The following is a 72,089-nucleotide window of genomic DNA, read 5'->3' as shown; positions in this document are numbered from 1 at the left end:
CCCGCCCCTACGGTGGTGAAATCTTTACAGAGAACCCATCTTTTAAAGCAAAACAAGCACATGTACATAGGGTAGTACCTGGTGTACACAGTCTTCTATGTTATGTAGAAATTGTCATGCTGAGACAATTCTGTCTAATAACTCAAGGCAACTTAACCCTTTCTGTGCTCATGAAGGCACCATTCCTTCATGAGAATACTTGCACAAATACCTCTGCTGTAAACAGCAGAAAAATTCACTTTTTTCTTTTTTGCCTTGAGAGGTGGGGAAGAGCTTCACCAACCTCCCAAGCCTTTTTTTCTTTCAATGTAAAAATGATCGCGTGCATGGCGCACTGTCGTCATCACATTGAAAACAAAACTGAAACTTCCACCAACCAAGCATTCCCCCAAGACTCCCGATACAAAATGGTACTGCACTTGTGTGGGTAGGGCTAGTGCCACCAACAGGAAAAAGCCCCAAAACGCAATGTGGACACATCACATCTTTCCAGCAAAAACGGACCCTTTTTTGGCAATTTGCCTAGCTGTGGATTTTGGATACTAGCTCAGCCAGCACCCAAAGAAACCTACCAAGCCTATACAATTTTGAAAACTAGAAACTCAGGGGAATCCAGGACACAGTGACTTGTGTGGCTAGCACTAGGTTCTGTTATCCAGAATCCTTTGCAAACCTCAAACTTTGTCAAAGAAAACACATTTCTGTGATGGAAAGTTCTGGAATCTGCATGGATCCACAAACTTCCACCCACCCAGCATTACACAAAGTCTCCCAATAAAAATGGTATCTCATTTGTGTGGTCAGGCCTATTACCCGCTAAAGGAAACGGCCCAAAATGCAACGATGACACATCACATTTTCCAGTGAAAACTGACCATTTTTTGGCAATTTTCCTAGCTGTGGATTTTGGACCCTAGCTCAGCCAGCATGTTAGACGGGACCTGGAGGGTCGGCCGAGGACAAGGGGAGAGGTCTCCGGGGAGAGCCGTCTCCAGCGATCGTACAGACAAGTAACTTCCCCCCACAGAATAGGCACCACACAAGGATAAGATTTAATGTTCTTTATAAGTAATCTTGAAGTACGGTAGGATGGTACAAGGAGGTCTGGACTCAGGGGTCCCCTCGATTCTAGTCTCTTGGATAGGAAAGGGGTAGCGGGACAGTCTTATTACCAATCTGGTAGTTACGATGAGATGGTGGATAGCACTCAATCCTCGAGCTCGGCGTTCTTGAAGGACGGGTTGCGGCAGCGCCAGCAGATCCCGGAGTGGTCGAAGGTGGCAACGGTCCACGGCAGCGCCAGCAGGTCCCGACGAAGATGGTAGTTACAACGGATCGCGGCAGCGCCAGCAGGTCCCAACGAAGATGGTAGTTACAACGGATCGCGGCAGCGCCAGCAGGTCCCAACGAAAATGGTAGTTACAACGGATCGCGGCAGCGCCAGCAGGTCCCAACGAAGATGGTAGTTACAACGGATCGCGGCAGCGCCAGCAGGTCCCAACGAAGACGGTAGATTGCAGAGGGCCGCGGCAGCGCCAGCGGCAGGACGACAGTTCACAAGGTAGGGCTGCGGCAGCGCCAGCAGTCCGTCAAGGATGAGTTCTTCAAGGCGTCCCTCGACTCCAGGATACAACTGCCTTCCTGCTCTGGAGCTGCCCCAGTTATAGGTCTGGCGCCCTTTGATGTCCGGACCCTCGCACTTGGAGGTCGGGAGGTCCGGGATGAGGAAGTCCAGACACCCAGCAGGGGGGTGGAGCCAGCGCCCGGGGAGGCTGGGGGCGATCGGCACCTGGCGGGGGAGAGCCATCGACACTCCTTTCTCCCATTGACCTGCCAAGTGGTCCGTTCACCTCCTGGGTGGATGGTGGTGCCGGGCTGTCGGGGCCTGGCCAGGCCCAGGGTTGGGGTCGAGCTGAGGCCACGCGGCCTCGTGGTGCAGTGTCTAAGATGGCGGCCGGGCCGGGCAGGGGTGCTGACGGGGGCCTGGGCCAGTAATATAGAGATGTCCGGGAGCTGGGGTCCCGTGGGGGACGGTTTGTGAGTTGCTTCTGTGGGTAGCACCTGGAGAGCCGGTGCCGGGGCCCTGTCGTGCGGGGAGGGAGCGAGCCCTTCATGTGGCCTATCCAACATGCGTCCCCCCCAGCTGAAGGCGGGGAGAGTCACCCATCTTCTTGGGGACTTTCCTCGTCGAGGCGGAAAAAGCGTGACAGGCCATCCGCGTTGGCGTGATCCTGGCCAGGGCGGTGCTCCACAGTGAAGTCCATCCCCTGCAGGGAGATGGACCATCGCAACAGCTTGGGATTCTCCCCCGCATCTGCATTAACCATTGCAGGGAGCGATGATCTGTTTGCACCCGGAAGTGGGTACCGAAGAGGTAGGGCCGGAGCTTCTTGAGGGCCCACACTACTGCGAAGGCCTCCCTCTCGATGGTGCTCCAGCGCTGTTCCCGGTCCAGTAGGCGTCTGCTGATGAAGGCCACTGGTTGGTCGACTCCCTCAGGGTTCAGTTGGGAGAGGACGGCCCCAATGTCATGGTCGGAGGCATCAGTCTGGACGATGAACTCTCGGCTGTAGTCGGGAGCCTGGAGCACAGGGGCGGTGCACATGGCGGCCTTCAGCTTCTTGAAGGCCGCTTGACAGTCAGGAGTCCAGTTGACTCTTTTCGGCTGGTTCTTGGATGTAAGTGCCGTGAGGGGCCCCACAATGCTGCCATAGTCCTTCACAAACCGCCGGTAGTATCCGGTGAGCCCCAAGAAAGCTCGGACCTCGGTTTGGGTGATGGGTGGTTGCCAGGACTGGATGGCAGCGATCTTGAGCTGGAGGGGGGCCACCAGACCGCTCCCCACTTGGTGTCCGAGGTAGGTCACGGACCCCTGGCCAATCTGGCATTTGCTGGCCTTGATTGTGAGGCCGGCCTGTTGGAGGGCCTGCAGGACCTCTTGGAGGTGGTTGAGGTGGTCTGACCAGTGGCGGCTGTACACTGCGATATCGTCCAGGTAGGCGGCGCTGAAGTCTTCGAGGCCCGCCAATACCTGGTTGACCAGTCGCTGGAAAGTGGCTGGAGCATTTTTCATGCCGAATGGCATCACTTTGAATTGGTAGTGGCCATCCGGGGTGGAGAAAGCGGATCGTTCTTGGGCCCTGAGGGTGAGGCCGATCTGCCAGTAGCCCGCTGTCAGGTCGAAGATGCTGAGGTAGCGGGCAGCCCCCATGCGGTCGACCAGTTCATCTGCTCGGGGAATGGGGTGAGCGTCGGTTCGGGTGACAGCGTTCAGGCCCCGATAGTCGACGCAGAATCGGAGCTCAGGGGTGTTGCCGGGGGCAGCAGCTTTGGGGACCAGTACGACTGGGCTGGCCCAGGGGCTGTCTGAGGGTTTGATGACTCCAAGGGTGAGCATCTTGGAGACTTCTTCTTGGATGCAGGCACGTACCCGATCTGGCACGCGGTACGCCCGATGTCTGATGGGGGGACTGTCCCCCGTGTCCACGTCGTGTAGGCACCAGGGGGTGACCCCTGGGGTGAGGGAAAAGAGAGCTGCGAACTGCAGCAGGAGCGCCCGACAGTCTTGGCGCTGCTCTGCGGTCAGGGCATCTGACAGCCGGACCCCGTCTACCGAACCATCCTTTTCACGGGTCCTCAGTAGGTCAGGGAGGGGCTCGGAGTCTTCTTCTGTCCCACTGTCTGTAGCCATCAATAGGCTGAGCTCCGAGCGCACAAAGTGAGGCTTCAGTCTGTTGGCGTGGAGGACCCGGAGGGGGTTCCGGGAAGATTCCATGTCGATGAGATAGGTGACGGGGCTCTTGCGCTCGACCACCTTGAAGGGCCCCGTCCACTTATCTTGCAGGGCACAAGGTTCGGTGGGGGACATCACCCATACTTGCTGGCCAGGTACGAACTCTATGGAGGAGGCGTTCTGATCGTACCATTTCTTCATGTCCTCCTGACTGGCTTCAAGATTGGCTTTGGCGATTTCTCGGAACCGCCTGGTCTGATTGCGGAGGGTCAGGAGGTACTTGTAGACGTCTGGAGGGTTTTTCAGGGGGGCCATCTCCCAACCTTCTTTGACTAGGCTGAGGGGCCCTCGAACAGGGTGCCCGTACAAGAGCTCGAAGGGGCTGAAGCCGAGGGACTTCTGAGGGACTTCTCGGTAGGCGAAGAGGAGGCACGGGAGAAGCACATCCCACTGGCGGCGGAGGGGCTCTTCTAACCCCATAATCATTCCCTTGAGGGTACGGTTGAACCGCTCAACCAGTCCGTTCCCCTGTGGGTGATAGGGGGTTGTGAATCGGTAGGTGACCCCGCACTGCTGCCAGAGGGATTTCATGTATTTCGAAATGAAGTTTGTGCCTCTGTCACTGACGACTTCCCGGGGGAAGCCCACTCGGGAGAAGATCCCCATTAAGGCTCGGCCGACTACCGGAGCGGTTACAGTTCGAAGGGGGATGGCCTCGGGATAGCGGGTGGCATGGTCCACCAGTACCAGGATAAAGCGATGTCCTTGGGCTGTTCGGGGGTCTAGGGGCCCCACAATGTCTATTCCCACTTTTTCAAACGGGGTGGTAACCACTGGAAAGGGCTGCAGGGGTGCCTTGAGTTTGCGGCCGCTCTTCCCGCTGGCCTGACAAGTGGGACAGGACCGGCAGTGGTTGAGCACGTCATTTCTCATTTTGGGCCAGTAAAAATGGGTCACCAGGCGGTTGTAGGTTTTGTCCTGACCCAGGTGGCCGGCTAGGGGGACATCGTGGGCCAAGTTCAGCAGGAAGTCTCTAAAACGGAGGGGCACCACTAACACTCGACTGGCCCCCAACTCGGCGATTCTTTGTTCACTGTACAACAAATCATTGTCCCAATAGATCCAGTGGGCCCCGGCGGTATCTCCCGCGCTCTGGGTGAGGGCTTGTTGTCGTAGTCCCTTGAGGGAGGGACATGTCTTCTGTTCTTGACGGAATTGCTCCTGTGTGGGTCCCCCTTCTTGACGCCACTGAGCCAGGTCTGGGAGATCCTGGGGCTGAACGAGTTCATCTTGGGTTTGTTCTGGGGGGTCGATGGTGTCGGCGTCCCCCACTGGGGCGATCGGGGGAGGAGGTGCTGGCCATTCGGGTTCTTCTGGTCGGGGGATGGTGCGGGCCGCCATGGACCGGGTGGTTACACATGCCCAGTCCGGCAGGCCCAACATCCCCAGGTGTTCTCTTCTTTCTACGGCGGCCCATGGGGAACTCTCGAGATCGTTCCCCAGGAGACAGTCCACGGGGGCATCATCGCGGACCGTCACCTTCAGCATGCCGGATACTCCTCCCCACTCGAAGGGGACGCAGGCCATCCGACACATGCTCTCTGAATTGTCGGCTGTCCGGACGGGGCAGAGAATGTTCGGTATTATTTGCTCGGGGGTCACCAGGTGACAGCGGACGGCCGTCACACTGGCCCCTGTGTCACGTAGGGCTTCGGCCTTGCGCCCATTGTTGCTCACCCACTGACTATACTTTCTGGTGTTGGCGGGTAGGGGAGCCCGCGGAACCATGTCTCTTCCCCCCAGGCACGCCAGGACCATGGCGGCCGGCTCCCACTCTTGCTGCTCGTGTTCGTACTCTTCCTGGTCCTCGGAGACTTGCTCTTCTCCGAGGGCGGCGGCCGCTACCTGGCGGGGCCTCGGAGTCTGGTTCTGTGGACAGTTCGGGTCACTGGCGTAGTGACCGACTCGCTGGCATCGGTGACACGTGACATTGGCTCTGAACCCCGGGCGCATCGGGGGGTTGCCCCTGTTGGCCGGGGGCGGGGTGCTGGTGGCAGGAGCGGCCGGGACGGTGTCTTTCCCCCGGCCCTGGCCTCCTCCTCCTCCTCGGGGGCGGTGATGGCCTTGGTTGTTCCTGTTCTGCTCGTTCGGGCCACCCTGGCCCACTCGGGTGCTCTCCCATCGGTCAGCCTCGGCGGCGAGCTGCCGTGGATCAGTCATTTTACTGTCGAGGAGGTGCTGCCTGAGCTCGACAAAGCAGTTATTGGAGAGGTGCTCCCACACAACGAGGTTAAAAAGCTGCTCGTAGGTCGTTACGTTGCTCCCCTTGATCCACCCCTCGAGGGCTCGGCTGAAATAGTTCACATATTCCACCCAAGTTGTACCCGGGATTCGGGTGCAGTCGCGGAACCTCTGGCGGTACATTTCGGGTGTCAGCCCATATCGAGTGAGGAGGGCGGCCTTCATGTGATCATAGGACGTCATTTGGTGATCCGGGAGCTGTAACAGGGCATCACGGCCTTCGTTGACGAACCTCCCCCATAGACCGGCTCCCCAGTCGCCTCGATCGATCCGGTGAGAGGACATGGCGATCTCATAGGCCTTGAACCACTGCTGTATGTCGTCGTCTCGGTAGAACTCTCGGACGACATCTTTGGGAATGTGGACCTTTGATTCTGAAGTTCCTGGGGTGCGTGGTCGCTCGGGCACCCCCAGGTCCTTGCCCTGCTTACGTAGTTCTATTTCGGCTAGTTTGCGCTCGTGTTCATATGCCAGTCTTTTTTCTTCAAGCTCTCTTTGTCTTTGTTTTTCCTCCCGCTCTTCTCGGAGCCGTAAGTGTTCTAGGTTCAGTTTTTGTTCCGCTAGTTTTAGTTCTCCATTCATTTTGAGCAGTGCCAACTCTAATTCATGCAGTCTGGTTTTCTCTCGCTCTTGGATCTCTTCCTGGGAGAGACCTGCTCTCCTTTCCTCGGGAGGAGTGGGGTCAGTTTCCGGGGTTTCGCTGTGTTGGTCCCGGGGACCAGCGGGGTTTACCTCTGCCCATGCTTCTAGGGCGTGTTTAAAGTCATCTTTTGTGCTCAGACCGGTGGTAGCAATGCCCAGTTCTATACAAAATTGTTTTAATTCTCGATGGTTGTACTCCTCCAGCTTGTCCATTTGGAATTTCTCTGTAGACCCGCTCTCTTGGGCCGGCATTGTGGTTTAGTCGTGGGGTGAGTTGCTTTCTGTACAATTACGCGTTGGTTCGGATCGCGCCGCTGGCCACCAATGTTAGACGGGACCTGGAGGGTCGGCCGAGGACAAGGGGAGAGGTCTCCGGGGAGAGCCGTCTCCAGCGATCGTACAGACAAGTAACTTCCCCCCCACAGAATAGGCACCACACAAGGATAAGATTTAATGTTCTTTATAAGTAATCTTGAAGTACGGTAGGATGGTACAAGGAGGTCTGGACTCAGGGGTCCCCTCGATTCTAGTCTCTTGGATAGGAAAGGGGTAGCGGGACAGTCTTATTACCAATCTGGTAGTTACGATGAGATGGTGGATAGCTCTCAATCCTCGAGCTCGGCGTTCTTGAAGGACGGGTTGCGGCAGCGCCAGCAGATCCCGGAGTGGTCGAAGGTGGCAACGGTCCGCGGCAGCGCCAGCAGGTCCCGACGAAGATGGTAGTTACAACGGATCGCGGCAGCGCCAGCAGGTCCCAACGAAGATGGTAGTTACAACGGATCGCGGCAGCGCCAGCAGGTCCCAACGAAGATGGTAGTTACAACGGATCGCGGCAGCGCCAGCAGGTCCCAACGAAGATGGTAGTTACAACGGATCGCGGCAGCGCCAGCCGGTCCCAACGAAGACGGTAGATTGCAGAGGGCCGCGGCAGCGCCAGCGGCAGGATGACAGTTCACAAGGTAGGGCTGCGGCAGCGCCAGCAGTCCGTCAAGGATGAGTTCTTCAAGGCGTCTCTCGACTCCAGGATACAACTGCCTTCCTGCTCTGGAGCTGCCCCAGTTATAGGTCTGGCGCCCTTTGATGTCCGGACCCTCACACTTGGAGGTCGGGAGGTCCGGGATGAGGGAGTCCAGACACCCAGCAGGGGGGTGGAGCCAGCGCCCGGGGAGGCTGGGGGCGATCGGCACCTGGCGGGGGAGAGCCATCGACACTCCTTTCTCCCATTGACCTGCCAAGTGGTCCGTTCACCTCCTGGGTGGATGGTGGTGCCGGGCTGTCGGGGCCTGGCCAGGCCCAGGGTTGGGGTCGAGCTGAGGCCACGCGGCCTCGTGGTGCAGTGTCTAAGATGGCAGCCGGGCAGGGGTGCTGACGGGGGCCTGGGCCGGTAATATAGAGATGTCCGGGAGCAGGGGTCCCGTGGGGGATGGTTTGTGAGTTGCTTCTGTGGGTAGCACCTGGAGAGCCGGTGCCCGGAGGGAGCGAGCCCTTCATGTGGCCTGTCCAACACAGCACCTAAGGAAACCTACCAAGCCTATACAGTTTTGAAAACTAGAAACCCAGGGGAATCCAGGATGTGGTGACATGTGTGGCTCTCACCAGGTTCTGTTACCCAGAATACCTTACAAACCTCAACCCTTGTAAATAGAAAAACACATTTTCCTCACATTTCTGTGATGGAAAGTTATGGAATCTGTGTGGAGGCACAAACGTCCACCCACCCAGCATTTACCAAAGTCTCCCGATAACAATGGTACCTCACTTGGGTGGGTAGGCCTAGTGCCTGCTGCAGGGAACAGCCCAAAATGCAACATGGACACATCACATTTTTCCAGTGAAAACTGACCCTTATTTTTGCAATGTGCCTAGATGTGGATTTTGGGCTCTAGTTCAGCTGGCACTGAGGGAAACCTAGCAAACCTGTACATTTTTGAAAACTAGACACCCTGAGGAATCCAGTATGGGGTGATTTGTGTGACTCTCATCAGGTTCTGTTACCCAGAATCCCATACAAACCTCAAACTTTGGGGGAAAACACATTTGACTCTCATTTCTGTGTTAGAATGTTCTGGAATCTAAGTGGAGCAACACACTTCTACTAACCCAGCATTCCCCCCAGTTTCCTGATAACAATGATACCTCACTTGTGTGGGTAGGCCTAGTGCTTGTGACATGATACGGCCCAAAATGTACTGTGGAGAATTCAAAATTATTGATTAAAAAAAGAAATTTCTTTTCGAGGGAGTCACCTGCATTTTTGATCTTGGATTCGGCAGCCATCTGGGGAAACCTAATAATTCCAGACATTTCTGAAAATAGATACCCGGGGAGTCCAGAGAGGTGTGGCATGCGTGGATTCCCCAACGTTGTCCTGCCCAGAATCCATTGCAAATCTCAAATTTAGCTGAAAAACCCCACATTTGTTTTACATTTCTGGGTGGGAAAGTGGTAGGCTCCCTGGGCTCACACAAATTTCCTACCACTCTGCATTCCCCCAAGTCTCCTGATAAAAATGGTACCTCACTTCTGTGGGTGAGCCAAGTACCTGTGACCTGGATATGAAAACATTGGGGGATCCATGCAAGCCATTCCTCCCTGGACTTCCCTGGGTCTCTAGTTTCAAGAAATGTGTGGGGTTGGTAGTTTTCCCTAGATGGCTGCCGAGCCCAGGGCCAAAAATCCAGGTGACCCACCCCTTGCAAAAACATGTCGTTTTTGTGATAGGTAATTTTGATGTCTCCACAATACGTTTTGTGGCCTTGCCTTTGGGGGTACGTAACCCACCCACACGAGTGAGGTACCATTTATATTGGGAGACTTTGGAGAATGTGAGGTGGGTTGAAGTTTGTGGACCCACACAGATTCCAAAACTTTCCATTCCAGAAATGTGGCGAACATGTGTTTTTTTAAACAAAAGTTTGATGTTTGCAAGTGATTCTGGGTAACAGAACCTGGTGAGAGCCAGACAAGCCAACCCCTCCTAGATTCCCCAAGGTATCTAGTTTTCTAAAATGTATAGGTTTGCTAGGTTTTCCTAGATGCCGGTAGAGCTAGGGTTAAAAATCCACAGCTAGGCACTTTGAAAAAAAGGGTCAGTTTTCACTGTAAAAATATGGTTTGTCCATGTTGCGTTTTGTCCCATTTCAAGTCTCGGGCACTAGGCCTACACACACTACCAAGGTACTGTTTTTATTGGGAGACTTTGGGGAATGTGGGGTGGTTTGATTTTTTGGATCCACACAGATATCAGAAGTTTCCATCACAGAAATGTGAGCAAAATGTGTTTTTCTAACGAAGTTTTAGGTTTGCAAAGGATTCTGGGTAACAGAACCTGGTGAGAGCCACACAAGTGATGCCATCATTGATTCCCCTTGGTGTTTAGTTGTCAAAAATGTTTAGGTTTGCAAAGTTTTTTTCCTAGGTGCCGGCAGAGCTAGGGTTCAAAATTCACAGCTAGGCACTTTGAAAAACAGGTCAGTTTTCACTGTAAAAATGTGGTGTGTCCATGTCGTGTTTTGTCCCATTTCCTGTTGCGGGCACGAGGCCAACCACACAAGTGAGGTACCATTTTTATTGGAAGGCTTTGGGGAATACGGAGTGAGTGGAATTTTGTGGATTCACGCAGACTCCAGAACATTCTATCACAGAAAATATTGTTTTTTTGCAAAGTTTGAGGTTTGCATGGGATTCTGGGTAACAGAACCTGGTGAGAGCCACTCAGGTCACCCCATCCTGGCTTCTTGTGGGTGTCTAGTTTTTACAAATGTATATGTTTGCTAGGTTTCCCTAGGTGTCGGCCGAGGAAGGGTTCAAAATACACAGCTAGGCACTTTGCAAAAAAAGGGTCTGTTTTCACTGTTAAAATGTGGTGTGTCCAAGATGCATTTTGGGCTGTTTCCTGTCACAGGCGCTAGGCCTACCCAAACAAGTGAGGTACTATTTTTATCAGACGACTTAGGGGAACACAGAATTGTAGAGCAACTGTTATTACCTATTGACAATCTATGCATTTACGCCTTCCAAATTTTAGGCAATGTGTAAAACAAAATCACTTTGAAAAATGTCCTATAATTTACATGCTAGTATGGGTACCCACAATTCTAGAGATGTGCAAATAGCTACGGTTTCTAAACTCTATATTTTTTCCCATTACAGAAATACATCAGTGTCTTTGATACCAATTTTTCACTCTATATTTTACCAAATGAATTGCTATATACCCAGTACACAGTGAAAAACCATTGCAAGACACTGCTCAGTTATTGACTCTGGGTTCCACAGTCTTCAATATCTCCACAACCAGAAGGGTCCAGTGGATGTAACAGTATAATGTTTTTAAAAAACTGTCATACTTAGAAGAAGTTACAGGTGAAAATGTTGTCACAAATGGCTATTTTTTAACTCATTTTCAGTTTTTCTTATTATTAACTGTTAGTTTCTAAAAAAAAACAAAAAACTGGAAGGATCTACACAATGACCCCTTGCTGAATTCAGAATTGTGTCTACTTTTCAGAAATGTATAGCTATCCATTATTGCTTTCACACCTGTCTGCCGCTACCTGGAAGGAGGTTAAAAGTACAAAAATAGGCTATGTTCCTGTAAAATGCCAAAACTGTCTAAAACATTTTGGTTTTCTGACAAAAGTCTGCTTGTCACTGAAAGCTGGGAAGATAGTGATTTCAGCACCACAGACCCTTTGTTGATACCATTTGCAGGGAAAAAAACTGATGCTTTCTTCTGCAGCACTTTTTTCCCATTTAAAAAACAAAACATTTCATAGGGTGTTGGAAAAAAGGGCTAAAATTTGGCGTAGATACCTAATGTGGACAAGAAAATGCCAGAGGCCTAAACGTAAACTACCCCAAATAGTTCAAAAAAGGCTTAGCACGGGGGAGGGGGAAGGCCTAGCAGCGAAGGGGTTAAACTACTTAATATGTTTTATGTATAGTCTATGCCCTGTTGGAAACTTTTTCTGCAAAGCCCAAAAACTTGTGTGGAACATGCTGAACACAAATTGTCAATGACCACCTGCACACAGAGTTAGTATTCAATACAAAGATTTATAGCATGTTCAATGCCTCTACACACTTAAGATGCATTAGGAGCACATGCATTTTGTAAACACTTACACCCATTATCTGGAAACAGGCTGTACAAAATTAGGTAGAAAAGTAATATGGTTGTTACCAACCACTTTGTAACTATAAAATAACCTAGCACACTCATTGGATGATGGCCACGGTGGTGTCTTCTGTGATGTCATCAATGATGTCATTTGGGATGTCACCAGTGATATTATGTCACTGAACATGTCATGAGTGATGTTAAATGTTAGGTCATAAGCAGTTCATGGTGGGGGTGCAAGTTATAATTAGCTCTGCTAAGTATGGCTGGTGAATATCTGTGTTTTTGTAGTTCAAAACGGTAATGTTATCACTGACATATTCACCTAACAATAACATTCCTTGAATTTTTTTTTCACTGCATATTGTTATTGTATTGTAATTGTTATTATATTTATATAGCACTAACAACCCCTTACGATGCGTTGCAGCTTTTTTAGTCGAGTAGTACGCTACTCCAAAACCTAAAAGGATTAGTGGTGGGTTAGTATGGGGAGCAAACAGTTAATTTGAGCAGTGGACAAGTGAGTCTGTTAGTTGGATTGAATAGAGTAATGGAGGGATAAAGGAGGGAAGAGGCTAGAAATGTTATTTGGGAGACCATAGTAGTAAGATGAAGTGTGGGATGAGTGAAAAGGAGAGATGGAATAGGGAAGAGTCTCTTTAAAGATATTTGGTCAATCCTAGTATTAAAAATAGGTTTGGGATGAGTAAAAGGAGGGATACATGAGGGAAGAATTTAGAAAGGGTTGTTTGGGAGATCATAATAGTAAACTGAGGTTTGAGGTGAGCCAGGAGGGATATAGGAGGAAACAGTCTAGAAAGGGTGATTTTAGAGATGGTTGTAGTAAAATGAAGTTTGGGATGAGTCAGAGTGGAATTAGAGGATATATTGAGAGAGGGATAGGGTGAGACAAAGTAGTGCATTGGAGCAAGTGAAAGTCTATTTTTTTTCTTTTACATATGGGCACGCCTCGTGTATATGCAAAGGTGTTGCAGGGCACAAGTGCAGGTAACACCAGCATTAATTAGAGGTAGATATAGATAAGATATACACACACAACCACACTGCAGGACTGCAACATGCAGAAAATAAAACACAACTGCAGTGTCAGCAAAACACACATCTATTAGCACAGACTGCAAGGAAGATGCCACAGGCTGCAACAACCGCACCCCAGTCACCAAAAAAACAGCACAACATACAATGACTGGTAAACATAACAACGTGGAGTACGAGACACCCAATAAAAATATACAGCAGCAGATGTCGCGTTATGCCTCCTTTGATTAACACATCGATATGCTTTTAAATGAAATGTTGTAGTAAGTGGTATATTCATAAATACAGTAAAACTAGAACGCTGTGCATAATTATTGCTAATCCAGCCTGTATTTAGGAAAGTGTATTGTAAAGGAATTGTGTTTACACTATGTCAATATTGGTCGAAGAATTGATACAATTTAAAACTAATTGCTCCTCACCTCGCTTTTCTTTTTTTCCCCCCTTTTAGGTCTCGGCCTAGCGTACACTGCGCAGCAGTGTCGCGCAGCCGAGAAATTTTGATCTCCAGTACAGGGGCTTTAATCCGCCTCTCTCTTCCATTGGCTAGCTCCCCAAATGGAGGCTAGCCATTGGAAGAGAGATGTGGCAATCATTCTGGGAGCAGATTCGTGGGCGTTTCTGTGGTTTTTTTAAGCCCCGCCCCCTTTGTTTCATCATTCAGAGGTGGGCCATTGTGGGTGTTTCCTTTTTTTTTTTTTACACGGATGTTTTTTTCGTCAGTCTGTGCCAGCTCGGTCCCGGTCCCTGTCCACTCTGAAGCCTCTCCTTTACATGTCATGTTTTTGTGACTCGGCTCTTTGACTGTTGAACCCTGCCAGGTCCCTGACCCTTGTTCGTGCTTGCTGTTATGCCCCACCCCCCATTGTTCGTTGTGCTTGTTTAGCTTAGTTATTGTTCCATATAGCGCCACCTTGATCCTTACGCGCTCCTTCAGCCTGGCCTACCATCAGTCAGCTGCGCTGCGTGCCTGCGTTGAGTTTGTGTGAGAGGTCGCGCAGGGAGGGTCTGAAGCTGCAGTGAGACACGGCGTCCGAGCAGCAGCGGCAGCTGGCAGAGGAGCCCGAGCAGCGCCCCCTGCCACGCACCCAGGACTCTGGAACACAGCTCCAGGCCATGCAGGACTCGCAGCCAGGGCTCTCTGGGGAGGCTGCTCCCTTCCCCGTGTTTTTTCCGTCTATTTTTACCCCGCCCCTTCTCTCCCCACCCACCGCAGCACCATGTCCGCCGGAGGAGACTTCGGGAATCCTCTGCGCAAGTTCAGGCTGGTCTTCCTGGGGGAGCAGAGCGGTGAGTCCGAAGAGGAGGGGGCTAGAAGGATGTGGGTTGTTGCCTCCTCTGTCAACTGGTGTTCAGCTTAGACACAACTACTCGCTGTTGACTAGTGCCCTCAACACCCCCATCCGAAACCGGTTTCCTAGGAGAGGACACCTGGAGCCTGTTCTGATTCTCGCCCACGTCGCATAGAGCTCCAGGTCCATAAAAATACTACGTGCCACGTACACTTTCCCCAGCTTGACACCAGAAACCAGCCCATAGGTTCCTAGCATGCACCTAAATCAATGACTTCCCTTGTTCTTGTTGTGCCCAACTTAGACTTCTCTCCATCCTTCCTGAGATTAGATAATGTATTCACAGCTTTATATCATGGTGGTTCTCAAGTGCAGCACAAACGCCTTGTAGTAAACCCCAGGCTCCGCATTTGTGGATTTAGAGTGTTGCCCTGTTTAGAAACAAGTGCGTAGGCACGCAGTTGGAGGGTGTGTGTAAAGTAGCGCCTAGCACAGCCCCTTTAGACTCGAACGCTGTTTCCCAGACTACCTTTCCAAGATGGAAGCTGCAGGACTGGGAGGGGGAGGGGCTCCGTGCCGTCATTTCTTGTGGGGGCTGTTCTCGCTCTGAGCGAAGAGGGTTTATTTATTGTAGTTAATGGCCGTAGGCACTGCACCTTGAAAGCTACCTCAAGCACTGAAAGAGACGGGCGGCGCAGAGAAGAAGGGGTGAGTAGGGAGTGGGGGCTTGTGAAAATAAGTCTGAAGGGGTGGGCAAAGCAGGGGGGCATGGACAAATATGGAATGAGGAACGGGAACGAGAGGTGAGTTGTATGGCTGGGGCTACAGTTTATGGACAAGTGGGAAGCAACTACAGGATATAAACGATATGGAGATGTGCAAAAGAAATGGGCTGACCAGGAAGGGCGCAAGGTGATGTGTTGAAAGACCAGTGTGTGTTATTAAAGAAGGCGGGGCCAGTTTGTGTTTTTTCTTTCCCTTGTAGTTTTACATAGCGCTAACTTGACCCAAGGGTATCGGAGCGCTTTACATAATCACCCGTTGTATTAGGCAAGGGTAGATTACATGATTTTCCCAGAATCACAGGATGTTGAGCGGACGCCGAGACTCGAACGTGTTTTCTCAGTTCCAAATTCCGCAAGTTTGGCCATAAAGCCACATCCTCTTCATAGTTCATGGATTGTAGCTGTCCAAAGCTTGCGATAAAGGTTCCTTTTGACGTAAAAACATGCCTGGTTTCTTTTTCCATTGCAGTGTAGTCCATAAAAGTACCATAGTCCCAGAAGGAAGCTTTGATAGGGAAAAATGCGAGCTGAATTATGGTTACGCCTTCCATTGGTCACCTATGTGTATTTGAGAGGAATGGGTTATAATAATGTAGAAGTGGAACTGTAAACGGGAGAGTAGATACAGTCATAATCAGGTCTGTCATAACCAGACCTATTGGCTTTGACAATGCCTGTTATTTGTCTTATCGTGTATAGCGCCCTGTTATTTAGTTCTTATCGTGTATAGCGCCAACTCCAGCCATGTTTCAGTGCACTGTATCTAAGATCTTTTAGCGCAGAATGCTGTTGTCGCATATATTGAGTGTTAACAGCACAGCGTAGAGTACTTCCACAATAGAGAATTAATCGCTATATTTTCAGAGGTAGAGCAGATTACAGTGTATTGAATGCATGGAAACGTGATACCGCATACATTGGACAGAGATTTAAGATGCCTATCATGCAGATTAGAAGTGACCGAGACGACAATTTAACAGGAAGTGCCAAGAGTCATTTTGAGGCAAAGCAGTTGTCATGTGTGCCCCATATGTGGCTTAGATTTTTGTAATAGATGGAGCAACATTATAGGTCAGTAAATCAATCATGAGATGTTTGTGTACAGTGCACTTTATGAACTCGCATTTTTCAAGGTACTCTTGTATTAATAAATAACAAGCATTGGCATAGCCAATAGGTCTTGCCTTTGGAACCTTATAAGTATTTAGTTATGCAGCACAATATCCTTGCACGGCTAAACACTTATAAGGTCTCAAAGGCAAGACCTATTGGCTATGCCAATGCTTTTTTTTGTTTCATTGCCAATATCGTATTCATAGTTTTATCACAATCTCATTTGCAGAACTGAAACAATTTCAATTATTCATAACATCTCTACACTCATTTGTCTGAAATGTAAAAAAAAAATGTGCTAAAAAACATTGTCAAAGTCAATGGGCCTGGTTTGTGTGGTTTTTCTAATGGTGCTCTGTTGTTGTGTGATAGGTTTGGATGTACATACATCTACAGTGGCACCCTTCTGTCTGTCAGGTGGCATACTGTGTCAGTGGTAATTGTAGTTCTATGTCTGTGTAGTGTAGCATTGTGTCTATGGTTGTAGTTCACGTTTAAAGCTGTTTACTTAATTTCATAGTTATCAAGAAACTCGGTTAAAGTCTCAAAATCAGTATTTTTAAATTAATGACAAAAAATCGGCCCTTGCGGTAGAGAGAGTTAGTTTATAGTCAAGAGAGTTTTGTGGAACATTATAACTATGAGACCACTACATAGTATGTTGAGGGATTCGTGTTCGTTTGGTAGTGGCATAATAGTGTCTAGGGTCTGCAAAAGCTTCCAGGACTCTTTGAGCACGGATACATTCACACTGGTGAACAACACCTGAATATAAGTTATGCTGCTTATGCTCTGGCCCCCTGCCCAATCTGCATACAATAAAGGCCCGGTCCAGCAAGAGACTGGTAATGACACCTCCGCCCCCTATGTTAAAGGGAGGTAATAGGGGCCATCTGCCTCCGGAAAGGTAACAGACAGAGCAGACACAGTCCAAATCGGCTTTCATGCTGCTGCAACTCAGATACCACATTGCACATTATTGATTGTAATGATTTTTCGACAATGCTCCATTTAGTGACACGTTTCATATGCAGCCCTTTTGGGTTCTCGATTCCTCTCAAAGCATTGCTGACGCACTGGCACCACCAAATCTAATAACCTTTTATTTGCAAAACTAGAGAATGGAGAGGTTTGGCACGAAACCACCATATAAAACAATGTCTGTTACAATTATTTGAGCAGGACAGAGCACAACAGCAAGTTGACAATCAGTCGTACTGGAATAGAAAATAGGGTTGAGCACCAATGTGGCCCCCATAAGCAAGTCACATAGCTGAAAAGTGGCCAACGAATGCAAATCTGGCCAGTTTTAAATTTGTAAAGGTTTGTGGGTGTTTTGCAAGTGATGGGAGACTGCATCCATTTGTGCCTGTTGCCGGAAGTTTGTAGTAATATCCTAGAAATCAACAGTAAAAGCCGGAAACACAAGCCATAAAATAGGTCCACAAACAGCCAAAAACTAGTCCATACACTAAAATGTGATGCCAGCCCTTCGGGCATGACCAGGTTGCTCTATAACCCAGGCGTATCCTATTTACAATGAAAATATGTGGCAGCCAAAAAGGTGGTGTCAACATCCCCACGGCTTTGAATGGCCGGACTCTTCAATGAGACAGAAAGCTGTTATTATATAGCATGCGTCTTATGACCAGAGTGGTGGGTGTACTTGTAAGTCACCCCACACCACGTAGAGAAGGGCATGATAAACATATAGATAAGGATTTATACCCTCAACCCCACAGATCAGACTCACCCCTTTTGTTACTCCCCCAGGCAATAGCCTAGCTCACAGATAGACGACGTAGGCGTCGAAGATGAGACAGTCCAGGCAGAAGTCAGCAGGACTGCTTCATGGCACGCACTCAGCAGCTGCGATTCTGCGAAGGCACAAGCAAAAAGAAAAAAAACAGACACACACAGCGTTTCCCTTGCGGGAGCCGACAGCGGCACCATCTGTTTTGATGATAATTACTAACAGATGGTGCTGCTGCTCGCTCCCGCAAGGGAAATGCCAAACGTGCACGTGTTGCAATAGAAAGCAAAGCAAAACGTGCACCCTTTTAGGCAAAGTGCTGATCGATTGCAAAAGGTCCTCTCCTATGTAGCGCATGCATGCTGCGTAGGCGAGACCTAAAAAGGAGCCTCAGTATGGTAAAATAAAGTATTTGCTTAGAATCACACAATTTACTTAAGCAAGGCAGCCGAAATTGATTCCAGTTTCCAGGGTTGAATTGGGATTGAAAACCGACCTGGGCACGCAAAAAAAAAATTACAGCCATGTACTAACTAATTGAGCCTCCTTGTTTCCTTCATATGTAATGCTTTTTGCATGCACAACTTAATTGCCTGTCAATTTGTTACCGATTGGGACATTGTGTTTTATATATGCCTTACCAATCCGACGCTGCCAGTTCCCCAGTGTGCAATTCAGCTGCTAGAGGGGCATCTCTGAAAACAAAGGGCAATGGTTTCTCTATAATTCTTGGATGATGAAATTAAAGTGTGGGTGAGAGGCAGAATTCACATTTCATTTTTGGCAGTGCCACATAGCACAAATCTTGTCCAAGGGCATAAGAGCGGTTCACAATAGACCCAGACCATGTTCCAGTATTTTTAGATCGAGGACTACGTCGCACTGCGTAAGCAGTGGGCGGAGCTCTGAGATTTTATGTTTCTTAGTGTAGGGGGCTTGAACCTGCCCCTCTTCTCCATTGGCTGGCCTCGTAAATGCTGGCCAGCCATTGGAGGAGAGGGGCTTCACTCCCTTTAAGCCCCATCTTTTCGGATTCGGGCATGTTTTTTAGGTTCTTTCTATCTGTGACGTCATCCGTCACTCACCAAAACATGCCCCCGATTCTGAAAATGTTGGAGCTATGCGGCAGCCATTTCTGCCCGACCGCGTCTTGCCCTAGCATCCATCCGCTTGTTTAAAGTGCCTCTAATTACTGTATTGACTCTCCTATTCCTTTTTTTACACAAAGAAACGGCCTGCAAAGAGCTTAGGCAGTGAGTCACGAAAAAGCGGTGCAGGTTTCCTTCTCTTGGTGAAACCTACATAAAGGAACATGGAATGGAATCGATCCACGTCTCCATTCAGTCAAGCACAGTTCTTCAAGCTATTCAAGCTAGTAACTCACCTGCTCTCTTATTAGCTCTGCGGGACTTTTTTTCTTCTACAAGACAACACTGCAAGGTCACAGGTTTGGATGTGCGGCTAAGAGGCGGGAGCCTGACGAAGCACAAACCCGAGACAGCTGCTGACACCGCGGGCTTCTAGCTCCTCCGGAGGGGACGGTCTGCAGAGTTCAGGCAGACGAGTGAGTCCTCAGCTCGGAGACGAAGCAAACAATAGCCCGACAAAAGCAGGATGGGAACCTTTGCTGCTGATTTACCTATGCGTCAATTAAGATCAGAAATACAAGACCTTGGCAATGCTCGGCATTTAGCGAATCTGGCCCGGTGGACAACGTGCACCTAAGAGGTCGGAGCACGGCCGCCGGGAAAGCTGCTGTTATTAGGCACAATGAGACAATTTGAGTATTGGTGCATGGCTCCTTTTTGAGAGCACCGTTGGTACTTTGTTGCTTCTTGCTTGGATGCAAATGAACAGACAGTTTACGTTCAAAGAGAATCAAACCACAACTTATGCAGCATGAAGTGTGAGTAGGCAATCAAGCAGCACGGCTGGGGTGCTGAGCTGGACACTGAACGGTCAAGCGCCCAAACTATTTACAGATAGCTTCTTGGCAGCTATGCTTCAAGTAATCCCCAGAGAACGAACAGTCCCAAAAGACGAGGCGCCTACACTGTGATCTTGGCCCTTTTTCAAATTGGCGGGTCACGCCACTAAGAGTCAAGGCCGGAGGTACTCGCACCTGCTCAACCTACGAAATTGTTACTTATCTGTAACCCCAGTAACTAGGTTGGACTGTCTTTATCTGTTATAACCGCTTGAAATACAGTGGCTGCCATGTCACAAAACGTTCAAAATAAACTTTATGATTTAATCATTTTTAATTGACTGCATCAGCCGTGAAGATGTAAACCAGGGATCTTGAATTCCTATAGCCCGACGCCCAGGACTTATGGTTTGAGGTCAAGGGCAACAATTTTTAATGTGTATTTTGACAAGTAGACCCAAAACCCTACAGCACAAACCAGTTGGCTGCCAGTTTACAGTAACACATTATGGATCAGGGAAGGGTATGGTCTCCAATTAAGGTAATATTTGATGTGTTCATGTGCTAATGCCGTTCGAACATGTAGTTAGGGTTCATTAATGCAATGTGTGGATACCTTTTTTTGTAGGTGGCTCTATGTGTGGGTGGCTCTGTCTGTGTGAGGGTGACTCTGTGTAGGGGGCTCTATGTGAATGACTCTGTGTGGGTGGCTCGGTGTGGGTGGCTCTGTATGTGTGTGTGGGTGGCTTTGTGTGTGTGGCTCTGTGTGGGTGTAAATGCAATAGGTCATGCATTTGCGAGCGATTAAGCTATTGACATTGTAAATGACAGTGCCATTTATTTAACGATTAAGCTATTGGCAATGTAAATGACAATGCCATTTATTTATGATATAAAAAAAAATGTCATGAGCAATGCCAATAGCTCTACCTTTAATAATGTCCGAGACCATTACATTATAAATGCTTGTTTAATTTACTAACAGAAAGGAACTTTCCAAGCACATTTAACCGAAGATACCTTTCAAATAGCATTAGTTTCTAATGCAGAATGGGGCAGGGGCGTAACACAGGCCCCCGCAGACCCCGCAGTGCGGGGGGGCCTCGGGCCACCATGCTCCAGACAGGGGCCCCTCACTCAGCCCAACAAGCCTCGAGTCTGACTCTGACTCTGTGTGCGCACGCCACACGCATCATTTAATTCATGATTGAAGTTCAATCATAAATTAAATGGTGCTCACAGCGCACGCCACGGCCAGCCGCATAGCATCTTTATTATGCATTGGTCCAGACTTGCCTCCAATTGGTTAATAATGGTGGAGTGGTGGTGCACACGCGCATGCCCGGGCCCCGGGCGGGCGGGGCCACCAGGGACTTTCACTTCTTGCTGCGCGCGCCGAGGGCCAAGATGATGAATTCAACAGTTGAAATGAAATAAAAGCGGACCTGGGAGGCCCCTGGAATTGCTTCCGCTTCACAGGTAAGGAAGGCTTTGGCTGTGGATGATGTGTGGCTAAGTAAGTTTCGACCTCTCTAACGCTCAGCAGTCAGGGCGCAGCAGCATGGATTGAAAGACGCACAGATCTGTAACTTTCGCCAGCAGGACGCTTGTTGAATCATGAAGACTGGGCGCGTGGGGCTCGTGCTTCGCCACTGACTCCAGCTTGGCTGAGAGGCTCACATTTTGGGGGCCTCCGGAGTGCTATGGAGTTGGGGAGGGTCGTTCCCTGGTTCCACAGCACATTTTCTCTTTTTTTTAATGCATTTTGGGTACTCGGTTTCCGCCCATGCTGTGCACTTTTTGTTTTGTTTGTTTTCCTATGAATTCTATTTCTTGGTGTTCAAATTGGTAATGTTTTTTTATTGAGGAATCCAATAGAGAGCCTGTTATGGATTGGTGGTTAAAGTCTAGTGGGGCGTGGAGTGAGCCCACAGAGCAGCAACAGTGTGCCAAGAATGATAGAGATATATTCGGGGAAGTGGATGGGCCTGGAGTGTAGCAAATTGTCGCCGGAGTCATATGGGAGAGAGTGGGACACACATGGGAAGGGAAGGACATTGTGGGTCGGAAGGGGAGAATCCATGTGGGATGTCATATCTAATAAGCATTGGCAAAGCCAATGGGTCTGACGTTGGTTGCAGAGCTATTGACTGTGCCAAAGTATGTTTCTTTTGCTGTAGTTTATTGTGACTTTGTTGTTCGAAGATGGCTAGTGGAGGCTGAGAAAAGAGAGACCTGAAGAAATCATTGAAATACGAAGGGATGTAAATGCAGTGGGTGGACAGTGGTGAATGAGAGACATTGAGGCACTGCAGGGTGTGGAGGCAGCGAGTGGACAGTTGTGTATGAGAGACAATGAAATGCAGGGTGTGGGTGCAGTGGGTGGACAGTGGTGTATGAGAGACAATTGAGTGCTGCAGGGTGTGGGTGAAGTGGGTGGACAGCAGTGTATGGGAGACAATGGGATACAGGGTATAGATGCAGTGGCTGGACAGCGGTGTGTGAGAGACAATGAAGTGCAGGGTGTAAATACAGTGGGTGGACGGCGGTGTATGAGACAGTGAGGTGTAGGTACAGTGGGTGGACAGTGGTGGATGAGAGTCAGTGAGGTGCTGCGGGGTGTGGATCTAGTGGATGGGCAGCGGTGTACGAGAAAATGAAATACAGGGTGTAAATACAGTGGGTGGACAGTGGTGAATGGAAGACAATGAAATACTACAGGGCGTAGATGGGCTTGGACTACATAGACCATGAATTGGCATGGGGCAGGGAGTAAACGCGGTGGGCTCTGAAGTCGTGACCTCGGCTGTCCTGCAGGGAGCTGTGCGCCAGTGCCCCATAGCCTATTGCAGACCCTGCATCTCGCATATGGGTCAAGCTGTTTTTGTTCTCTGTGATGTCTTCCTTACTTTTCTAGGTGGGTAGCCATTCCAGGATGATTGATATGCATTTGACCTGTGGAGGGGTACAGGCGACATGTGGGTGACCTTGTGTACTGTGGGGGGGCTGTGATGGGAGTGGGTAGACTGTTAGAGACAGGCTAGGAAGCCATTCATGTCTTGTTCTCTCTTTTCCATAGTACCTGCGACATGCCTTTGTGTGGAAAGGGCTATCACTGGCTAGAGAGGGGAGCTTGTCGCGGCCGCTAGTGAGATTCTGCAGAGCTGCCCCATTTCAACACCAGCAATGTTCCATGATTGTGTACTTGATAGATGGAATGACATGACATAGTGTTGGCCCTGCCATGGTGGTGGTACATGTCGGCCCAATGTGCTCACCCATGGTATGGTGGTGCCCCGGCCGGGTGGAACGCGGGCCCAGGCATAATAGTGGTGGTTCCTGTCTGATTGCGTGGTGGTGCACAGCCCTCGTGCTAGCTTCGGCTTGATGGTGGTGGTTCTTGGCTTGGGATTGGCGCATATGACATGCGACTTTGACACATAGATGTTCAGGGCAGAGTCTATCCATGTGTTGCAGTGGTTCATGCCAGTGGTTGAACTTTTTCACAGAGCAGATGACTTCTTGATTTAGGGAATCTGGGTTGTTTTTCAAAATGCAAAGCTAGTGTTTGGTGGCAGGGCGTGTCTGCGTTCATGGGCTGACGGGCTGATGTTTTGGAGACAAATGACTGAATTTGTTTGGAGCTGAGATTTGAGTGGTTGGGGGGCCGACTTGGGAAGGACAGCCCTGGGAACTCCTCTTTCACTTTGGTATACTTGCTGTACTCACTTGCTCCTTCGGCTTGGATCTCTGCTTTTCGTTCTACCACTTTTGGGATCCACCGGCCGCCACTGGTGCACGCGCAGCAGGCCCTTGACCTGAGGGCTCCTGACTGAATCCGGAGTATGGGGGGCCCCCTCCATATTCTTTGCAGGGGGGCCCCCTCAAGTTTCGTTACGCCACTGGAATGGGGGTTTGGGCCTGATATTCAAAGCAGATTTAAATTTTACACACACACGCACCTATGCCTGAATCACACATTGGCTGCAATGCACATTTGTTCTCCATGTCTACGATAAACCTCATACTCCGACTTATGACAGTCCTGCACATTTGCTCAAACGCTGGCATGCAGCAATCCGCAGATTTGTCCAGCACCCATGATGAAATCATGCACGTTAGTTTAGTTTTCACAATGCACTATAAGGCACACATTTTCTCAGTTCCTACAGCGTTGCAATATTGCATTTTTTCTTCCTTTTTTTATCACTTCTGTTTAACTCTAGGACTCTGCAGATACGTAACTCATACTGCAAGAACCCTATCCGGGAGTTCTGTCACTAGGGCAGAAACCAGCAGCATACACATTTCTGTAGCAAGGGCATTAAATACCATGATCCATCTATGATTGCAGCCTGTGAATGGGTTTAGGACAGGTGACCTGCAGCCTACACATTTATGGCTGCAGTCGTACATAAGCCACTGAACTATTTCACCAGGGTTAGAGTCAGAGGGCGGTAAGTTGCACCCACTACTCTGAATTAGGTGCATCACCCCCTGCTTGTATCTAACTCATATTTTACCTGTAGCACACAAGACTTTGTATTTTCCCCCTCTTTTCTTTTTCACTTGTATCTCCCTTTCTGCCCTTCATTTAAAGAGGCTTCCTTTTGTCTGCAGCCTCTCCTTTCAGCTTTTCCCTTGGTTGCTATTTTTTTGCTGATTTCTCTAATTCCTTTCCTTATATTGTGATGTATCCCTTTCCAGCCGTTTATCATTGTCCACTGTGTTCCAGATTAATTCTTTATCACATCCCACTCTGTATTTTTAATTCTTTATTATTTCTCTCCATTCTTCGCTTTTCTCCCCCTCTTTTTTAATCGTTTTCCCCTTGTTTTTTGTTTGCCCTCCCATTGTCTCTTTTTTAAATTGTTTTGCTCTATCACTTTTTCCTCATTCTTGTTCTGTTTCAGCACTCCTTACATTTATATTTCCTTTTCTCTTTACCTTCCTTTCTGCCTTCTGTGCATTGGGCACATGTGCTTGTGTAGTGACAAGAGCAGCTGAATGACCTTCACCAATGGAGCAAAAGATAGTGAGCTTACGGTCAAAGGACTCCCTTTACAAAGTCAATGAACACTTTTGTTAAAAGGGCTTCTGACTAAACTTACTGAAGCTCTGCCATTTTTGTAGATAATAAGGGTGAGTAGGGATAGAGCTGCAGGTTGAAAGTCGCCCTTTAGGTGAGGCCAAACATTCGTCTACCTTAATAACACTTCAGTCCAGAACCCTCATCCCCTTTTGTGCCTCTTTTGTGGGTGCTCCAGGCTGGAGACAGCCCTGCTGTGAGGTTGTAGTATGTACTTTATAGTGTTATATCGTTTTGTTATACTTGCTCTTTAAGGAATGTTATGCTTAGGTTCCTATTCCATGTTCTTAGAATGCTATGTGTTGGTCATGACCATTGCATACCTGTTGTTCTACTTCACTGGTCGTGGGTTGATTCACTCCTACCATTAAATCCTAATGGTGAAACCACAACTTGGACTTTGTCTCTAATTTACTTAACGGATCCATACTACATTTATTGGCGACGATTGGAAAATATTTTGGACCTCGTTTTGATCAAACCCACCGACGTAAGCCGATCAGCTGTTAAACTGTTGAGCCTTCAAGTCATCGCGTCTCAACCGAACCTGGCAATTTGGATATTTTTGCCTACATTAATGCGTTCTCTTTTAACGGGACTTCAGAAACTGTAAGTTATTTATTTCAATTTATCAAATTACCTGAAGATAATCATCTTTAAAGCAAACCTGATATCACCGTTTGATTCAAACCGGAGAAAGATTCCAATCTCGCGCATATTCCCGACTTGTTGTTTTTCACGCGGCGCTCACGCATGCGCTGCACGTCTTTCAATCAGACGTCATCACGGGATCGCTGTCATAGCAACCTGCCTTGCCGCTCACACACGCGCTACACGTCTTTCAACAAGACGTTATCAGGAAGTCGCTACCATAGTAACCTGCCTCATTTGCATTTCCTGCGCGTAGCGTCTTCAACACGAGTGTGTAAAAAGGCATTTTGCTTATTTTATCGGTGAATTTGTCAGCGCAACGCGACTATCAAGGCTATAGTCGATTGTTTCTTGTACAGGTAATTTTAAAAAAGATAAAAGAAGAGATCGCCTAAGCTTTATAAAGACTTACAAGTAAGAACATTATATTTTTATTATTTAAAATTGTCATTTGTTTTACTTCATTATGGCAACTTCTGGAAATAACAACAATGGTATTGTAGCACCTCCTTCATTTTTAATTGTTCCTGGCAAGCCTCCTACACCATGGCACAAATGGCTACGTGTGTTCACTAACTATTTGGAAGCTATTGATGCTTTAGATTATCCTGCATCCAGAAAAAGAGCTATCCTTTTCAATCATTTAGGAGATGCTGGCCAACAATTATTTGACAATTTAGCAGTGGTACAAGCGCCTGCTGATGATGACTCATGGAATGTATACACAGAGGCATTAACACGTTTGGGCAAACAATTTAAAGATGATCCATCAGTCATGGTTGAGAGACATATGTTCTTTAAAAGAAAACAGTTACAGGAGGAGTCTATAGAAGACTATGTTGCTACCTTACGAGTTCTTGCATCAAAATGCGAATTTGGTACTTATCTGGAGACTGCTCTACGTGATCAGTTAGTTTTTAATTGCTTTAATAAGAAGATCCAAGAGCGAATTTTGACATGTAAAAATCCAACTTTAGATGAAGTTATTGTAATTGCGAAAAGTATTGAGTGTTCTGTTGTCTCCTCAAAAATTTTAGCTGAACATGCCTCTTCTTCAAGTGTTTGCAATATTTCGCAGGCATCAGGGGACAATTGTAATGTTAATGTTGTTTCTAACCGCAATATTGGGAAAAAAGTTTTTGAATCTAAAGCTAATGCATTTTGTTACAGGTGCGGTTCAAAGTTTCATGTTGCAAATAATCCAAAGTGTCCTGCACAAGGTAAAAGGTGTTCTAATTGCAAACGTGTAGGTCACTTTGCTGCTTCGTGTCGTTTACCCAAAGATAAGTCTAAGGTTAACATGGTTTATTCCGAGGAAGAAATTTGTGATGCGCTAAATCTTTCTTCTATTTCATTCATTCAGGTAAATGCTTTATGTGATTTCAGTATCAAGGGTCCTATTTGCACCATTTCTATTGGGATTCAGACCATACAGGTTATGGCTGACTCCGGATCCCCTATTACCATTTTGGATGAAACCACTTTTCAGTGCTCTTGGAATAACAAAGAATTATTTACTACTGATGTTAATCCTAAAGCTTTTGGGGGTTTTGACATAACTATGCGAGGATATTTTCCAGACAACATTGATTTTAAAGGTCGCATCATCTATACTAAAATATACGTTGCACACAATGGCCGTGATATTATAGGTTGGCAAGACCAGGCCAGACTGGGCATTATTTTAAAACCCGGTCATCCTGAACCTGTTGCTTTGGGTGATCTTCCCATACTGTCTGTTTTTGATTATTGTAATGATCCCATTCTTTGCAATGTTTTAGAGAAATACAAAGTTGTTTTTGAAGATAAGATTGGGTTGGTGAAGAATTTCGAACATGATATTAAGTTAAAAGACAACGCTTGTCCTGTTATTCAAAAGGTACGGCCTGTTCCCCTGTCTGTGAGAGAGGATTTGAGAAAGCACATTGAATCTCTTATTGCCCAAGACATTATTTGTCCAGTTGAGTCTTCAGAATGGGTTTCTGCTGCCGTCGTAGCACGAAAACCTTCTGGGGAAATTCGTTTATGTGCAGACCTGCGAGTACTCAATCGCAACATTCTCATTGATGTACACCCCTTGCCTAAAATCCATGATATGCTGGCCAACATCGGTAGTAGCAAATACTTCTCCACTATCGATTTGCGCTCAGCGTACCACCAAATTCCTTTGTCTTTAGAATCTCAACCTCTCACAACATTTGTTACACCTTTTGGTGTGTATATGTATAAAAGGTTACCATTTGGGCTTGCCTCCGCAGCCAGTATATTTCAAAGATTAATGGACTCCATTTTTTATAATTGTCCTGGAATTCAGGCGTTCCAGGATGACATTTTGGTTCATTCCGAATCCCTGGATCAACATTACATATTGATGGAGTATGTTTTAAAATCTCTACAAAACAATGGTCTTACCGTCAACAAGAAGAAATGTAAGTTTTTGGCTAGTGAGGTTGATTACTTAGGCCACAACCTCTCAAAAGATGGCATTAAACCCAAATCTTCTTTGTTGGAAGCTATTAAAAATGCTCCTCCTCCTCTTGATAAAGACTCGCTCAGAGCATTTTTGGGGTTGAGTGAATATTACGCTCGTTTTGTTAGGAGCTATGCTCTTGTAGTTCAACCTCTTAGAGATCTGTTAAAAAAACATGCTAAATTTGTGTGGTCCTCTGAATCTCAATCTGCTTTTGACTCTGTCAAAGATTTGATACTCTCTGCTCCTGCCATCAAGCCCTTTTCCCATGGTGTACAACGCATCATTACTGTTGATGCTAGTTCCCGTGGTCTAGGAGCTGTTCTTAGTCAAGTGATTAAGGGTGAGGAATGCACCATTGCATTCGCATCTCGTTCGTTATCTTCAGCTGAAGCAAATTACAGTACCATAGAGCGAGAAGCCTTAGCTTGCTCATGGTCTGTTGAAAAATTTAAAATGTACATTTGGGGTACCAGATTTCTTTTATACACAGACCACAAGCCGTTAATTTACATGCTTGGTGAGAGTTCCTCCAATCGAGCTTCTTCTCGCTTAGTTAGACTATTGGCACGTCTTCAAGAATTTAATTTTGAGATAAAATATTTGCCTGGTGGCAAAAACATTCGTGCTGATTGTTTGTCACGCATTCCTTTGTCCACATGTAATTTAGTCAACTCTGACTTAGAGTATGTGTTTGCTGTTGATGATGCCCTTCTTGGTACAAAACTTACTAAACAAGAGTGGTTAAAGAGTATGGATAACGATTCTTGTTTACTCAATGTTAAGAAATTTTTGATTAAAGGTTGGCCCAGGGATAGAAGCATGTCAACGGAGGAAAATCATTATGCACAGGTTGCATCTGAATTGTCGGTGTCAGGTGACATTTTGTTCAGGCAAGACAAATTTGTCCCACCCGTTGGCATCCGACAATCCATTATTTCTTTGGCCCATGAATCTCATCCTGGTATCACTGGTACCACCAATAAGATTAAAACCACTTATTGGTGGCCGGGTATCGATAGCCAGGTTAAATCCTTTGTCAATCAATGCCCACAGTGTCTATGCTCGGATAAACACTGGAAGTTGTCCAATTCACCACTTGTCCCTGTAGAGTGGCCTGAGTCTCCTTGGCAGAAAATTGCCATAGATTTTTCTGGTCCATTTTCTGTTTTCAATGATGACTTCAAATTCTTAATCGTGGCCATTGATTACTTTTCTAAATGGATCTATTTTTCTTTGGTCAAGAACCCTAATTCTGTTGCTGTAATTTCATTTTTAAAGGGTTTGTTTGTCATCGACGGTACTCCACATGAAATTGTTTCCGATAACGGTTCTCACTTTGTCTCACAGGAGATGAATTTGTTTTTAAACAATTTAGACATTAAACACATGTTAGTTCCTCTGTACAGTCCTGCTTCTAATGGCCTTGTAGAAAGAGCTAACCGTTTATTGAAGGAAGCTATTCAAACAGCCTGTGCTAATAAACTTGATGTTGCCGAATTTCTTAGCGAGAAGATCTGGAACTATAATTGTACCCCGCACAGTACGACAGGAGTGTCCCCTTTTGTTTTACTGCGGGGTAGAATTCCCATTTCTAGATTGAACCCATCTTGGTTGATGAAAAGTTCTCTGGTCAACGTGGATTTAGCTAAAATTCGTGAACATGTCAAGAGCAAACAGGATAGTTACAAAAATAATTATGACAAACGTATGCATGTCACAGAAAAACCACTTATTTCTGGTGATTGGGTCATCATTAAGAAACCTGTTAAAATAACTAAGGGTCAATCCAAATTTTCTGCTCCTGTTAAAGTTTTAAAAGTTTCTCGTTCTGCAGCTCTTTTATTTGAAAGGGGTTGGTGGAACAAGAATGCTCTTATTAAGGTCTCTGACCAACAAGCTAAGATCATTTCTTCCAACAAGCAGTCCTCAGATTTGTCTGAGGATCGCAGTTCTGATTGGTTCGGGGTTGGAGAATCCTCTATGTCTCCATCTGCTTCTTCAGTTCCTATTAATTCCCCTGCCCTTGATTCTTCCCTGTTAGCACATGGTGATTCAAATGATCTTACTCCCTCTCCCAATTTACTGCCTGTTTCCAATTCCATTGGTGCTAGGGATGGTAGGGATCTCAGTCGCAGAATCAGATCTGTTCCTGTGAGACTCCATGATTATGTTTTGAATTAATCTTGTTTTTTTTTTAATGTATGCATTTATGTTATATTACTGTGTTTTCTTTTATCTGCTATTCTTTTTATTTATTAGGGGAAGGATGTGTAGTATGTACTTTATAGTGTTATATCGTTTTGTTATACTTGCTCTTTAAGGAATGTTATGCTTAGGTTCCTATTCCATGTTCTTAGAATGCTATGTGTTGGTCATGACCATTGCATACCTGTTGTTCTACTTCACTGGTCGTGGGTTGATTCACTCCTACCATTAAATCCTAATGGTGAAACCACAACTTGGACTTTGTCTCTAATTTACTTAACGGATCCATACTACAGAGGTGCATCAGTATACAAAGGCTGTGTCTGTAGCACATTTGAAATGCAAACATGTTCAAATTGATCATTCTTTAGCAGGAAAAGCAGCTGCTGTGCTCCTTGTGTTTTTGGGAAAGAATAATAGTACCCCAACCTATACAACACCAGAAAAAACAATGGTGGTGGAAAAGACAGTTCACCATCATTTGTGTTTCTTACTCTATGCCTCTCAAAAGAAAGAGCTGGTATTAGACTTGGCCACTGTATTTTTTGGGCGGGCTGGTGTCCTGGTTCCCTGCTTTTTTTGCAGGTGTGTGCCGCCATAGCCCAGTCACCCAATTTGATCAGTGTCTTGGTAGCATTGTGACCGGTGTGCTGTTGCACGTCTATGATCCACTGTGCCCAGGGCACTGTTGCATGCACGTGCATAGTATCTGCACGTCTATGATCCACTGTGCCCAGGACAATATTGCATGCATGTGCATAGTATCTGCACACCACTGAGCCAGGGGCTGCACCACCGGTGCGACCTCGACTGTGCCAAGGGCAAGTCGGGGGATTGCAGTGGCCCACCTCGGCTCAGTGTCTGTGTTCTCAGGCTGCGCTGTCCCCCACCACCACTCACAGATGCAGTCTTTGTTAACTTTAAAGTCCAGCTTTCACTTCTCAGATAGTCCAGGGGCAGCTGGGTAGTCTCATCAGCTTTCATCTGAGAGTCTGATCACAACAGCAGCCCAAGGGGAGAGGGCCAAGTCCTGCACAGCCACAGGCTCTGTCCTGAGGTGCCCAGCTGTAATCAGCTTTGTGATCTTGAAAGCCTCTGGCGCGACCAAATGGCAAAGCCCGAGACAGGAGGAGACACAACACGCACCTCCTACTCCAACCACCCACTCCCCCAAGTCCGCCTTACACAATGGCTTACCTTCATCCATCCCACCCCTCCTCTACAGTCGTTCATTCACCTATTCATCCTACCAAGAAATAAACACAGAGCGCCACTTCCTCCACTCATCCACTCCCATTTCATATAAATGAACACACCACTTGAGTCCTGAGTTTTACTCATGCACTGTCTGATCACACAACCCATACTCACCTCCTTCCTCTTTGAGAAATGAACTAAACACTAACCACTTACACATGAGTCTCTGCTGTTCTCTTATTGACACCACCCTCCCTCACCTCAAACCTAATCACTGTGCCCTCATTCTACTGTCGACCCTTAATTCACTTGTGCTACGATACATGTAAACCTACCTTTAAAACCTAACACACTGAACTACGAATATCCTCTTACAGTACCTCTCCATTCATCTCACCCATCTCCTTCCCCAACCCACCCCCTTCCCCTCGGAACCTCTACAAACACCAATGCAGCAGGATCGGAGCCAAGACCCTGACTGCAACTTCCGCTTCTGCTGCTCAGGCGCAGACCCACGCCAAGTCCAGTGCTGTGCCATACATGGAGGAAAGCCCCTCTGCCCAGGAGTACTCGATGTGCCCCGGCCAGCACAGACCTACACAAGTTCCCCGCATCCCCAGCCAGCCTCGGGCAGCCAGACAGGCTGTGATAAGCGGATTCTTACTTGTCCTCTTCTGGTGAGAGCAGACTCCATGGTTCTCCCTTTAAATTACTATGAGCATGCAAACGAGCAAAGTTACTTGGAAGCGTTGCCTGTTTGGCCCGCCTTCTCCACCTTAGTAGTAGGCAAAGGTCTTTCCGCCGTTTCCCATGTTGATGGACAGTTTACCAAAAGACGCCCGAGTGTTTCCCGCTAATTTTAGTGATGTATTACCTATGCAGAGAAATATGAAGACATCTCCACCAAACAAAGACGCTCTTACTCCATATAGAGCAAGTACCCTTGTTTGATGGAGATTCACCTTTTTGTAGCCTTGTTGTCTTCTCTATAAGAGGATTCATGTTATCACAGATTTCTTGAAGAAGACGCTTGAGGAACAATCACATTGCTGAAATTAAATGCATAGATGGTCAATGGAGATACTTCTGCCTGGCTGATTATGCATCTGTAGTGTAGAATATGCCCTGGACATTTATCCAACGAGTTAGCACTTACTAATTAACCTGTAGGAAGTGTTCCAGTTCGGTAGATATTTCGTGCAAAGCTATGGACTCTTTTTTAAATAAAGGGGCAGGTGAGTTTCCATTCTGGCTTAGTCACCCACACAGCTACTGACACAGACACTCAAGACCCAATAACATACCCATTCAGCCACTCTCACATCCACCCTCAGACCCACACAGCGACTCAAACACCCACTCAAACACTCATACAGTTACTCACACACCCGCTCACAGATCCATGCAGTCACTTACTCACCCACTTACATAGTCATACAGCCACTCACACACCCACTTACAGACCCATACAGCCACTCACAAACCCACTCACACACCCACACAGCTACTCATATGCCCACTCACATACCCCTATAGCCACTCACGCAACCACTCACTGGCTCACAAATCCACTCACATCCTCAAATCTACTCACATAGCCACACATACATCCATAGAGCCACTCACACACCCTCCCACTGACCTATACTGCCATTCACACACCCACTCTCAAAAGTTATAGGTTGCAGTTAGAAAATAAAATTTAAAAAACCTGCGAAATTCACTTAAAAAACAAAGGTTACAGGGATGTCATAGTTAGGAAATAGAATTATTAAAAGGTTAGAAATTTACTATAACAAGTTTACAGGTACGTTATAGTTAGGCTCAGGTTTCACATGCACAAAACCATAAAAATTCAGCAGTTAGATTTACCTAACCTAACTATAACTTATGTACCCGCATTGCACTGCTTATTACCTCACATATTACATCACTTATGACATGATCAGTGACGTCACTGATGACATCTCAAATGACATCACATATGACATCACTGATAACATCATCCATAGAACCACTCACATATCCACTCAAACCCCCAAACAACCTCTCATACACCCCCTCACACATGCACAAAATCGCTCACATACCCATTCACAGACCCATATAACTACTCACACACCTACTCACTCATCCATTGAGCCACTTATACTCCCACTCACTCCCTCATGCTACAGATAGTAATAAAACCAGTCACCCATGCAGGTACTCACACAACCACTCACTCACTCATACAGCCACTTATACAGGCACCCACTCACCCACACAGCCTCTTAACACAGCCACTCACTCAGACACAACTCACACACCCCTACAACCATGCCCATACCATTCACACATCCATATAACCACTCACACACCTGCTCACACACCCATACAGCCACTGACACATACTTTCTCATGCAGCCACTCAGTTGCCGATACAGCCATTCACACATCAACATATCCATCCATACAGCCACTCTTACAGCTACTCACTCATCCATGCAGTCAATCACACATCCACTCGCTCACCAATACAGCCACTCACTAACCCATACAGCTACTCATACATATACTCATACACCAATACAGCCACTCAAACACCCACTTACACACACATAAAAGATGTGATTCCCATATTAATGTCCATAGACTCTTTAGAAACAGCTGCAGCTTGAACCGTTGAATGCAATTATACCAAATTTGGCAGAAAGCAAGCTTTTGGTCCACAGATTGTGCTTTTTGTTATTTGGTGTAATTCCGTTCAGTAGTTGTTGAAAAAGTTGATGAAATCCAAATGTCTGCAATTGCAAAGTCTTCACGAGTAATGATGAGCTTGTTCAGAGATAAGCAGAGCTCTGATTGGCTGCCAACACTTCGGCCAGGAAGTGTTGGCAATCATCTTAGGACATGGCTTCAGCCGAGTCCCACAAAAATAAGTGAAAAAAAGGAAAGGGGACAGGGTAAGAATACCCTGACCACCAAGCCTTGGACTTGGGGCCCCAGAGGGACCACAGCAAGGGGAAAAAGCATTTTATTTTCAAATGTGCTACAAATTCATGAAATGTGTAAATTCACAGCAAAAAACACCGGCCCCCGTCCTGCGACTCTATAAGCCTCACCATCACCGGGCTGGTACTGAAGTAATATTGTTGGGGCACACTCAGACCGCCCTGACCCCGGGGACCACCACCTCCTCTGGGCTAAATATCATAGAATGGGGGGCCCCATGGTTCCCCCTGGGCCCACCACCTCCCAATGTCAAATATATTTAAAAAGAATGGGAGAGGGGCTGTGTGTCCTTCCTCCGGGACCACCATCTCCTTGGGGCAGACCCATGCTCAGAAAAGGGGGGTGGGCACACGGCTCCCACTCCTAGAGCCATACAAGGCCCTGGCTACCACCACCACCCCAAGGGCCGGTTCCTGCTATGTCCCAGGGGGCCTATTCCCAGGATATAGCTGTTGACTTTGAATTGGCAGGAGCTTTGACAGTTCCAGCCAAGGTCCTGCAAAGTCAGTGAAAACACGAACGTCACTCTCAGCAAGCAAGCGTTGTGACATCGCTTCCACTTGCTGGAAGCAAAGTTTTCATCTGTTTTCCTGCCTTCTGTCAAGTGGACAGGAAAACAGATTAAATGATTGTTCTTACCAATAGGGTGCGGTATTTTTATCAGCTCTCTGTCTGTGAGAGCAATGCTGGCTCCTGCAGTAGGGGGAAGATGGCAGGGACAGCGGGGGCCTTGAGTCTCTGCCAGGGGTCCCCAAAGGTGGTGACTGGGTGCCCTGGGTAGGCTCCAGGGCACCCAAAATAAAGAGGCCGGGACCCGGGGGAATGCCTCCCTCCCTGTAAGTTGAAACACATTTTTATTAAAGGCAGGGCCTGGGGGATGGGGTACCAGTGCCAAAATTGGCCCGGGGAGGGTGGCCGTGTGGCCCCGCTCCATCTTTCCAAAAATGACTGGCCCTGGGGGATGGGGCCCTCGGGGCCAAAATCGGCCAAGGAAAGGGTGCCATGTGTCCCCTTTCTGTAATGAGTAAATTATTAATAAAAAAAGGACCTGCAAGTCGCTGGAGGCCCCCCTTTCTCCACCGCTCTGCAAATGCGCCTCCTGGTGCACTACTGGTTGGGGATGAATTCCCCTTGGCTGCTGAGGCTCCTTGGGGGCCAACAAGTACTCCTATTACCTTGATGAGGGGTCTTTGGAGGCCATGCCCTTTCCCCACCACTCTGCATATGTGTTTTCTGGTGCACTGCCAAGGGTACCTGGGGGCCAACAAGCCCTCCTGTTACCTCCAGTATGTCCCACACAGCATGATTGCTGAGAGGATTTCGGGGCCCACTCCCCTTTTCTCCTGCACTCTGTGAACACACCTCCTGGCACACTGCTGTTTGGAGGATGAAGTCCCCTTAGATACTAGTGTCCTTGAGGGCCAACAAGCTCTCCTGTTACCTTCACTAAGTTCCACAGGCCACAATTGCTGAGAGGATTTCAGAGGTCACGCCCCCTTTCGCCACCATTCTGCAAACCTACCCTCTGGTACACTGCTGGTTGGGGGATGAAGTCTCCTTGGCTCTGTAGTGTCCTTGGGGGCCAACAAGCCCTCCTGTTACCTCTACTAAGTCCCACACACCAGAATTGTTGAGAAGTCTTTGGAGGTCACATCCCCTTTCTGCACCACTGTGAAATTCAAGAAGGACTTCTTGGTGATCGTGGACTGGATGGCTTTGAACTGCCTGCAGTTGAATGCTAGTAAGTCAGAAATTCTGCTGTTCAGGAGAGACCGTGACTTGTGATCGGAGCAATGTTGGCCAAGCCGACTAAAACCAGCACCGTTGCCTAAAGAGGCAGTTAAGAATCTAGGCGTTTAGAATGATAGTGATCTCTTCTTTGATATTCATCCAAATCAGTAGCATGGTCCTGCTTTGGACTCCTGCGAGGATTAAAACCTCTACTTGGGTTCTTTGATTGGGTTCGTTGCGCCTTTCGGCCTGGTCACCCCCACGCTCCTGTGCCTGTGCCTGCTCCCGCAGCCCCAGCCACCCGAGGGCCGCCGAGCCCACACCAGCCTCCCGCAGCCCCAGCCACCCGAGGGCCGCCGAGCCCACACCAGCCTCCCGCAGCCCCAGCCACCCGAGGGCCGCCGAGCCCACACTAGCCTCCCGCAGCCCCAGCCACCCCAGGGCCGCCGAGCCCACACCAGCCTCCTGCACCCCCAGCCACCCGAGGGCCGCCGAGCCCACACCAGCCTCCCGCAGCCCCAGCCACCCGAGGGCCGCCGAGCCCACACCAGCCTCCCGCAGCCCCAAGCCGACTAAAACCAGCACCGTTGCCTAAAGAGGCAGTTAAGAATCTAGGCGTTTAGAATGATAGTGATCTCTTCTTTGATATTCATCCAAATCAGTAGCAGGGTCCTGCTTTGGACTCCTACGAGGATTAAAACCTCTACTTGGGTTCTTAGATTGGGTTAGTTGCGCCTTCCGGCCTGGTCACCCCCACGCTCCTGTGCCTGTGCCTGCTCCCGCAGCCCCAGCCACCCGAGGGCCGCCGAGCCCACACCAGCCTCCCGCAGCCCCAGCCACCCGAGGGCCGCCAAGCCCGCTCCAGCTTTTCCCGCCGCCCTAGCCCGTGGCCCCGCCCCCCTGCCAGCCGATTGGCTCTCGCTCCCGCCTCCCCGCAGACCCTCCCGACCGGCTCCCTTCTTATGACGTCCCCAGAGTGACCGTGCAGCGGCGCGTGCAGAGGGAGCACCGATTGAGCGCCGAAGGTGCGCCAAAGGTAAGCCTGTCTACGCCCGTCCACGCCTGGACCACGCCCAGCGCCAGGACCCCTGGCACCCGCAGACCCCAGCCCACCCGCCGGACGTACGACGCCGCCACCCTCAACGCCGGCCGAATCCCAGGATGCTACCGAGCCACCCCGAGACGCACCCACGGACCCTTCTGCTGCAACTCCTGCAAGTTCACCTGCATCCCGACCTGCACTACTCCAGCACCAACCAAGACCAAGACGAGCAACAGCAGCAGCCACCTGAAATGCATCCTGCTCAACACCCGCTCCGTCCACAGACACGCCGTCGAGCTCTGGAACCTGCTCGACACCACAGCCCCAGACGTCGCCTTCCTCACGGAAACCTGGATGAACGCCTCTTCAGCGCCCGACATCGCCATCGCCATCCCAGACGGCTACAAGATCATCCGAAGGGACCGCATCAACCACACCGGAGAAGGCATCGCCATCATCCACAGGAACACCATCCGCATCACGACCAACACCGACGACACCCTCGCACCCGCCGAGCACCTGCACTTCCAGGTCCACATCAACCCCAAGACCACCCTCAGAGGCACCCTCATCTACAGACCCCCGGGACCACGCACACAATTCAGCGAAGACATCGCCGACTTCATCAGCCCGCACGCCCTCCCCTCCGCTGACTACATCCTCCTCGGGGACCTCAACTTCCACCTGGAGAACAACAACGACCGCAACACCACCACCCTGCTGGACAACCTCGCTAACCTCGGACTCAAGCAGCTGGTCACCACCCCCACCCACTACGCCGGACACACACTCGACCCCGTCTTCTCATCCAGCAAGGACATCGCCTTCAGCCACGCCACCGGACTCCACTGGACGGACCACAGCTGCGTCCACTTCAGCTTCAGAAGGACCACGATCCACCACCACCAGCAACAGGTTGCACGCAGGAGCTGGAACAAGATCACAGCCGACCAGCTCGCGACCGCCCTGAGCAGGAACCCACCCACCAGCGCAACGAACCCCAGCCAAGCGGCCACCAACCTCACAAAGTGGATCAGCGACTGCGCAGACGACCTCGCCCCTCTGAAGACCCCGCCTAGCAGACCCGGTAGCAAGAAAGCCCCATGGTTCACAGACGAACTCAAGAGCTCCAAGAAGAACTGCCGAGCCCTCGAGAGAACCTGGCGCAGAGACCCAACACCGGACAACATGACTGCCCTCAAGCTCGCCACCCGAAAACACCACCAACTCATCCACGCCACCAAGAAAACCGCATTCAGGAACGACTGGACAACAACGCAAACAACAGCAAGGAACTCTTCAACATCGTCAAAGAGCTCTCCAACCCCAACTCCGGAAACAACGACTTCACCCCTTCGCAATACCTCTGCAACTCCCTCGCCTCCTACTTCCACAACAAGATCGCGGACATACACAACAGCTTCAGCACTCAACCGACGCACGCCACGACGGAACCACCGCCCCCCACCACCACTTTCCGCGCCTGGACCCCGATCAGCACCGAAGACACCGTCCGCACAATGAACTCCATCCACTCCGGATCTCCTACCGACCCCTGCCCTCACCACGTCTTCAACAAGGCCGACGCTGTCTTCGCACCCCACCTGCGGGACATCATCAACACCTCCTTCGACACCGCTACCTTCCCGGAGAGCTGGAAGCACGCCGAACTCAGCGCTCTACTAAAGAAGCCATCAGCCGACCCCACCGACCTCAAGAACTACCGCCCCATCTCGCTGCTCCCGTTTCCTGCAAAAGTCATTGAGAAGACCGTCAACAAGCAGCTGGCCGCCTTCCTCGAGACGAACGGATCCCTCGACCTCTCGCAGTCTGGCTTCCAGGCCAACCACAGCACCGAGACTGCCCTGATCGCAGCCACCGATGACATCCGAGCTCTGCTTGACAACGGAGAAACAGCGGCCCTCATCCTCCTAGACCTCTCCGCGGCCTTCGACACTGTCTGCCACCGTACACTAGTGCAGCGACTCAGCAACGTCGGAATCCAGGAGAAGGCACTGGAGTGGATCATCTCCTTCCTCGCCGGAAGGACACAGAGAGTCCGCCTCCCCCCGTTCAGATCTGAAGCCACGAAGTCATCTGCGGCGTTCCTCAAGGCTCCTCGCTCAGTCCAACCCTCTTCAACGTGTACATGAGCCCCCTCGCAGACATCGCACGCCAGCACAACCTCAACATCATCTCCTACGCCGACGACACCCAGCTGATTCTCTCCATCACCAACGACCCCGCCACCACCAGAGCCAACCTCCACGAAGGGATGAAAGAGGTAGCCGAATGGATGGAGAACAGCCGCCTGAAACTGAACTCGGACAAGACGGAAGTCCTCATCCTGGGATCCTCACCCTCGGCCTGGGACGACTCCTGGTGGCCCCCCGCCCTAGGCAGCGCACCCAAACCAACAGACCACGCACGCAACCTGGGCTTCATCCTGGACTCCACCCTCTCCATGACCAGACAAGTCAACGCCGTCTCCTCGTCGTGCTTCAACATCCTGCGCATGCTACGAAAGATCTTCCGGTGGATCCCCACCGAGACCAGGAAGACGGTCACCCAGGCCCTTGTCACCAGCCGTCTGGACTACGGCAACTCCCTCTACGCCGGAACCACCGCCAAACTCCAGAAAAGACTTCAGCGGATCCAGAACGCCTCAGCACGACTCATCCTGGACATCCCCCGTCGCAGCCACATCTCCGGACACCTGAGAGAACTGCACTGGCTCCCGGTCACCAAGAGAATCACCTTCCGACTCCTCACCCACGCACACAAAGCCCTACACAACCAAGGCCCAGGATACCTCATTAGCCGCCTCAACTTCTACGCTCCCAAACGCCAGCTTCGATCGACCGGCCACGCCCTCGCCACCATCCCCCGCATCCGAAGAGCCACCACAGGGGGACGGTCCTTCTCCTACCTCACCGCCAAGACATGGAACTCCCTCCCGACTCACCTCCGCCTGACCCAGGACCACCTCGCCTTCAGGAAGCAACTCAAGACCTGGCTGTTCGAGCAGTAGCGGACCCCCCTCCCCTAGCGCCTTGAGACCCTCTGGGTGAGTAGTGCGCTATATAAATGCTTTTATTGATTGATTGATTGATTGATTGATTGATTGATTGATTGATTGATTGATTGATTGATTGAAAAATCAGTCAGACCATTGTTAAGGCCACGATTTTATCTAGACTATGCCAATTCTCTCTACTTGAGCGCCAATAAGTCCAGTATCCAGCGTCTGCAGAGAATACAGAATGCAGCAGCCTGCACTCATCTGGCGCTCCCGAAATCTTGCTCAGTGTCTAAGTTTCTACCTATATTACATTCGCTGCCAGTAGAATAATGAATCCAGTTCAAAACGCCATGTGGGGCTCATCAAATTCTGACTCAACATGCACCGCCGGGGTTGGCAGATCTGCTAGCCTTCTATGTTCCTCTGTGCACTCTACGTTCAGCTGACCAAGGGTTGGCTTATATTCCCCGAGTCTTAAGAGCCTGAGCTGGAGGCGGCTCCTTTAGAACTCTTGCGGCCAGACTCTGGAACTCTCTCCCAGCCTCCATCAGAGGGATCCAGAATCATCTTGCCTTTCGCAAAATCATAAGGTCCTGGCTTTTTCCGTTGTAAATCCTCTTCAGCTTCTATAGTCACAGGTCTTTGGTTGCGCTGGGATGCCCCGTTGCTGGGGCAGCCATGCGCATTACAAATCGTATAATAATAATAATAATAATAATAATTGGTCCGTTTTTCTTTGTTGCTCTGAAGTAGTTGTTAGGTCTGTTCAACCACATTTTCCATCTCAGTACGGCTGTGGCAGTGTCAGTGAGCTTACTGATACGCAGTAGTGCACTTGATGCCATGTGTACTGGTGCCACTTCTTGGTTTAATGGGTGTATGCGCTGCCGTGGGGCCTGGCTCCATTAGAGGGTGCTTGAATGCTAGCAGCAGCCCTCTACTGGATGTCAAACATGTCTTCGATGGCGAGCTATCACTGGGAGAAAGCGTTGAGATATGAATCCCTTGTCTGTCTCGTAGTGATGGTTATTTTTTTCTTTTCTGTTAATGTGCTTTCAGCTTAATTTTGAAGCGTGAAATGGCTTGATTATAATTAACTTGTTTAAGGGAAAGATACTCCGAAGAGATGGAATTGTCTTTGTTTTGGGAAGGGCTGGCCTTAAAATACAGTGTCAGAAAGCGCATTGCCTTTAAGACCCTTACTTTGGCCCACAAGGCGCTCTATTCTACGGGAGCAACCTATATTCGGAAAAGGCTAGCCTTTTACAAACCTACTAGGGCCCTGATATCAGAAACTCTCTCTCTTGCGGTGGTGCCAGCGGTGAAGAAAGCCCGGACTGGTGGGCGCTCCTTCAAACGGCTTGCTCCTCAGCTCTGGAACACTCTTCCCTTATCACTCCGCAGCACTGCTAATTTGCTTGCTTTTAGAAAGGGACTTAAAACCTGGTTGTTCTGTCTTTAGTTTTTTTTTTGTTTTCTTTTTTGCCGGTCCTATTTCCTGTTGTGTTGTGTGTTAGCTGCTGACCTGTTGGTCTGAAAGCGCCGGGACACTCCTTTGGAGTAGCTGAGCGCTATACAAAACTCCCCTATAACATAACATAACAGTGAATAAACTAAAATAGGTTAAAGATAAGAAAATAAATATCCTACCGATGGAATTTAGACTGTAGAAGAAAGAACACCAATAGAAACGATAAACAGTAAGAGAAAGAGAATATTTCTTGTCAATTTACTACTACTTCCCTGTGTTGTTTTGAGGGCTATAAGTCCTCCTGGTGGAGAGAGGGATTCCTGAACCCAGAACCAATCAGGAAGGACAGAAAAGAACTGAAGGGGGCATCACAAAGACTCGAAACATACCAAGACAGTAGTGCAGCGCAAAGTTGTCCACTCTTAACAAGTCACTAAATTTCTAAATACGACATGTACCTGACACACAAAATGAACGTGTACTTTGCACGAGTCCTATGTGTCTTCATGACCCTTTCACATGTTGCACCTGACGCTAGTCACATAGAATGTTCACTAAGAACTGAACAAGAATGCTTTTAAATGTTTAGTTTAACCATCCTCAACTTTAGAAATGCATTTGATGTTTAACTCAACTTTAGAAATGCATTTGATGTTTAACGTTAAACCATCCGTAATCAAAGAGATGAATTAATTCGAATGAATTAGAGATAGTAGAGTGATATAGACTAACGAAGTAACTGGCGTATTAATACAAATTATATACTTTGTGATCACTAAAGGATTTATCCACGTTTACAAATGTGTATGTTGCCTTAAAGATTATTCTCTTTGTTTCATTGCTGAAGCTTTATTCATGGTTCAGAAACATTTGTAATTCTGTCTGTGTAGCTACAAGAAATGTCGTTCTTACATGTGTAGGATACTAGATTAGGTTGAACGATAAAGTATCATCAATGTATGCATATATGTAACACGTATGTACTTTTTAAAATATAGTACATAGTTATACCTAGCATTGTGCAATTTGGCTACTTGGTGCTTGTTAATGCCCAATGAACTTAAAAGTATTAAAGACATTACTTCATATATGTTTAGATGTGCACACGTATATATTAAAATGAGCAGTATTGATGTAATTGTCTCAAGTTAGCAGGGTTTCGCTCAAAAGAACTGAATCTTTCAGGTAGATGCATCAAGCATTTTTGCGAGCGCAAACGGTGCGAATCGCAAAATTCGGCCGTTTGCGCCTGCTAAAATGGCATTTGAGATGCATCAAGGGTTCATGCACTCGCAATTTAAGAATTCGCAAATAATTGCAAGTTCTCAAATTGCGATTGCATATAAGGAATCTAAATGCAATGCATGAACCATTTCTAGATTGCGAATTCGCAATCTGGGGCCATTATTTATTGCGAAGTCAAACTACGTGGTAAATAGCAAAAACTTAGAAAAATTGACTTTAGTGCATTTTTCTAAGTTGTATGTTACACACACACATGTCCTTGAGACAAGTCTGTGCGCAACACCAGTGAACATTACCATTTCAGGGGTGCAACAGGGTGTCCTTTGGACACCCTGGCACCCTTGAAATTGCGGCACATTTGCGATTAGCTAATTGCTAATCGCAAATAAGGAATGACTCCCCATTCATTCCTATGGGCCTTTAGGCCCATAGGAATGAATGGGAAAGCCATTCCTTATTTGCGATTAGCAATTAGCTAATCGCAAATTAGGAATCAGTAGGATTCGCAAATAATATTGCGATTCCTACATGCATCCCGTTTTGGGAGTCTTTAATAGCGAATCCCTAAAATTCGCTATTAAGGACTCACAAAACATGACTTTGATGAATCTGGGGGTTTGTCTCGTGGGAACCAACCATGTTCTGTATTTCCACTGACTAGCTTTCTTTGCAGGTGTTCTCACACTCGCAACTGTTAGAAATTATAATTTCTTGTAACAGTGTCAGTTATATTGCATGGGATTGGACGGCAAACGACGAATACATGGGAAACCTATGAATAAACAAAGGACTGTTGTAGTATGTCATCAGTGTGAGACTAAGCTGATGTTCCAATGGCCAATAAGAGAATTATTCTCCATGTTGCCGAAGGTGTGCCTTATGGAGCTATACAAACTTTTCAACACATACATTAGTTTCCTATTGATGACGCAACCAAAGGGGAGTTGCCAACAAACTCTGTGGACTATAACTTATCATTGCCCTGGCGAAGGACGAACAGACAGATTCGACCGAGCAGACCTCTCAGACCTTTGCGCTGCTCAGATGACTTTGTACTTGTCTGCAGACTCTGAGCAGAACCTTCCTTGGACTCCCACCCAAACCATTCCCCCAAATCCCATTGCACCTTCAATGGATTTTTACTGACATCTCCGCAGGTTTTATAATTTCCCTGAAGAGTGGGATTAGACCAGCTCGTCCTTGGACTTACTGAAAACTCTTGACAGAGCTTCCCCAAAATGATTCTGATTGCGTTACTTGTACTCTTGTGATCATATTCCCATTGTGCTCTATAGATTTGCTACCCTTCGAGCATTTGTGTGCTTTGGTTGTAATTGGGCCATGTAGATATCCAATGCATAGAACTGATCAGTCGAGATCATTCTCTGAACATCAGATATTGATGCTATTGGTTTGCATAGCGGCAAGAGAGCTATTGGTCTGCTTAATTTTTGTCTGCCTGAACTTCTTTCAAAGGCTTTTCCTTCCCGTCGCAATGCTGTATTTGTACAGCCTGGTATGGAGAGTAATATACCTTAACCTGATTACTAATTTATAATAAACACCCTTGAAACTGGCTACTGATTCCTGGTCCTCCTTGTGTAGCCAGATGAGTTGCACTGTTAATTGGACCACAAATGCTAACTCTCTTTTGCCTGAGGGGGACGCAGAAAGATTCAATGGAGGAACAAGTTAGCAAGTAAGCAAGTGAGAGTGAATGATTCCCTAAAGGAGGTAAATCCTCAGCATCCAGTGGGGCCAGAAACGTATAATTAAATCTCCTGGATCAAATCTGGTAGCACGCCGGATGGTTCTGTCCACTGCTGCGAGGGAGTTAGTGTCCAATCTAGGAAATAACTAAGCCCAGTACAAGACTAAATGCCCCTGGTTCGGTCAGAAGAGTGATGAAGTATTTTTTTTTAATGTTTTTTTTTATTGTTCTTATACAGCAAAACTGCGAGAAAACACACAATAATCAGTTCACATTTCCCATCATCTCTCACAAAAAAAAAAATGCAAGTGTAATTACATCTGAATAAAATTCATTATTCATAATAATCCCTAAACGCACTCCAGATTTTTGTACCCAGTATTTTTTTCCTCAGTCCTTTAATTGAAAATAAACTCCACTCAAGATTATATAGACTCAGCATTTTAGCACGCCACTGATGAAAGTCCGGTGGTTTTTCCTGTAGCCACTCCGTAGCTATGCACAGGCGTGCAACCGTCATTGCAAAAAAAATGAAATGACGGTATTGAAAAAGTGGTTCAGATGTGTTGTCCTTTGGAATTTTACCTAATAGCAGCATTGCTGGAGTGATAACAACCGATATTTTAATCACCAAAGATAAAAACTGTTCAAGGTCTCCGATATAACCCTGGAGCTTAACACAGCTATAAAAGATATGTATCGCCCCAGCATCATTTTCCCCACATGGGAAACACTTGCCTTCATTTCCTCCTCCCCATTTTGCCATTCTTTTAGGAGTGTAGTATAAATCATATACATTTTAAAGAACTGAGCTTTCAGATTTGCAGACATTAAGGCCTCCTTCGATAGTATTAAAAGGTCTTCTACTTCTATCTCTGAATCTCCTAAAGAGTCTCTCCATTTTAACTTCACTTTTTCCATATCAACGTTCTTGACTAATAGCATTAGTTGATATATCACTCCGATTTTAACAGATCTCCGAATTCCTTCAATAACTTTGTTTTGATTTAAGTTCCCTCCTCGTCCATTTAGATAATCACAAATTTGTATATATTTAAAGAAGTAACTTCTAGGCAGCAGATATTTATCCTTTATCTCATCAAAAGATTTACAAATCCCATCCTCGTTTATCATATCTCCTAAAATCCTAATTCCTTTCTGTTGCTATATTGAAGTCATTACATCGGAGAATATTCCAGGTAAAATCCTATGAGCGCAGAGAGGCGTGTAATACGATACTCTTCCTATCCCCATTGTTTTTATAAACCATTTCCAAGCCTTAAACGCACCTAGGACTACCTTAAACCTGGTTCGTTTATAGTAACGCCCATCAATCTCTTTAACTAAAGAGTGCTTTAGTCAAAAATGTTCGGGGCATTAGCCACCTCAGTTCCTTGCTCACCAGTAATCAAAACCCTCATCTTTAACAAAAAACAAGTTATATAATAAAAAAAGAAATCTGGGACCCCCATTCCTCCCCTTAAGTGTGGTAAAGTCATATAATTCATTGCCCTTCTGGGTCTTCCTGGACTCCATATAAATTTCCCACACCTTGCCTGTAATGCCTGTATTTTATCATTAGAGATTTCTAAAGGTATGGACCTGAATAAATATAAAACTTTTGGCAGTATATTCATTTTTAAGACGTTTGATCGACCGATAATGGTTAAATATAGCCGCTCCCACATATCCAAAGATAACTTAATTTTAGCCATCAGCGTATTCCAGTTTGCTTCAACTAATTCCGTCATGTTTGCCCTTATTAAAATACCTAGTTACCTTACTTCTTTTACCACCCTACGATCCTGCCATGTTACAGTCTCAGAACAAAGAATTTGAGTTTTTGTCTCATTCAATTTATATTCGGTGATTGTCCCAAAAACCTTCGCAAGCCGCTCGATTTCTTTTATTGCAGTTTCAGGGTTAATGGTTGCCACTGCAATATCGTCAGCATAGGCAAAGACCGAAAAATGATATTCTTGGACTTTATAAGAGTGATGAAGTATTGCTGATGCAAAAACAACTTGTAGCAGTGGAAGAGAGTGAGTATTAACAGGGTTGCAGGTTGTAACTACTTATGCTTAGATTGTGGTGCTTTGTAATGACTATGTGATGTCATGCGGAGTTGATTTAAATTGATGTACGAATATGGCACTTCATGCAGAGAAGTTGAAGTGGTTATCTGGTCCTTCGAGGCCTAAGATCCCAGGATACACACATATGTGGTAGTATCGGTGTACAAGCCCCTAACACCACAGTAGAGTCACTTTTTCCGAAGCTCTGGTGGCGTTGCATCATACCCCATATTTACAAGGTGGCGCTAAGCCACTTATTGTGGCTTAGCGCCACCATGTAAATATGCCCCTTTCCTCAGCAGTCCACTGCGGCAAAGGGGCGGGTAATGGGTGTTGCAGTGGGAACTCCACTGCAACACCCATTGCTTTTTGACGCTGCCCCATATGTTCAAGGATGGAGCAGCGCCAAAAACTAAGGCCAGGTAAAACCTGGTCTTAGGATGGCGATACAAGGAGATATTATTAATTTATCCTTCTATTTTGCTCTTTCTATGTGTGCTGTGTTCTGCAGCACACATAGAAACAGCAAATTGCCTTTAAAGATTGTTTATGTTCAGGAAGGCCCTTCCTGCACATTAACAATCACCCCTTCAGCGCAGGCACCCTTGCAACAGGGCGCAAGGGTGCATGTCCTGGCACTAGGCAACTTTTTTAGCGCCGGCACTAGGGAAAATGTAGGGGTGCGCCACATTTTTGTAAATACAGTGCATCCCTGCATTTTGAAAATGTCAGAGCACGGCATTGCTAAATTTGCCATTACACCGCACTTTGACATTTTCTTGTACATACCACCCTGGGTGTGGGTGTCTACTGTGCTGTGGTGTTTGTCATGCGATGTCGCCAACATCATCTTTACGATACAGACTTCGCTTTGTATGATAGCCAGAGTTGTTTTAAGGCATGGGAAAAGTAGGCTCTGGCCCAAGACCATAGCCTTTCAGTGGGCTTCTGATTAAGCCAGCTCTGTTCTGCAGAGATTCGTGACATGATGACCTTGAATCATTCTTAAACAGCTTGTTTTAGCTGTTTTCCTTTAATTTATACTTAATGTGGGTGATGTGTGATAGTTTCTTATAGAGATGTTGCAGAGCAATGATGTGCTTCTGTGTCATGCAGTTTGGAGAGGCTTCTGCTCTGCCTGTTCAGGAGCACTACCATGGCCCCAGTCCGGTCAATGGGTTATGGAAGTACGTGCTTAAGTCATGCTTGGAGTGGGAAAGCATGGGAAATAAATCAGCATAGATCTCTTCCCAATTACTATTTGGGCCACAGATTGAGGCTATTGACAAACAAGTAGTACCAAACATGTCCCGTATACCAACCTGCCGTCCCTCTTGATCCCTGTAGGTGCTATTCATGGTAAAAGGAAGGTTGCGCGGAGTAGGATAGCCACTCTCCAGGACTTACTGGTCTAACAAGAGTGAAACTGCAAGTTAGCAAATAGGTAAGTGAGAGTAACTGATCCAGTAAAGAAGGTAAACCATCAGCATCCAGTGGGGAGAGAAACATATAATTAAATCGTCTTGGTCAACAGTATACTTTTATATACTACGGGGTGAAGGCAAATCATGAACCGTTGGCAGTGTATTGAAACATCATCTTAGCACTCGTGTGATGCCAGAAACCGGGTTTCTAATACCTCGTCCAGAGGCCTGAACAAACTAGTATTCTGGTAGACCCTTTTGTTCAAGACAGCCTTAGGCACTGTAATGGCGTTTACTGGACACTGATCAGCATTATATCTATTGTGTCTTCGTGGCTTGGATAGGCTCAGACACCCTTGAATGTCATTCAAGTAAGCCTGCAGGTCGCAATGAAACTCTGATGGGGTTTGAAAGTCTGACTGATATGTGCAAATGTCAGTTTCAAAAGACAGAGAGGACTCCTTTTGGGTCCAATCAGGGACAAGGAGGAATGAGGCAGAGGAAATAAGGGGAAGTCCCTATCTCACCATACAATTGGAAAAAGGACCTTCTAGTGAATAGTGGAGAAGGTGTTAATTTTTTGTATATAAACCTCCTAGCGAATAGTGGAGGGGGTATTCACACTTTGTATATAAACCATAACCACAAGGATAAAAATCACAACAAAATGGATAACATCAAGATAAAGAATAATCTGAAATACTAAATATAGAAAAATTGTACAATTTATTCAAAAGATAATACAACCCTGTAACAATTATTTTAAATGTTCTTTATGTGAATTATCACATTTTTAACTGGTCCTAATGGCACAAAAATTGTTTTGTAAAAATGAATTTTAAAGAAATTATTTTATGATTGTATTATCTTACGATCCATTGTACCATGGCATTAGATGGAGTAGATGTAAATGTGTTTGCTTCTTTTGTTTCAAGCAATATCGTAACTAATCAGATGGTGTTGCCTAGGATTGGCGACTTGTTATGTAAAGGGCTCACTGTCTCTGTTTATGCCATTCTGCATCTTCAACTAAGTGTGCTAAGTACATACATGGACAGTGAGCTCTACAGCAGATAATGGGCTGCCCAAGGGAAGCCGCAAACCTATGCCTGCCCTGGTACAGGGTATTAGTTGAAGTCAGAGCAGCTCTTTATAGCCAATGTGTCATCTTTCACTGTGCAGTTGCCACCCAGCGACTTTGCACAGGGAGGCTGAGAACCTCCTGCAAATGTGTGCAGTGAGTCATCACACTCACCTGAAGGAAGATGCCAGAGGTATGCATGGAACCCTTTCCTCCTATCAGAAGGTGTCAGAGTGGATGCACACATTATACACCACCTCTTTGTGGGGTACAGTCAGTGTGCCCTCTGATGTCACTAACCATGTCATGAATGATGTAATATGTGACGTCATCAGCAGCGCATTGCGGGGGCTCTAGTTATAGTTAGCTGAACTAACTATAACAGCCAAATTTCTCTGGTTTTGTATGACTGAAATGACAAACTTACTATAATGTCCCTGAAACCTGTGGTTTTTTCAGTGAATTTCTAAGGTTTTTTAAATGCTAATTTCTAACTATAACGCCCCTGAAAACTATGTTTTTTTCATTGAATTTCAAAGATTTTTTAGATGCTAATTTCTAAGTATAACATCCCTGAAACCTGTGTTTTTTTCAGTGAATTTCAGAGGTTTTTTAAATGCTCATTTCTAACTATGCCTACAAAGGTAGGACATGTGCAGAAAGAGGTAGAAAGGCGCAAAAAGAAGCAAGAGAAATACAGAAAGAGGCAACAGAAGTCCAGAAAGACGAAGAAAGGTATAGAAAGAGCAAGAGATGTGCACAAAGTGCCAATAGAGGAGCAGAAAGAGGCCTTGTTGCAAAGTCGTCCTGTGCCCCCAACTTTTTGCTGAAGGGTACTGGTGGTAACTGACTCTGACTAACCAGGTCCGGAGCCAGGGCTATGCCGAAAGACACTTAGAATACAGTGAAAACACCTACATACACTAGGGTAAACTATGGGTAGGGGTACCCCTGTGATTAGCACGACCTCCCCTGTATGGCCCTATTACATAACAGGGTAGGGATATTAAAACTACTTCTGAGTAAGAGGTGCAGAAGGAGTCAAGAGAAGTGCAGAAAGAAGCAACACAGGTGCTGAAATTGGCAAGAGAGGTACAGAAAAGAGCAATTGAAGAGCAGAAAGAGGCAAGTGAGGTGCAGAAAGAAGCCAGAGCAGTGCAGAAAGAACCAACAGAGGTGTAAAAAGAGGCAAAAGGGATGCAGAACGGGGTTGGAGAGGTGCACAAAGAGGCGAGAGGTACAGAAAGAGACAGGAGGGATAAAGAAAGAAGGAAGAGAAGTGCAGAAATAGGAAAGATAATTGCTGAAAGTAGGAAAAGAGGTGGAGAAAGAAGCAAGAGAAGTGCAGCAAGAGGCAAGTAAGGTACAGACAGAAGCAAGATCAGTGCAGAAAGAATCAATAAGGTACAGAAAGAGGGGAGAGGGGTGGAGAGAGAGGCAAGAGGGGTGCAGAAAAAGTAGGATGGATGCACAAAGAGGCAAGAGAGGTATTGAAAAAGGCAGCAGGGTGCAGAAAAAAGGAACAGAAATGCAGAAAAAGTCAAGAAAAGTACAGAAAGATGCCAGAGATGTACATAAAGAGACAAACAGGGTGAAGAAAGAATCAAGACAGGTGCAGAAAGAAGAATGGAAAGTGTAGAATGAAGCAACAGGGGATCAGATAGAGGCAAAGGAAGTGCACAGAGAGGCAAGAGAATTGCTAAAAGAAGCAACAGAGGTGTAGAAAGAAGCAATAAAAGTGCAGAAAGAGGCAAGTGAGGAGCAAAAACAGGCAGGAAAGGTACAGAAAGAGGAAAGACGAGTGCAGAGACAACAGGGGTACAGAGAGAAGCAAATGATTTGCAGAAAGAGGCAACAGACATGCAGAAAGAGGGAAGAGAGGTGCAGAAAAAGGTGTTAAAAAGTACAGAGAGAGGCAAAAGAGGTATATAAAGAGACAACAGGGATGCAGAAAAAAGCAAGACAGGTGCAAAAAGAAGCAATTGAGGTGCAGAAAGAGCCAACAGAGGTGCAAAAAGAGGCGAAAGAAGTACGGAAACAAGTAAGAGAAGTGCACAAAGAGGCAATAGAATTGGTGAAAGAAGCAACAGAGGTGTAGAAAGAAGCAAGAAAAGTGCAGAAAGAGGCAAGTGAGATGCACAAACAGGCAGGAAAGGTACAGAATGAGGGAAGACGAGTGCAGAAAGAGACAAAAGGGGTGCAGAAAGAAGCAAATGAGGTGCAGAAAGAGGCAGCAGACGTGTAGAAAGAAGGAAGAGAAGTGCAGAAAAAGGCAGGAAGATTACAGAAAGAGGCAAAAGAGGTACATAAAGAGACAACAGGGGTGCAGAAAGAAGCAAGACAGGCGCAGAAAGAAGAAAGGAAAGTGAATAATGAAGCAACAGGGGAGCAGAAAGAGGCAAGAGAAGTGCACAAACAGGTAAGAGAAGTGCACAAAGAGGCAAGATAATAGTTGAAGGAAGCAACAGAGGTGTAGCAAGAAGCAAGAAAAGTGGAGAAAGAGGCAAGTGAGATGCAGATCCTTTAGTGCCCCTTCAATTTGACCTAAACATCAAAAGAACTGATCACCATATTATAATTCGCCCACTGATGCTATGGGTTAGACTACCGCCAGAACCCCAGTCGGCCAGCCATCGAGCAGGACCTGCTAAACGATCGATCTCTTGAAAACCCGGCAGCACCACGTTGGAAAACGAGCCACGCAAGTTACCAATTGCAGTTAACTCCTTGTGCTGACCGACCCTAAATGCCATGTAAAACTCCCGAGCCCATTCACGCTCACTTGTAATCAACCCAGTGCAGCCCAACCAGGGCTGCCTTAGCCGACCAAGAGGTTATGTACTATGTGTAAATTAACTCCAAGACAAACATGACTTAAATAGTTTTGTCCTGAAGATGATGCATGTATCTTTGAATTGAATCGAAACGTCGTCGACTTTAAAGCACCATATGTTGCCATGAATTCACAATAATGTTGCCAACAATGGGTTGCTAGAAATGAATCTAGTCTGTATTACTGAATAATAGTGCAGACCACCTGATGCGTTTTCTACATGAATTCTTGTTACTTGTTTTGTCTTGTTTTCTGTGGGTCACAGGTCGTGCCCACTTTTTGTATTAATGTGAAATAATGAACTATTATAAGAATCCGAATTAATAAATTCCTGTCCGGCTGGACAGAGGCTATATACTATTTAGTATATCTCAATTCTTTCAAATGATCCTAAATAACTAGGGTCCCCTGTCTTGTATAACATGGGTTAGACTATGGCGGGTCCCTGAACTACAAGATTATAGAGACGGGCTAAAAGAAATTATGGAGCTTGATAATTTAAAAGCTAACCCATGGTTTAAGCATGTTAAAACTTGGCTCAGTAAAATAGGTCTGAAACATTTTTGGGAGAACCCCGACCAACTTCCACCCAACTCGAAATTAATTTTAAAAAGGGCCTTCTGGACCTATATTGTTAACATGATCATAAGTGCTTCAACTGGCGGGACTTTAGTTACAAATTTCCTTACTTTCAAGGACGTACCATTATTTGAGACTTTTATGGATAAAATAGAGCCCCCTCTTGCCAAAACTTTATTCCTAAAATTTAGATATGGAAACCTTTTAATAAAGACAACCTTGGCACGTTGGGCTAGGACCTCAAACACCTCATCCATAGCGACAGATGAAATTTGCTCCATGTGCGAATGCCACCAGATAGAAAACGAGCAACATATCCTCTTTTTTTGCCCTGCGTACGTACAGGCTAGGAAAAGATGGATTAAACCAATATGCCTACTGTTAGGCGTGAGATCATGTACACAGGCTTTGAGAATTCTTACAACTAACACAACGCAACCAATAATATTTAGTGTTAGTAGATTTTTGCATTCTATTTTTTTCCAAAGGAAAAAAATGGGGTATCAATTGTAATTGAGGTCATCCCTAGAAAAAGAATTGGTCTACCTTCTAGAAATTAGTGGGGGGTCCATCCTAGAACTTTAATGTTGTTTGTGCTCCGATTGTTTTCTAACATGAAATGTGTTTTTTTAGCTAATGGTTTTAAAGTTCTATGCTGTAATGTTTTTTTAATTGTAATGTATATGCATTGTTTCTTTTATGGCAACAAAGCCGAAATAAAGAATTTTGACTTGACTTGACTTGAGATGCAGAAACAGGCCGTAAAGGTACAGAAGAGGGAAGACAAGTGCAGAAAGAGACAACAGCGGCGCAGTAAGAAGCAAATGAGGTGCAGAAAGAGGCAACAGATGTGCAGATAGAGGGAGGAGAACTGCAGAAAAAGGCAATGAAAGTACAGAAGGAGGCAAAAGAGGTACATAAAGAGACAACAGGGCTGCAGAAAGAAGCAATACAGGTACAGAAAGAAGCCTGCAAAGTGCAGAATGAAGCAACTGGTGTGCAGAAAGAGGCAAGAGAAGTGCAGAAAGGAGCAAGTGAGGTGCTGAAAGAGCCAACAGAGGTACAGGACTAGGCAAGAGAAGTGCTCAGAGGCAGGAGAATTGCTGAAAGAAGCAACAGAGGTTTAGAAAGAAGCAAGAAAAGTACAGAATGAGGGAAGACGAGTGCAGAATGAGACAACAGGGGTGCAGAAAGAAGCAACAGGCGTGCAGAAAGAGGGAAGAAAGGTGCAGAGGCAAATGAGGTATATAAAAAGCCAACAGGGGTGCAGAAAGAAGCAACACAGGTGCAGAAAGAAGCATGGAAAGTGCAGACAGAAGCAACAGGGGTGCAGAAAGAAGCAAGGGAAGTGTAGCAAGGAGGAAGTGAGGTGATGAATGAGCCAACAGAGGTGCAGAAAGAGGCAAGGGAGGTGCAGAACCAGGCAAGAGAAGTGCTCAAAGAGGCAGGAGAATTGGTGAAAGAAGCAACAGAGGTGTAGAAAGAAGCAAGAAAAGTGCAGAAAGAGGCAAGTGAGATGCAAAAACAGGCAGGTAAGGTACAGAAAGAGGGCAGACGAGTACAGAAAGAGACAACAGTGGTGCAGAAAGAAGCAAATAAGGTGCAGAAATAGGCAACAAACATGCAGAAAGAGGGAAGAGCACTGCAGAAAAAGGCAAGAGAAGTGCAGAAAGAGGCCAACGAGGTACATAAAGAGACAACAAAGGTGCAGAAGGAAGCAAGACAGGTGCAGAAGGACGCAAGGAAAGTGCACAATGAAGCAACTGGTGTGCAGAGAGAGGCACGAGAAGTGCAGCAAGGAGCAAATCAGGGGCAGAAAGAGCCAACAGAGGTGCAAAAAGAGTCAAGAGAGGTTCAGAACCAGGCAAGAGAAGTGCTCAGAGGCAAGACATTTGAAAGAAGCAACAGAGGTTTAGAACGAAGCAAGAAAAGTATAGAAAGAGAGAAGACAAGTACAGAAAGAGACAACAGGGGTACAGAAAGAAGCAACACATGTGCTGAAAGAGGCAACAGACATGAAGAAAAAGGGAAGAGAGGTGCAGAGGCAAATGTGGTACATAAAGAGACAACAGGGGTGCAGAAAGAAGCAAGACAGGTGCAGATAGAAGCATGGAAAGTACAAACCGAAGCAACAGCGGGCAGAAAGAGGCAAGAGAAGTGTAGCAAGGAGGAAGTGAGGTGCAGAATGAACCAACATAGGTGAAGAAAGAGGCAAGAGAGGTGCAGAACCAGGCAAGAGAAGTGCTCAAAGAGGCAGGAGAATTGGTAAAAGAAGCAACAGAGGTGTAGAAAGAAGCAAGAAAAGTGCAGAAAGAGGCAAGTGAGTTGCAAAAACAGGCAGATAAGGTATGAAAAGAGGGCAGACGAGTACAGAAAGAGGCAACAGTGGTGCAGAAAGAAGCAAATGAGGTGCATAAATAGGCAACAGATGTGCAGAAAGAGGGAGGAGAACTGCAGAAATAGGCAAGAAAAGTGCAGAAAGAAGCATAAGAGGTACATAAACAGACAACAGGGGTGCAGAAAGCAGCAAGAACGGTGCAGAAAGAAGCATGGACAGTGCAGAATAAAGCAACAGGTGTGCAGGAAGGGGCAAGAGAAGTGTAGAGAGGAGCAAGTGAGGTGCGGAAAGAGCCAACAGAGGTGCAAAAAGAGGCAAGAGAGGTACAGCAACAGGCAAGAGAATTGCTGAAAGAAGCAACATAGGTGTAGAACGAAGCAAGAAAAGTGCAAAAAGAGGGTGTTCTGACCTGGTTTTCTGCCCCTTTTTGAGTGAAGGTGACTTTAGCCTGCTATCATTCTAATAGGAGGATTAGAATCTCAGACCTGGCCTATTTACAAGGTGTTTGACGTAATTCCCTACCCTTTTCTGCACCTTAGGGTCTATAAACTTATGTTAATGAATAGGTTCCTTAGTATTAGTATTAATCCGTCCTTTTGTAAGGTTGCTAGTATATTTCTAATGGAGTTATGCTTATTTTGGGCCTTGTAGGCCTCAAACGGGAGAGACTCCATCTTTCTTTTTGTCTTGGCTGCTTGAGATGCTTTTAGGTCAAATGTAATGTTTTAGTTATAAGGTGTTGTTCGCTTGGAGAGAACCGGCTCAGGCTAGCCCTTATCGAAGGATTGTATTTTTCTGCGTGTCGAAGACATAACATCAGGCCGGCCGGCTGGGAAAGTGTCCTTGGCACAGGGTGCTACAAGAATTTGGTGGGCGGCAGGTTACTGGCCGTAAATTTCCATGCATGAACACGGTTCTATATTAGCGAAAGCACGGAGAGTTCCGGGTTCAGTCCGTGAGTCAGTTAGTAGACGGCAGCTAGTCGTTAGCATTATTGCAGTTAATCAATTCAAGGTAGACAGTCGCCATTTTGAAGTCCGAGAAAGACCGAGGGCTGATACTCTCTCAGAAAGATTGAAGTTATTTTAGTTGGAGCAGCTGGCGAGCTTTGATACTAAGATCAGAGCATGCAGAATGAAGCAGTTAGCGAAGCGAACAAATACTAGAACGGCAGAAACTGATTTATAAGATCAAAGTTAGAAGGTGAAGATAGTCCGTGATTGAGAGGAGAGAGGAGTAGTGCAGAACAGCGAGAGTGAAGCAAACAAAGTCGAGAATAAGAAGGAGGTTCCAGTGACTTGGAGGGGAGCAGAGGAGACAGAGCATAGCGGTGCAGACGTGTATCCGTGACTGCAGGGGTGATCCTAAGATGAGACAAGGCACAGACGAGAAGGGAACCCAGATGACAACTGAGCCCAAACTTCATACTCATAAGGTGACGTCGACCCTTTCTTATTAGCGTGCACACACATTCTTATTCTTTCTTTTGCTTTTCCGGCTATGTGTTATATTGCAGTATTATATTGTTGTTATTGTTTAAATAAAGGGACCCCAGCTCTTAGCAAGCAGCTGTGCAAGTGTTATTATTCATAATAAAGTTAACCTTTCTTCTAGTCAGATGCTGTTATGTGAACGGATGCATCTCCGGTCCAGGTAAATGGTACCTGAGCAAGGGAGTAGAGGAGCACTTATATTTGAGAATAACCTTTGCATATTGTGATTTGGCCATTCTTTTGTGAAAGGATCGACCTGTCTATCTATCACATAACCTATAATATTATATTCCCAGTAGATATTAGATATATAGAGAAACTTCCCAATAGTGAGAGAAAGAGCTGAAGGACAGTGATCGTCGTTGTGTAGCGGCGTTAATGAGAGCATTGATTGTGATCAATGTGTATACCCACAAGATTGTGGCTTGAGTGAGCACTGATTGTGATCAGTGTGTAATGAGATCGCCGCTAAGGAAAGTGGCGTTAATGAGAGCATTGACTGTGGTCAATGTGTATACCCACAGGATTGTGGCTTGCGTGAGCACTGATTGTGATCAGTGTGTAATGGTAAGTAATCGGAACTGCCTCAGGGTAGTCTAGTCTGGGCCTATGTTGCCGCGAGACTATAAGGTATGAGTGCGGTGTGGAATAATAGTGAGTATTTCTAGTAATCCCTATAGATTTAGTGGTGTTTTTGATGATATAAGCTTGCATATTGCTAATTCCCCATCCTCAGGTAGGTACACAGATTACTTTTGTAAGTAGGTCCTGAGGAGGGAGGTGAATACGTTTCGGCTGGGTTTGGTGGTGTTTTGTAAGCTGATTCTACCTGGTCCGAAAAATCCGGTCGTTACATCTGACGTCACGAACCGTTTATCAAAGCCTGTTAGCGCGGTATTGTTTCTATCTTGCTAGTTTGCGCTTGGCGCGTACGGTGTACATTTTTGTATATTATTTGTTTATAGTTGTATATATCTTTTTCTTTTGGCACAATGTTTTTGAGAAGGTCTAAATCTACTTTTAAATTGCCTATTGAAATTCCCGGATGGGAATCAACGCCTTACGAGGCATTGGCTCATGAGTGGGCTGATTCTACTGGTTTGAGTGAAAATTGGAATTCTTGCTTGGAAGCGGCGGATCCGACTCATGTGATTGCTTGCTTGCAGAAAGAGCCGATTGTAAAGGGTGAGGAGCTTCCTATTTTAGGACGCAGAGGTTGGATTGTTTGGATGCGTACAGGATTGTACATGAGAAATTTCTGAAATTGCAGAGACAATATGCAGATCTTGAAGAGAAGTTTGTTGAAGTGCAAAATGCTCACACTCTTTTGAGATGTCAAAATAAATTGCTTGCCGACAAACTTGAGACTTATCAAACTATTGCTGAAAGAGCTGCTGTTCGTATTGCTAAATACAAATATAAGAATCGTCGTGGTCGTGTTTGCAAACGGAAAGTGCGTCTGGTCGTGGCGAAAGCCGGACTGGATTGGAATCCTGATGAGTGTGATGGTAATATCTGGGACTCAAATGATTCTGGCTCTTCGGCTGAGGAGTCTGACAGACGCGAGTATTCTCGCACCGGACGTGACTGTAAATCTAATACTTTTGACAAATATGATGATTCCAGCGACCGCGGTCGCTGTTTTAATTCTGATGACGTTTCTCGATCTGACTGTCCCTCTAAATCTGTTGATCGAGCTCCTTCTGATGCTCGTACTGAAATTTCTGCGCATCCGGTTTTTTGACGTAAGTTCCAACAGGCCCTTGGTAATCCAAATGGTGGATAGTTTAGAAGACTTTACACAACAGGAAGTTATTGACATTTTGCAACGATTTCGACAATGGCCCGGTGAGGCCTTGCTTACATGGATGGTGCGTCTCTATGAACTGGGTGCTGTGGGCATCATGTTAGATGCGGGTGATGCTTTGAAATTTTGTTCTTTGAGTTCTGATTCTACTGTTCAAGATCATTACCAAAATTATAATGGTGCTGGTCAAATTAGTCTGCTTCAATTAGCGACTGATGGTTGTAATCACAAATACCCTACTGAATCTGATTGGCCTGTGAATGACAAGCCATGGTACACCTTGCGTGATGCGGCACAAAGACTGAAAGAGGAGGTGATGAAAACCACAATTTTTCTGAGTACATCTGACAGATTGTTGAATGGTTTATTGACATTTTCTGTGCGGAATCGCATTATCCGTTCTTTCCCTATTGCGTATAAACAAGTTATGATGACTTTGTTGATCAATCAGACTGGCAATGCGTTATCCTTGGTGCTTGAATCTGTACGTCAACTTGGTGAATTGGGCGAATGGCTTAAACCTGAAAGACAATCCAAACCTGAGGGTTGTACTGCTGGAAATTATAAGTTTTCTAGACGTGATATGTTTCTTGCTTTGCTGGCTGATGGTATGAAGAAAGAAGACATTGATGGTGAACCTAATATTCGCTTGTGGGATTTGTTTCGCAAGCGTGGTTTACATCGTAAGGAGGGTGCTCGACGTGTGCGAAAGAATGAATGTGATCGTGAATATTCTGATGACAGTGGTGATGATCGACGTCGTGATGATTTGGATCGGCGTGATAGACGACGGGATGAGCGTGATTCTTCCCCTCGGCGTGAAAGAGAGAGGAGGAGAGAGGGGGAAAAAGAAAGGGGGAGAGATGACTATGTTGAAAGCAGATACAGAGATGAAAGGGATCAGTCCCCTGAGATGAGGAGAAGAGAGGATCGACATAGATTTTCTGAACGAAATTCACAATACTATGCAGGTGACAAAAATCCATTTCGTAATGGGGATGGATATGAACAGGACAATATATCGTCCAAGAAATTTGAGAGCATTTACCCTGATTTGTCTTGGTTGTCAGAACGCAATAAAAATGACTAGGAAATAGGTCAAGCTCCAGTACGCAGTTGTGCTCACAAAGACAATAGACCCTATGTAGATATTGAAATTTTTTGGAGACATCGTAATATACAAAGGGCATTGGTAGATACAGGAGCGGAGGCCACGCTAATTCATGGAAAATCAAAGAAATTTAAAGGACAATTTTTCACAATTACTGGTTTAGGTGGAAAGGAAACTCCGGCAGTACAAACAAATGTTTAAATGAAAATAGGTAGAATTCCCCGAAAAGAGTATTCTGTTTTAGTTGTGCCACTTATGGAATACATAATTGGAATTGATATTTTGAAAGGTATGACATTGCATTTAGATGATGGTTGCTATCAATTTGGAAGTAGAGGTTATATTTCATCTAGACCTGTACGAGTTGGTCGTTTGAGAATGCCTCCTATAAAGATTCCCCAGGCTACAAAAGTTGTTTCCCAAAAACAGTACCGTATTCCAGGTGGTCACGAAGAGATTAGTTCTACGATTCAGGATCTAGTGAATGCAGGAGTTATAACTCCGGTTACTTCTGCTTGGAATAATCCCGTTTGGCCTGTGCGCAAGAGTGGTAATTCTTGGCGTATGACTGTTGATTACCGCAAATTAAATAAACATACACCCCCTTTGACTGTTGCAGTACCAGACATGATTACTTTAATTGAAAGAATTCAGAAGCATCCAGGAATGTGGTATGCGTCTATTGATATTGCTAATGCTTTCTTTTCAATTCCAATTGCCCCTGAGTGTCAGGAACAATTCAGTTTTACGTGGAATGGACGTCAAATGACGTTTAGAAGTCTTCCCCAAGGCTATGTACATAGTCCTACGATCTGTCACCGGCTGGTGGCGGAACATTTATCTGAAATACCCATAAATCCACAAATACAAATTTGTTATTATATTGACGACATTCTGATTCAAGGTGAGACACAGGATCAAGTTCAGACTCAGCTAGATCAGGTTATCAATCATTTACGTAAAAAAGGTTGGGAAATTAATCCCAACAAGTTGCAAGGTCCGTCACAAAGTGTGAAATTTTTAGGCATCAATTGGCATAAAAGTAACAGAGAAGTGATTCCACAAGTGAAGCAGAAAATTCTTGACTTTGCGGTTCCTCAGAACCGAAGAGAAGCCCAGAGATTTATTGGTTTATTTGTTTTTTGGCATCAACACATCCCACATTTGAGTCAGATATTAGCCCCTTTATATAGAGTCACTCGTAAAAAGAATGCGTTTGAATGGAATAAATCGCAGCAAGATGCGTTTGATTTGGCGAAAGAAGCAATTCAGTATGCTTTAGATCTGTGGCCCGTGCGTGATGGTGATGTGGATCTGAATGTGTCTGTGCAAGGTCCTTATGCAAATTGGAGTTTGTGGCAAAAACAAGGCAAAAATAAAGTACCGTTAGGCTTCTGGACTAAAAAGTTACCTGATGCTGGTGAGCGCTATACACCTTTTGAGAAACAGTTACTTGCATGTTATTGGGCTCTGGTGGATACAGAGCAATTGACTTTGGGACATGATGTGATGTTGAGACCTGAAATCCCTATTATGCAATGGGTTTTGAGTTCGCCGAAAACTCATCGAATTGGACATGCTCGAGAGGCGAATGTGATTAAGTGGAAATGGTATATACAGGACAGGGCACGCATGGGACCGAAAGGTGTTGCGACGTTACATGAGCAAGTGGCGCAGGCGCCATCGAATGAGACTGGAAGTGATTGCTCCGTACCTATGGTACAGGAATCCCCTGTTAAGTGGGGTAAACCATTTGATGATCTGTCCGCGGAGGACAGAAACCATGTGTGGTTTACGGATCGTTCGGCAAGGTACATAGGAGAGAAGAGGCATTGGAAGGCAGTGTCCTATAATCCTATCACACAAAAATTGCTGAGTACAACTGGTGAAGGAAAAAGTAGTCAATTTGCTGAACTATATGCCATTTACCAAGTTTTAAAACAGGAACTACCTGGTACGTGTCACATTTTTACTGATTCCTGGTCCACTGCTAATGGACTGGCTGTTTGGTTACCAACATGGCATTCTCATAATTGGGAATTGCATTCCAAAGAACTTTGGGGTAAAGAGTATGGCAGGAAATTTGGGAACTGCTTCCGCAAAGTACTGTTACAATCTTTCATGTGAATGCTCATACACCAATAGACTCCCTTGACAAATTCTTTCATAACATTGCAGATGAGAAATCTAAAATTGCTGAGGCAGTGGTGGACATGCAGGATTCTGATTTGGCGGGATTGGTGAAATGGGCCCACCAGAAAGAAGGACATTTTGGAGAGAGAGCCACTAGCAGGTGGGCTGCTGATCGAGGAATTTATATTCCTTTAAATTTGATTAAAGATACTATACTGCATTGTCCTATCTGTCAACATTATAGACAACGAAAAGTACCCCAAATTGTTAGAGGACATTTATATCGAGGAAAATCGCCAGCTCAAATTTGGCAGATTGATTATATTGGTCCACTCCCTATGAGTAAAAATTGCCAATATATTTGTACCATCTTTGACACATACAGTGGTCTTCTGGTGGCCTTTCCCTGTAAACGAGCTACCCAGGTAAACACCATTAAAACATTGGAATTGAGTATACTATATTATGGTGTCCCATTTCAGATTCAATCTGATAATGCATCCCATTTCAAGGGAAGATTGGTGCAGGAATTTTGTGTGGAGAACAATATTGAATGGGTGTTTCACATACCGTACTACCCACAGGCAGCAGGCCTTATAGAGAGAATGAATGGTTTGCTAAAAGATCAATTGCGTAAATTAACTGATAATAAATATAAGAATTGGAGAGAATATTTGTTTCAGGCACTGTTGATTTTGAATAATCGTCCCTTTTTAAATGCTGAATCTCCATTAATGCGTTTATTTCCTCCAGCTGTTGATGCTAAACCAAACACAATTCACAATACTGTAATGTATTGGGAGATTTCCCCTGGAGCCCTGGCTCCATGCAGAGCAACCCCAGGTTCTGCAGGCTTTGATCTGCATGCCATGAATGACATTATTGTAAAAAGCAGAGATCGTGTTATTATTGAGACTGGCATTGGTGTCTGTATACCAACTGGAAATTTTGGCCTGATAGCTCCTAGATCGGGCCTGGCCTTAAAAGGCATTCAAGTGCTTGGAGGAATCATTGACAGTGATTATCAGGGAGAGATTAAGGTTTTCCTGCTGAATAGCAGTGAGGTTGATTTACCAATTCAAAAGACTGACCGAATTGCTCAGGTGCTAATCATGCCTGTTTTCAGTGGTGAGATTCAGGAAGGCACTGCCCCAACTTTGTTAACTGTTCGAGGACAAAAAGGTTTTGGCTCCACTGACAACCCAGGAGCGAGAGTTTGGGTGCAATCGCCTAAAAATCCCCCTGAACAAGCTGAAATTATTGCAACCGGTCATAATAATACAGTACTTGTAATGAGACCAGGGAAAGATAGCTGGGAAGCTGTCCCGGCTGACAAATGTTACTTACGAGAATGAATAATGCCTGTATTTGATTTTCTTTCAGATCATTCTCTGGACTGCTGTTGCAGGATGTACGGCGTTGGACTCCTTTTGGCTTGCTACGTCGGAAGAGGAAGGAACCCCCAGACTTTGGTTGATTCGATAATCAGAGTACAGCGTTCCTTTGCTGCGTGGGATTCATCATCTAACTTCTGGACTACCCCGGCACGAAGGGTGACAAATTCCCCACATTTCTGCTTAATGCCGATGCGTTCGGTGACTGACATATTAGCAACCTGTTTGGTTGCCGTCCCGGCTTCTCTGAAGACACTTGCCCATATCTTCAATATATCAAATGCCCGTCCTAATATTATTCTTGGTGATTTTGTGACCCATGAGTACTGTCCTTTATGTACTGTGCTATTAGATCCAGTACCACCGATTCATTCTCAAATACCTACATATAATATCACGCAGGGTGATTTATGTTTCTTCCTTACCTGTGATCCAAGAGCCATAACTGAATGTGTTCATTTAAAATTGAGAGGTGCTACTTCATTTACAGATCATGAAAAAACTTTATGTTCTCGGAGGTCATCGAAGTCCTGTATTTCTGTCAAGAATAATATGACCTGTAAAAGTCTTGTAGTTACCCCTAGCCATTATCGCACAATGCTATTACCTTCTGGATGGCTTTTCTCTTGTGGCAATACATCTTGGCCTTACATTCCTGCAAACATTACTGGAGGACCTTGTGCCATTACCAGATTGAGCTTGTTAATGTTTTCTTAACATCCTAATGCAAATTCCCGTATTGTCCGTGATGCAGTCATGTTAAAATACGATTGTGATTCTACACTACATTTATATTCTAAGTCTGAATATCTTAGTTTGGCTTTTTCTATTCTGGGTGTCCCTGCCTTAGCGGTCTATAATGTCAAATCTATCGGAAAAATGGCCTGTTGGATGGTTAAATCCATTAATCACACTTCTACAATTCTATCTGACATGCTACTGGACGCCCAGGGTGAACGCAGAGCTATTTTGCAGAACAGGGCCGCAATAGATTATCTTTTACTTAAACATGGACAGGACTGTTCTGACTTTGAGGGTCTTTGTTGTTTCAATCTATCAGATCATACTAGATCTATTCAGGCACACATTGACAAACTTCAGGACTTGACCAAAGAAGTTAGGAAACACATTGACCAGGGCTGGTTTGACTGGCTCTTTAATTGGTTACCAGACTTACATTCTTTACGTCAGATATTAGGGGGTATCCTGCTTACTATTTGTATCTTAGTTGCTATTTGCTGTTTTATTCAGTGTATTCCTTCTTTACTTCAAATTTGTAGATGTAATCCTAGAAATAGATCAGTTCGTTTTGTTTCATATTATTCCTCAACAGATGTTAGTTCCATTTAGCGAATGATTAGTAGTCTAAAGTCAAGGGTGAAGTGTTTGACCGGGTTTTCTGCCCCTTTTTGAGTGAAGGTGACTTTAGCCTGCTATCATTCTAATAGGAGGATTAGAATCTCAGACCTGGCCTATTTACAAGGTGTTTGACGTAAATCCCTACCCTTTTCTGCACCTTAGGGTCTATAAACTTATGTTAATGAATAGATTCCTTAGTATTAGTATTAATCCGTCCTTTTGTAAGGTTTCTAGTATATTTCTAATGGAGTTATGCTTATTTCGGGCCTTGTAGGCCTCGAACGGGAGAGACTCCATCTTTCTTTCTGCCTCGGCTACTTGAGATGCTTTCAGGTCAAATGTAATGTTTTAGTTATAAGGTGTTGTTCGCTTGGAGAGAACCGGCTCAGGCTGGCCCTTATCGAAGGATTGTATTTTTCTTCGTGTCGAAGACATAACATCAGGCCGGCCGGCTGAGAACGTGTCCTTGGCACGGGGTGGTACAAGAATTTGGTGGGCGGCAGGTTACTGGCCGTAAATTTCCATGCATGAACACTTTTCTATATTAGCGAAAGCACGGAGAGTTCAGGGTTCAGTCCGTGAGTCAGTTAGTAGACGGCAGCTAGTCGTTAGCATTATTGCAGTTAATCAATTCAGGGCAGACAGTCGCCATTTTGAAGTCCGAGAAAGACCGAGGGCTGATACTCTCTCAGAAAGATTGAAGTTATTTTAGTTGGAGCAGCTGGCGAGCTTTGATACTAAGATCAGAGCATGCAGAATGAAGCAGTTAGCGGAGCGAACGAATACTAGAGCGGCAGAAACTGATTTATAAGATCGAAGTTAGAAGGTGAAGATAGTCCGTGATTGAGAGGAGAGAGGAGTAGTGCAGAACAGCGAGAGTGAAGCAAACGAAGTCGAGAATAAGAAGGAGGTTCCAGTGACTTGGAGGGGAGCAGAGGAGACAGAGCATAGCGGTGCAGACGTGTATCCGTGACTGCAGGGGTGATCCTAAGATGAGCCAAGGCACAGACGACAAGGGAACCCAGATGACAACTGAGCCCAAACTTCATACTCATAAGGTGACGTCGACCCTTTCTTATTAGCGTGCACAAACATTCTAATTCTTTCTTTTGCTTTTCAGGCTATGTGTTATATTGCAGTATTATATTGTTGTTATTGTTTAAATAAAGGGACCCCAGCTCTTAGCAAGCAGCTGTGCAAGTGTTATTATTCATAATAAAGTTAACCTTTCTTCTAGTCAGATGCTGTTATGTGAACAGATGCATCTCCCGTCCAGGTAAATGGTAACTGAGCAAGGGAGTAGAGGAGCACTTATATTTGAGAATAACCTTTGCATATTGTGATTTGGCCATTCTTGTGTGAAAGGATCGAACTGTCTATCTATCACATAACCTATAATATTATATTCCCAGTAGATATTAGATATATAGAGAAACTTCCCAATAGAGAGAGAAAGAGCCGAAGGTATTCATAGGACAGTGATCGTCGTTGTGTAGTGCGTTAATGAGAGCATTGATTGTGATCAATGTGTATACCCACAAGATTGTGGCTTGAGTGAGCACTGATTGTGATCAGTGTGTAATGAGATCGCCGCTAGGGAAAGTGGCGTTAATGAGAGCATTGACTGTGGTCAATGTGTATACCCACAGGATTGTGGCTTGCGCGAGCACTGATTGTGATCAGTGTGTAATGGTAAGTAATCGGAACTGCCTCAGGGTAGTCTAGTCTGGGCCTATGTTGCCGCAAGACTATAAAGTATGAGTGCGGTGTGGAATAATAGTGAGTATTTCTAGTAATCACTATAGATTTAGTGGTGTTTTTGATGATATAAGCTCGTATATTGCTAATTCCCCATCCTCAGGTAGGTACACAGGTGCCTTTTGTAAGTAGGTCCTGAGGAGGGAGGTGATTACGTTTCGGCTGGGTTTGGTGGTGTTTTGTAAGCTGATTCTACCTGGTCCGAAAATCCGGTCGTTACAGAGGGAAGATGAGTGCAGAGGCTAATGAGGTACATAAAGAGACAACAGGGGTGCAGAAAGAAGCAACACAGGTGCAGAAAGAAGAATGGAAAGTGCAGAATGAAGCAACAGGGGTGCAGAAAAAGGCAAGAGAAGTGTAGAAAGGAGCAAGTGAGGTGCAGAATGAGCCAACAGAGGTGCAAAAAGAGGCAAGAGAGGTGCAGAACCAGGCAAAAGAAGTGCTTAAAGAAGCAGAAGAATTGGTGAAAGGAGCAACAGAGGTGTAGAAAGGCGCAAGACAAGTGCAGAAAGAAGCATGGAAAGTGCAGAATGAAGCAACTGGTAAGCAGAGAGAGGCAAGAGAAGTACAGAAAGGAGCAAGTGAGGTGCAGAAAGAGCCAACAGAGGTGCAAAAAATGGCAAGAGAGGTACAGAACCAGGCAAGATAAGTGCTCAGAGGCAGGAGAATTGAAAGAAGCAACAGAGATTTAGAAAGAGGCAAAAGTACAGAAAGAGGGTACACAAGTGCAGAAAGAGAACACAGGGGTGCAGAAAGAAGCAAGAGAGGTACAGAACCAGGCAAGAGAAGTGCTCAGATGCAAGAGAATTGAAAGAAGCAACAGAGGTTTAGAAAGAAGCAAGAAAAGTACAGAAAGAGGGAGGACAATTGCAGAAAGAGACAACAGGGGTACAGAAAGAAGCAACACAGGTGCAGAAAGAGGCAACAGACGTGTAGAAAGAGGGAAGAGAGGTACAGAGGCAAATGTGGTACATAAAGAGACAACAGGGATGCAGAAAGAAGCAACACGGGTGTAAGAAGAAGCATGGGAAGTGCAGAATGAAGCAACAAGGGTGCAGGAAAAGGCAAGAGAAGTGCAGGAATAGGTAAGAGAAGTGCACAAAGAGGCTAGAGACTTGCTGAAAGATGCAACAGAGGAGTAGAAAGAAGCAAGAAAAGTGCAGAAAGAGGCAAGTGAGATGTAAAAACAGGAAGGAATTGTACAGAATGAGGGATGGTGAGTGCAGAAAGAGACAACAGGGGTGCATAAAGAAGCAAATTAGGTGCCGAAAGAGGCACCAAACATGCAGAAAGAGGGAAGAGAAGTAAATAAAAAGGCAAGAAAAGTGCAGAAAGAGGCAAAAGAGGTACATAAAGAGACAACAGGGGTGCAGAAAGAAGCAAGACAGGTGCAGAAAGAAGCATGGAAAGTGAAGATTGAAGCAGCAGGGGAACAGAAAGAGGCAAGAGAAGTGCAGAAACAGGTAAGAGAAGTGCACAAAGAGGCATGATAATAGCTGAATGAGGCAACTGAGGTGTAGAAAGAAGCAAGAAAAGTGGAGAAAGAGGCAAGTGAGATGCAGAAACAGGCAGGAATTGTACAGAAGAGGGAAGACGAGTGCAGAAAGAGACAACAGCGGTGCAGAAAGAAGCAAATGAGGTGCAGGAAGAGGCAACAGATGTGCAGAAAGAGGAAGGAGAACTGCAGAAAAAGGCAAGAAAAGTGCAGAAAGAAGCCAACAAGGTACATAAAGAGACAACAGGGGTTCAAAAAGAAGCAAGACTGGTGCAGAAAGACACATGGAAAGTACACAATGAAGCAACTGGTGTGCAAGAAAAGTATAGAAAGAAGGGGAAGACAAGTGCAGAAAGAGACAACAGGGGTACAGAGAAGTAACACAGGTGCCGAAAGAGGCAACAGACGTGCAGAAAGAGGGAAGAGAGGTGCAGAGGCATATGTGGTACATAAAGAGACAACAGGGGTGCAGAAAGAAGCAACACAGGTGCTGAAAGAAGCATGGAAAGTGCAAACCGAAGCAACAGGGGTGCAGAAAGAGGCAAGAGAAGTGTAGCAAGGATGTAGTGAGGTGCAGAATGAGCCAACAGAGGTGCAGAAAGAGGCAAGAGAGGTGCAGAACCAGGCAAGAGAAGTGCTCAAAGAGGCAGGAGAATTGGTAAAAGAAGAAACAGAGGTGTAAAAAGAAACAAGAAAAGTGCAGAAAGAGGCTAGTGAGATGCAAAAACAGGCAGGTAAGGTACATAAAGAGTGCAGACGAGTACAAAAAGAGACAACAGTGATGCAGAAAGAAGCAAATAAGGTGCAGAAATAGGCAACAAACATGCAGAAAGAGGGAAGAGCACTGCAGAAAAAGGCCAGAAAAGTGCAGAAAGAGGCCAACGAGGTACATAAAGAGACAACAAGGGTGCAGAAAGAAGCAAGACAGGTGCAGAAAGATGCAAGGAAAGTGCACAATGAAGCAACTGGTGTGCAGAGAGAGGCACAAGAGTTGCAGCAAGGAGCAAATGAGGGGCAGAAAGAGCCAACAGAGGTGCAAAAAGAGGCAAGAGAGGTACAGAACCAGGCAAGAGAAGTGCTCAGAGGCAAGAGAATTGAAAGAAGCAACAGAGGTTTAGAAAGAAGCAAGAAAAGTACAGAAAGAGGGAGGACAATTGCAGAAAGAGACAACAGGGGTACAGAAAGAAGCAACACAGATGCGATAAGAGGCAACAGACGTGCAGAAAGAGGGAAGAGAGGTGCAGAGGAGAATGTGGTACATAAAGAGACAACAGGGGTGCAGAAAGAAGCAACACGGGTGCGGAAAGAAGCATGGAAAGTGCAAACCGAAGCAACAGGGGTGCAGAAAGAGGCAAGAGAAGTGTAGCAAGGAGGAAGTGAGGTGCAGAAAGAGCCTACAGAGATGCAAAAAGAGGCAAGAGACGTGCAGAAACAGGTAAGAGTAGTGCACAAAAAGGCAAGAGGATTTCTGAAAGAAGCAACAGGGTTGTAGAAAGACACAAGAAAAGTACAAGTGAGATGCAAAAACAGGCAGGAAAGGCACAGAAAGAGGGGAAACAAGTGCAGAAAGAGACAACAGTGGTGCAGAAAGAAACACGTAAGGTGCAGAAGGAGACAACAGATGTGCAAAAAGAGGGTAGAGAGGTGTAGACAAAATGCACGAAAAGTGCAGAAAGAGGCAAAAGAGGTACATAAAGAGACAACAGGGGTGCAAAAAGAAGCAAGACATTTGCAGAAAGAAGCATGGAAAGTGAATAATGAAGCAACAGGGGTGCATAAAGAAGCAAGAGAAGGGCAGACACAGGTAAGAGTAGTGCAGAAAGAGGCAAGAGAATTGCTGAAAGAAGCAACAGAGGTGTAGAAAGAAGCAAGAAAAGTGCAGAAAAAGGCAAGTGAGATGCAAAAACAGGCAGGAAATGTAGAGAAAGAGGGAAGACTAGTGAAGAAAGAGACAACTGGGGTGCAGAAAGAGGCAAAATATGTACATGAAGAGACAACAGGGGTGTAGAAAGAGATACAAAAGGTGCAGAAAGAAGCATGGAAAGTGCAGAATGAAGCAACAGGGGTTCAGAAAGAGGCAAGAGAAGTGTAGAAAGGAGCAAGTGAGGTGCAGAAAGGGCTAAAAGAGGTGCAAAAAGAGGCAAGAGAGGTGCAGTGACAGGCAAGAGATGTGCAAAAAGAGGCAAGAGAATTACTGAAAGAAGCAACAGAGGTGTAGAAAGAAGCAAGAAAGGTGCAGAAAGAGGCAAGTGAGATTCAAAAACAGGCAGGAAAGGTACAGGAAGAGGGAACATGGGTGCATAAAGAGACAACAAGGGTGCAGAAAGAAGCAAATAAGGTGCAGAAATAGGCAACAAACATGCAGAAAGAGGGAAGAGCACTGCAGAAAAAGGCAAGAAAAGTGCAGAAAGAGGCAAAAGAGGTACATAAAGAGACAACAGGGGTGCAGCAAGAAGCATGGAAAGTGCAGAATGAAGCAACAGGGGTGCAGAAAGAGACAAGATAAGTGTATAAAGAAGCAAATGAGGTGCAGAAAGAGCCAACAGAGTTGCAGAAAGAGGCAAGAGAGGTGTAGAAACAGGCAAGAGAATTGCCGAAACAGGTAAGAGAAGTACACATAGAGGCAAGAGAATTGCTGAAAGAAGCAACAAAGGTGTAGAAAGAAGCAAAAAAAGTGCAGAAACAGGCACGTGAGATGCAAAAACCGGAAGGAAAGGTTCAGAAAGAGGGAAGATGAGTACAGAAAGAGACAACAGGGTTGCAGAAAGAAGCAAATGAGGTGTAGAAATAGGCAACAAACATGCAGAAAGACTCCTTCTCACGCTTTGACTATTTATTTATTATACTGGTCTTCGACAATAGGGTGGTGGCAGCGAACATTCTCCCACGGGGTCACTCACCAGTGGCCCTTACTATACGGGCCGGAGGGCCGTGGACTGTACCGGTGGCACCTCTCGGCCTGGAACCTCCAGGAGGAGGACTACAGGGAACAGATGGAGGATGCCATTGATTAATACTTGTCGGTTAACGTGGGTTCAGTTCGGGGGGCCACAACTCTTTGGGAGGCTATGAAACCCACTATTCGTGAAGTGGATATCTCTTATTGTGTAGCATCTCGAAAATTGCGTAGAGAGATCCTGGTGCGTGTGGAGGCTGCTATTGTCAGGGTGGAGGCACGAAGTGGGGAAGAGGGAGGGAGGCAGGCTCACCGCTAATTGCTGCTGGCACAGCAGGAATATTCTCATATCCTTTTAGATGAGGCTCGTCAGGCACGGTTGGCTACCTGTAGCAGGATCTATCAGTGGGGTGACAAATCTGGTAAGCTGCTGCATAATTATGTCAGGGTTTGCTCCACCCCCAGGTGCTTCCAGGTGTTGTGGGGCCAGATGGGTTACCCTTATCAGATATGTCAGCCATTGCTAGTAGTTTCGCTCAGTATTATGCTACCTTGTACGTCCAACAGAATGCCTATCAGCGGAAGGCATCGGTTGCTTTTTAGATGACCTCCCACCTAAGGCGCTCTCTGATGAAACACGGGAGGAATTGGAGTGCCCACTTATGAAAGAAGAACTGGGGGTGACCATGGGGGATCTAAATCCTGGCAAGGCTCCCGGCCCGAATGGCTTTCCATGCGAATTCTACAAAAAATACTTTCTGCAGTTGGGGCCCCACTATCGCAGGTTAGTGGAGCAGGCAGGGACCGTGGGAGATAGCCCAGCGATTGGAGACATGCGGAGGTAGTAGAATTTCACAAGCCCGGCAGACCACCTGAGCACCATGCCTCATATAGCCCTATCTCTCTCTTGAATGTCAAGGCTAAGATATTGGCCAAAGCTTTGGCAAATCGTCTCCGACCCCATATGGCTTCGCTCGTATATCCGGACCAGGCCGGGTTTATGCCCAAATGCGCAAACCGTCACAGTATTCAACAGGTGCATGTAGCAGCAGCGACTGTACAGGGACTGGGGGAACGGACAGCGCTCCTACTGGTGGATATGGACAGGGCGTTCGATTCTTTGATTGGGTGTATTTATTTGCACTCCTACGGAGCCTGAATTTCAGACCTCGTTTACTGCCCTCTTTAACCCTGTTATGTACAGACTTAATGGCATTGGTGCGAATCGCTGGCTTCGTCTCCTCTACCTTCCCTATCGGGCGAGGCACCAGGCAGGGGTGTCCATTGTCCCCTATCTCTTTGCCTTTTCAATGGAACCCTTAACTGCTCGGGTGCGAATGTACGTTCGGTTTTGAGTGGGAGCACAGATTGTCTGATCGCATCGCTTTACACGCCGACGATGTGCTGTTCTTCCTTACAAACCTGGATAGGACGGGCCCCCGGCTGCTGCGTATTATGCAGATCTTTGGGGAAACTCAGGTCTATACATGAACCCTCTGAAATCCACCTTGTGGGTCTTGGGAGGCGGGCGTGCTTGGCCCTAGGGCTTAATTGGTGCAGGTGGTGCTGGAGTTCAGCCCGGTGGAAGCCAAGGTGTTTATGGGGGGCCTCCTTGGCCATAAGATTTCCAAAATCTACCAGTCCCTGGTTACACACTGTACCCCCTTGCTGCAGCACTCAAGGGAGGCCTGGGAGGGTGATGTGGGCCAGTTGGAAGAGAAGTACGAGGCCATGCCCCTTTTTACACCTCTC

Source organism: Lissotriton vulgaris, chromosome 7 (assembly GCF_964263255.1).
Source record: "Lissotriton vulgaris chromosome 7, aLisVul1.2, whole genome shotgun sequence".
Taxonomy (NCBI): domain Eukaryota; kingdom Metazoa; phylum Chordata; class Amphibia; order Caudata; family Salamandridae; genus Lissotriton; species Lissotriton vulgaris.
This window is presented reverse-complemented; position numbering follows the sequence as displayed.